The 72089-nt window shown below is 36.7% G+C and overlaps 5 protein-coding genes across 5 annotated transcripts; 4 read left to right on the top strand and 1 right to left on the bottom strand.

Annotated features, from left to right (window-relative positions):
* Positions 1-25434: 25434 nt before the first annotated feature.
* On the top strand, positions 25435-38066 carry LOC110803723 (uncharacterized). Its single transcript, XM_022009262.2, has 8 exons — positions 25435-25734; positions 33197-33496; positions 33584-33638; positions 33828-34004; positions 34151-34243; positions 34335-34441; positions 35599-36027; positions 37838-38066. The coding sequence occupies exons 2-8, from the start codon at positions 33201-33203 to the stop codon at positions 37863-37865; spliced, it is 1185 nt and encodes a 394-aa protein (XP_021864954.2). The 5' UTR covers positions 25435-25734; positions 33197-33200; the 3' UTR covers positions 37866-38066.
* On the top strand, positions 28790-30961 carry LOC110803721 (uncharacterized). Its single transcript, XM_022009260.1, has 2 exons — positions 28790-29332; positions 29390-30961. The coding sequence occupies exons 1-2, from the start codon at positions 28790-28792 to the stop codon at positions 30959-30961; spliced, it is 2115 nt and encodes a 704-aa protein (XP_021864952.1).
* On the top strand, positions 30949-32945 carry LOC130459767 (uncharacterized). Its single transcript, XM_056827311.1, has 4 exons — positions 30949-31118; positions 31192-31497; positions 31584-31644; positions 31722-32945. The coding sequence occupies exons 1-4, from the start codon at positions 30967-30969 to the stop codon at positions 32529-32531; spliced, it is 1329 nt and encodes a 442-aa protein (XP_056683289.1). The 5' UTR covers positions 30949-30966; the 3' UTR covers positions 32532-32945.
* Positions 38067-39308: 1242 nt separating the features above from the next.
* LOC110803718 (uncharacterized) lies at positions 39309-60414 on the top strand. The gene is made up of 4 exons (XM_022009256.2): positions 39309-39589; positions 39727-39846; positions 43259-43489; positions 59835-60414. The coding sequence occupies exons 1-4, from the start codon at positions 39383-39385 to the stop codon at positions 60192-60194; spliced, it is 918 nt and encodes a 305-aa protein (XP_021864948.1). The 5' UTR covers positions 39309-39382; the 3' UTR covers positions 60195-60414.
* Positions 60415-62268: 1854 nt separating this feature from the next.
* Positions 62269-69863, bottom strand: LOC110803722 (ATP-dependent RNA helicase-like protein DB10). Its single transcript, XM_022009261.2, has 9 exons — positions 69681-69863; positions 68827-69134; positions 67212-67340; positions 66453-66521; positions 65700-65969; positions 64581-64931; positions 64145-64422; positions 63702-64025; positions 62269-62945 (listed from the first exon to the last, which is right to left on the bottom strand). The coding sequence occupies exons 2-9, from the start codon at positions 69124-69126 to the stop codon at positions 62636-62638; spliced, it is 2031 nt and encodes a 676-aa protein (XP_021864953.1). The 5' UTR covers positions 69127-69134; positions 69681-69863; the 3' UTR covers positions 62269-62635.
* Positions 69864-72089: the final 2226 nt, after the last annotated feature.

Genomic DNA, 72089 nt, shown 5'->3' with positions numbered 1-72089 from the left:
AACTATTTAAGAAACTAAAACCCTTGGTTTAATTAGAAATTAATCGTTATTCGTCAATTTAATAGTCTCAAATAGTCAACTCAAGTCCTAGGATAAAAACATTGACTTTTTAGCTTTAAAATCATTAAAATCAACTCTTTAAAGCTTAATAACAAATCTGAAAATTTAAGTTGATTCCCATAATTTAAATCGTCATTAAATTATGTGAATCAATCGCTTGAACAATCGGAATTGAAATCCTACTAATAGGTCATTAATAAAACCATATTTTGACCTTAAAAATTGACACTTTAATTAACCTTTAAATCTTAAAATTAATATTCTTTTGAATCAAAAACCAATCTCATCAATTCGAATACTAAGTATTAAAACACGATGTTCATAACCGTTCCCAGCAATTTAAATAATCCAAATAATTAAAGAACCGCAATTAAATAATTAAAACAATTTAAAACTGAAAAATTGAAAAGTTTGAAAGTATACAATTTGATTATCAACAATCATCAACACACACACACAACTATTGATGTGTTGTGTGTGTGGGCAGCGACGGTGAAGCAACACATACACGGGCATGGCACGCCGCACAGCAACGCACAACACAGCAGCACAGCAGCGCTGCGTGTGGGCGAGGGGCGCTGGGCGAGAGAGGCAGCGACACAGCAGCAGCAGCGAGCACGAGTGTTGGCCTCTGGCTGCAAGGGCAAGGGCGAGAGAGGCAGCGAGGGTGCGCGTGAGGCGCGGGCTGGGCACACGAGCAAGCAAGGCTTGTGGCTTGGGGATGAAGAAAAGGGCGGACAAAAGAGGAGAGAGAGAGGAGAGAGAAAATTCAGAAATTAAAGTTGGGGATCTCATGAAGGGGAGGGGTATTTATAGGTTCTCATCCCTTCATGGTCTAGGTTTTAGGTTTAAAGGTTGGGCTTGCTTACGGGCTTGTTTAATATTAATTCCTTGCAAGCCTTGTTGGGTTTGATCATGGAATTTAACTAGGCTTTGATTAAATTAAATTCGTTTTCAAAATACGACCCAACAAATCCCGATTAAATAAATTTGTTGAATTTATTTAATAAAAATACGGTATTCTTAAATAATTAATAATTAAATTAATTAAAATAAAAACACATTTAATTCTCATTATATGCAATTAAATTCATAAAAATTCCTATAAATATATAATAAAATATATTTATAAATTACAAAAAATACGAGGTATTACAGTCTACCCTCCTTAAAGGAAGTTTCGTCCCAAAACTTGGGCACGGAAATCACAATTTAAAAATCTAGACTTGAGACTTTATGAGACTTTAGTGCATTTTCTTCGTAGAAAGTTTTAGTTATTGTACTCTTTAAGTAATTCAACATGACAATAAATAGTGAAACTTCAATGAAACAATAAATTAGGCATACTGTAAGGGGAAAGTTAGGTAAATATAGTAAAAAGCGCGAAATTCTACCGCACTCTACCCCCCTTAAAGAAAACGAGTTACGACCCCTTAACTCAACTAACCTTTGGAAAAAGCTCGGGATATTTCTTTCTCATTCCTTCCTCGGCTTCCCATGTAGCTTCCACAGATTCTTGGTTAGACCATAACACTTTCACAATCTTAACATCCTTAGTCCGTGTACTACGCACTTTGCTATCAAGGATTTTGACAGGTCTTTCCTCAAATGTCAAACTTTGGTCTAACTCTATGGTCTCCCGTTGCAGTACATGCGACTTGTCCGGGACATACTTTTTCAACTGAGATACATGAAACACATTGTGCACTCTATGCAAGTCCATGGGTAAGCTAATCTATATGCTACCTTCCCTATCCTATCTAGGATCTCATATGGGCCTATGTATTATGGGCTTAGCTTTCCTTTCTTCCCAAATCTCATTACACCCTTCATTGGTGAAACCTTAAGCAACACTTTGTCGCCTATTTGGAACTCTTCATCCCTACGTTTTAAGTCTGCATATCTCTTTGGGAGATCTTGCGCGGCTTGGATTTTGGATTGAATAGTCCTAACCTTATTCATCGTGTCCTCTATCATTTGGGGACCTAGTACAACGGTTTCACTGATGTCATTCCAACATAAGGGACTTCTGCATTTTTTCCCATACAAAGCTTCGAAGGGTGCCATTCCAATACTGGCATGATAGCTATTATTGTAGGAAAACTCAATTAGATCTAGGCTATCTTCCCATCCACCTTGAAAATCAATCACACAAGCTCTTAGCATGTCCTCTAAGGTTTGGATAGTCCTTTCGGTTTGTCCATCTGTGGCTGGATGGAACGTTGTACTCATTTTCAATGTTGTACCAAAGTTCTTCTGCACACACTCTTCCAGAAATTAGAAAGGAACCTAGAATCCCTATCTGATACGATATCCTTAGGAACTCCATGTAATCTCACTACATGTTTGTTGTAGGCTTTGGCAAGTTGTTCCATTTTCCAGGTTTCTTTCATTAGTATGAACATTGTCGACTTAGTCAACCTATCTACTACTACCCAAATGGTGTCATTTCCACTTTTCGACTTGGGTAAACAAGTGACAAAGTCCATTGAGATACAGTCCCACTTCCAACTCGAAATTTCTAAAGGTTAGACCTTTCCCTGAGGTCTCCTATGCTCAATCTTAACCTTCTGACAAGTCAAGCGTCTTTCCACGAATTCAGCCACTTCATTCTTCATTCTTGGCCACCAATAGACCTTTTTCAGATCCTTATACAGCTTATCACCTCCTAGGTGAAGAGAATATGGTGTATTGTGACCTTCTCTCATCAACTTTTCCTTTAGTTCACTACACTTTTGAGGTACGCACCTATAATACCTCGTATTTTTATAATAATTATAAATATATGGAGTATTTTATTATATTTATAAAGCATTTTATGATTTTTAGAATTTATTTCGCATTTAAATATTATTTAAATGTATTTTAATTAATTAGAATATTTATTATTTTAATTAATTACGAAACGAATTTAATTTTGAAGTCGGGAAATTTAATGGGTCCCAAGTAATTTTAAAGGTTTGGGTTTTAAATAAAAGTCCAACTCGTTTTATTAATCGAGCCCAATCAAAAGAATTTAATTCTAAGCTTTAGGCTAGCCCAATCATTTAATTGCTAAGCCCAATGTCAAATTTCTAAGCCTAACCCACTAGGGATTTGAGAGCCTATAAATAGGACTCTCCTCATTAAATTATCCCCTTGTTTTTCATTAAAGCCTCTCTTTTTTTCTTGCCCCACACTCTTCCTCCCTCTCCTCTCTTTGTGCCGGCTCCTCACCCGCACCGCACAGCACTTGCGTGCCTTGTGCCCTCGTTGCGGCACACTCTCGCCCACTCCCTCTCTTGCTCGCAGCCCGCAGCGTGCACTCGAGTGCCCTACGCTGCTGCTCGATCTGCCCCTGCTATTGTTGTTGCTGCGTGCCTTGCTGCACGCCAGCCCCTCACCCCTTGCCTCGTCTCTCTTGCTGCGCGCACAGCCAGCCCTCTCGCCCTCGCTCTCTTGCGCGCCCAGCCATCCCTCGTCGCCCAGCCCTCCCGCCAGCGCGTGCTGTGCCTGCTCGTCCCCTGCTGCGCACGCACACGCACCCGAGTGTGTGTGTGTCTTTGTGTGTGTGTTCTTGCTCGTTCGTTCAATTCTTTCGCCCAATCACAATTAATTCGTGGTTGTTCCGTGCTATAGGCCGGATTGGTATAATCCTATTTTCCTTAATCTATTTTATTTCAATTTCGTATTTCAAATTACATTATTATTATTGTTTTGAATAATTAAAATGCTGGGAATCGGTTATGAACACCGTATTATGAGGATTTATGTGTTTTAATTCATGAGGAGTATTTTGATTATTAAAGTATGAATTTTTAGATTTGTTTATGTAATAAAGAATTGATTTTTGTGATGTTAAATTGGTTTTATTCGGAAATTCAAGTTAACCTAGACCTAATGGGTCAATTGATTAGCATAATTAGGTGATTAATTTAATTATGATAATCAATTATATTTTCAGATTTATAAAAAGGTTTAAAGTGTTGATTTTTATTGATTTTAAGGGTGGAAAAAGTATGTTTTTATACTAGGGATTAGTTTTACAAATTGAGACGATTATTTTCTTAAAGAACGATTGAATTCTAATTATTAACAAGGTTTTATATTTTATAAAGTTGCTGAAAATTTAATGAACATGGAAATAATTAAGGTTTCATTATTTTGATGATAGGAGTTGATTTCTAAGTGAGTGACCGTGTTTGCAAAGTGGCCCCTACGCTTAGGTATTCAAGGTACGTACAAGTCTAGGGCGACCACGTACACTAAGTGTCAAGGGACATTACATGATTGTTATTGATGTGAATTATATTATGTGAACTTGGTGGATTCATATTTGTTTGGGTGAACGATCATGTGAACAAGCATGTTGGGACTATTGTGAGTATGGATTTCATTGTCAATCATGTTGTTCAATATTTATGCATGTATGGTTTGTTTCACATGCAAGGAATGAATTATTTATTTTTATGCTATTGTACGGGATGTCTAGCATACTTTTGAGCCAATTATTCGTACCTCGTTGTACTATTTATTTTACCACATGTGAAGGGTTAGCTCACGTAAGTCACCGCACTTGTAGGGTTCAGTTGGAATATTTTATATGAAATGAATTAGGATTGTCGTGCAAGGGAACAACCCTCATGTTAATAGGCATGATGTGGAATCTCACCTTTTGTGAGAAGGAACTTGGTAGTAATTTCACTACGTCTTGATTTATTGATCACAAGTCCTAAAGGATTAAAATGAGATTGTTTTGCTTGTCGTTTATTAATGTATGTATGCATGTATGTTGTTTGAGTCTTGAGTTTTCCTTTAATAAAATATTAATAAACGTAAAGTGCAACCAGAACAAGCTTCAAAACTCTTGGAACGTGCATACCTTGAGTATGAACAATGGGGGGAGACTTGCCGGAAAGCTTGAATCTCCTACTAATGATACAAGACGTTGTTTCATTTAATCAATGCGCTGGAATTCCTTCGGTATGGCCCGACACTCGGTATGGTCCGATATTTATTATTTATTATGGTGTTTGGTGGGCTCCCAACACTCTTCCTTTATGGAATATTCTTTTGGCCCGTTCGAAGCTTATTCTAATTAAATTGTGAGTCAAGAGTCAAGTCTTGTATTCATGGTTTACTTGTTATTATTAAATGGCTTTTGCATGTTGATTAGTACTTAAGCGAGTGATGCATGTTTATAGTTTTATTTCACTCTAGCCTTGTAAGTACTCAGCTTTTGCTGACTACGTGCTTTATGTCTTTTGGTCATGGCCTTCGCCTTAATGACCCTATGATGATCCATCATTTGCACTTGCATTGTTGGGGAGTAGATTAATTTAGCAGGTTGGTAGATCAAAGTACAATCGAAATCATGTAGCTTGGGATGATTGAGAGAGTTGCATTATTTTGTGCTTTGAAACTATTTTTAATACTTTACTTATGTTTTGAGTTGTTGGATTTTTAAATACTTTGGATTTTGGGCCGTTATGGTTCCAACTTGTAGGAGGCCTCGATAATTATTATTTATGTTGGTTTGAAAGTTAGTTGACATTAATTTCCGCTGCGTAATTCTGGTAAATAGCCTTAATCGTTATCACGGTGGCGGTAATACTTTAGTAATTCCTTTATTTTAATTTGGAAAATGGTTTTATAAAAGCAAGGAATTATTAGGGTGTTGCAGCACCATCGTCATTTGTACCTCAAACTTCCATCATCGTGGATCTTAAACTCCATCTCCTTTCCTTGCGAAATCTTTTCCTTGATCCGCTCTAACTTAACATCTCCAGCCTGATTCTCCCTGATTTCATCAAATACTGACGGCTGGATGGTTAAGGCATTCATCATTCCCTCAAGACATTCCCCACTCACTATTTCTAGATTCAATCGCTGCATGTCCTAACACAGCTCGTTAGCAACTACTAACGCATTCACACTATGACTTGATTTCCTGCTCAAGGCATCTGCAACTACATTGGCTTTTACCTCATGGTATTGAATGTCCATATCATAATCCTTGATTAATTCCAACCACCTTCGTTGGTGCATATTCAAATCTTTCTGCGTGAAAATGTATTTCAAACTATTATGATCCGTGAATATCCTACATTTGACACCATACAGATAGTGTCTCCATATCTTCAATGCAAACACTAAGGCGGCTAGCTCTAAATTATGGGTAGGGTAATTGGATTCATATGGTTTCAACTGTCTTGATGCATACGCAATCACCTTTCCGTTCTGCATCAATACACACCCTAAGTCATTCTTAGAGGCATCACTGTACACATCATAGGTACTACTCTCATCTGGTAAGGTTAACACCGGCACGGTTGTCAATCGCGTCTTCTGACAGGCTTAAGTCGTATCACCTAATCAAAGATAAACCTAAGATCACTAGCTAGGTAGCAAGGGAAGTCATGATCGAATCCACAGGGAAACAGTGTTCTTTCTATTAATAAGAATAAAATCTAGACTATTGTGAATAAGAGTTTGGTTGATTTGGATATTAAAACTACGACAATAATTAAACAAGAGAATTCAGATATTAAAAGGTCTAGGGGATAGGTTCACCAATGAATAACAATCCAGGATGATAAACAATCGACAATAATCAATAAAGCAATTAATTAGACTAGCATGCTCTCTCGAATCAATACTAATCATAGACTTAGAATTAACGAGCTCTCGCTACGTATTAATCCCAATTCTACCTATTGACACAAGCCTAAACATCAAATTGCATCTCTCGAATCTTAACTTGATATTACTTGGCTAATACAATTAAACCTGCGCAAATCTAATTGCATAGTAAAAGAAACCAATCAATAGGAATTAATCACAATACCAACAATCAACAACATTTAATCATCCCTTCATATTAATTCATGGATCCCCAAACCCTAGAAAATAGACTACTCACACATATTACCAATAAACAAAGAAATTAATACTATTGAAAACATGATTAAAGCAAAATAATAAATCAAAGTAAGAAGCAATACCTAAATGAAGAACAATGAAATATGAAAGCTTGAATTTTTTGATTGGAAATAAAAACTAAGTGTTTGGAACAAATTTAGAGAGAATAAACTAAGCTAAGGAAAATAAAACTAAGTCTCAATACTAGAATAAGAGATGGTCAACTAAAATAACTAAGGGCTATATTTATAGTCTTGCCCATAAAGCCCAAAAGCGGAAATAATTAAGTTAAGCGAAATGACGCGCCAGGGTTGTCGTCGCCCGGTCGGGCAGACATCCGCCCGCCGGGCGCAGGTCTGCCCGTCGGGCGAATTTACAAAATTCCAATTTCATCGACACGCTCCCGCCGGGCAGCCATTGGCCCGCCGGGCGGGCGTACAAACTACACGATCCTTTATCTTTAAAACGCCATATCTCCTTCGTTATTCGTCGAAATTAGGCGAGTGACCACTGGTTGGAAAGCTCGTGAAGTCTAGAATCCAACCCAATTATAATCACTTCATTTGGTGTTGTAGAACTTAAGTTATGATCAAAAGAGTAGAAGAGTGTCGCTTTTCTACTTCTTTCACTATTCGCTTTGCTCGAAAACTCTTCCAACTCAATAGGAGAGTACATAATCTCTTGTATTGATTCAAATGAATAGGAAATGCACAAAAATATGCTAATTCCTACAATGATGAACCTGAAACTACAAACACACTACAAGGAGCACATTAGTACTAAAAATCGCTCCGAAGAGCTCATTTGAGATCAAAAATTACTAAGGGACGGGGGTAAAAACACTATAAAATATGAACATATCATCTTCAAAGCTTGGAATGCCTCTTCACACTGGTCATTCCACTCAAACTTCGCTTCCTTTTTCATCAAGGTTGTCATTGGTTTGGCGATTCTAGAAAAGTCTTGCACAAAGCGTCTATAATAACCCGATAAACCAAGAAAACTCCGAATATCGGTGACACTCTTAGGTGTAGGCCACTCACTAACAGCTTTTACCTTTGCAGGGTCCACTGCAACTGCTTTCTTAGACACAAAGTGTCCTAAGAATGCAACTTTCTCCAGCCATAATTCACACTTCGAGAATTTGGCGTACAACTGGTTGTCTCTCGGGGTACTCAACACTGACCTTAAGTGTTCCGCATGGTCCTCCTCACTCTTGGAGTATACCAGAATATCATCTATGAAAACCACTACAAACTTGTCCAAGAATGCATGAAATACTCTGTTCATTAAGTCCATAAAAATTGCAGGCGCATTGGTTAATCCAAAAGGCATAACTGTGAACTCATAATGACCGTATCTAGTCCTAAATGACGTCTTTGGTATATCGTGCTCTGCGATTCTCAACTGATGATAACCTGACCTCAAGTCAATCTTTGAAAATATTCCTGCTCCTTTTAACTGGTCAAACAGATCATCTATCCTAGGCAAAGGATCCTTATTCTTGATTGTGACCTTATTGAGCTCCTTGTAGTCTATACAGAGTCTCATACTTCCGTCCTTCTTCTTCACAAACAAGACTGGCGCTCCCCAAGGTGATGCACTTTGTCTAATATAACCTTTCCCTAGTAATTCCTCAAGTTGACCTTTCAATTCACTCATTTCTGCCGGAGTCATCCGGTATGGGGCTTTCGAGATAGGTGCAGTTCCAGGTATTAGGTCTACGGTAAAGTCAATTGGTCGATTGGGCGGCATCCTCCTCCGGAAACACGTCCAATAACTCATTTACCACAGCAATGTCCTCTGGTTGCTCTTTTACCACGTGTTCTAAGTCTCTTACGATGCATAAGAAGACATGGTTCCCTTTATTTACCAACTTCACGAGCTCCATTGCTATGATGATTCCTACGCTTCTAGGTTTCCCAAAACGGCGATAGGATACAACCTTTCCTAGACTAGACTTCAAGTGGATCTTCTTCTTCTCACAGTCAATCTTGGCTTTGAACATTTCCAACCAATACATTCCCAAAATCACATCTAAATCTCCTAACTCAAACTTAATTAGGATAGACAAGAATATGGTCATGGCTATGGTTAAAGGTACATTTCTATGGATCTTAGTGCATTACACTATCTCACCGGTTGGTATCACTATGGGTACTTCAATTCCTTCGGGTTCTTTCAACTCTAACTTCTCTAAGATACCCTTTGATATAAACGAATAAGTCGCACTAGAATCAAATAGTACTTAAACTAAAATGGAGTTAATAGAAAAAGTACCAGCGATGACGTCAGACGAGTTTTCAGCTTCTTGCCTAGTGATTACATTCAGCTTTCCTTGGGCAACTCCTTCGTTATATCCACCTCCATTGGCATTTCCATTGGTATTTCGGTTCCCATTTTGCTGGTAGTTTCCCCCAGGCTTTCCATTACTCTGGCCATTGTTGCCATTGTTACTATTCTGGTAACCCTTTTGGTTTCCACCATTGTTTCCTCCATTCCGGTTCTGGTTATTTCGGTTGTTGTTCTGGTGGTTGCCTTGGTTGGGTTTCCCATTCTTGGCCCAACACTCAAATTCTATATGGCCTAGTTTCTCACAGAACCTACAGACAACTTGGTTTCCATTACAGTCCCGTCCTGGGTGATTATTATTGCAACGTCTACACTCATAGACTCTCGTTCCATTCCCTGCAGACTGGTTCTTATTTCCATTGTTGTTGTGGGAATTGTTTCCGTTCCCACCATGATTCCCCTTGAACTGGAAATGAATATTTCCCTTGTTTTTCTTAAAGTTCCCTTGATTCTGTTGGCCACCACCTTGGTTCAGGTTACCAACATCCTTCCTCTTTTCACCAGCTCCATTTTTCCTTTGCTGCAGACCATACAGATGGGTAGCTTTCCCGTACAGGGTGTCAAGAGATATAAAGGTCTCTCCAGGAAGCATCAATTGTAAATCCATAGCTAATCCACTCTCAAATCTCTGAGCCCTAAGCTCCTCCGTTGCCACCACTTCAAGTGCAAACCTTAACAGTTCTATGAACTTAGAATAGTATTCAGTCAATGACATCCCCTGCATCCTTAACTCGATGAACTCTTGGGCTTTCTGCTTCTTCAGATATGGTGGATAAAACATGTTTCTCAAGGCTAGTTTGAATGATTCCCATCCAAATCAGGTGTCGCTCTTAAAGAATTCTCACACCTTTGCCACCACAAATCAGCTTCTCCCCTAAGGTAATACACAGCACTATTAACCCTAAGTTTTTCTGGGCAATTCACAGCTAAAATAAGCTTATCGAACTCCCTTAGCCAGTTCTCAAGTACAGTTGGATCTATTTCCCCTTGATACAAAGGAGGCTTACTCTTGGCCACCTTCTTAAACATTTCACCAGCTGGATCAAGACCTTGATTATTTATGTTCTGTGCTAAGTTATGCAATACTTCAGCTAGTTGCCTAACTACATCGGCAGTCCCTTGGGTAGTCATGTCCATTCTCCGGAATAAAATAAAAGACTAACTTTAACAATTGGGTTTGGACACTGCCTTGCTAAAGAATTGCACTAACAAGTCACACAATTAGCACAACATGCACGAAAATTTTGGACCCTTAAGGCAAGATTGGCGCCTACTATTGGGCCAATTCCCGCTTTAATCCGTATCACAACGTTTAAGTGGTGAAGAATTGAACCACCTGGCAAGTACAATTTCATTGAAGAAATACATGAAATTCTTTTGCGATAATCGCTCAAAGAGAACGTAAAACTTAGAATTAGAGGTAAAAGAAAGAACTCTAAACTTTTATTACTTCAATGAGAAAACAATAGATCCTTTGGATCGTACTTTATTCGAGAAACCACAAAATGAACTACTAAAACCATAAATAGTAGCTTGCTACTTTATTACTTCACTAAAAATTAAGCACTAGCTATTACATTAGAAAAGTCTTTAAATGCTACTCTACTATCCAACCTCCCCTACAGACTGGTGGAGAGTGATCCTGGCCTACAAAGTCATCCAAGTCTTCCTCCGGATCAGATTCATACTCCATATCCTCATTATTCTGTTGTAGCTCATTGTTCACTTCATCATTGTTAGTCTCAAACTCAATTTCTGTATCGCTAGAGATCTCAATAGTAGGTTCAGGAATGATAGGATTAGGGTTTTCAATCAAAACAACATCATCATCACTATCCTCATCCATGTGGGTTTCCGTATCACTACTAAACTGTGTGTTGTGGATACTTGCCACCATCTTACCATCCTCAAAACTATCTTCCGCCATCTCTAGAATAGTGGTCATAATCTCCATGTCATACCTCCACCTACCATCTGGAGTACCATTATTGTAGTAATTAGGAAGGCCACTGGTAGAACGCATATCACGAAATCGTTGCTACATACCTATGTATGGGTTCCTATGGGGCAAACAATGAATAACCATTTCGGCCATGACATCCTTTTTCCTTAGTTCAGGCAGATTCTGCACTGTAGCAAAATAGTTGCAAGCAAACTCAATCTTCTGCACGTAGATGTGCGGGGTTTCACAATCTAGCTTCTCTAGGTGTCCTAGGTTTGCGTACTTTGAAAGCAACATCTTAACTCCTGAAAATCAACAACGAAAAAGTCTTACTAAAGTGTTCCAAAACAAAGTAAGTTCGTGGAGCCATACAATCTCAATGCACACATACATGCTTAATCATGAATCTTGATGCAATTAATCACATAAAGCAACATGAACATGATTAACTTAAGGCATAAGCAATCAATACTTAACACTTAGCATTTAGTCACATGCATACTCATATTAAATGCATACTCAACCTAAACATAACCTTCTTAATCTACCCTTTCTCACTTAGAAATAGGAATAATTTTCGAAATTAATTAAATAAATATACGCAAAATTATTAAAATTAAAATGGAAAATTAAAATAATTAATCGAATAATTTTATTAATTAATTCGATTATTTTCCGAAAATAAAAAAATAAATAAATAATTCGAAAATAAAAATATTTATATTTTTTTGTTTTTTTTTTAAATTCGGAAAATCCGAAAAAAAAAATTGAAAAATTCGGGAAAATCCGAAATTCAAAACAAATCCGAAAAGAAAAAGAATTTCGGAATTTTCGAAAATTAAATTCGACTTTGTTCGAATTTAATAAATCCGAAAAATATTAAAATAAAATTGATAAATTTTCAAATAACTTAAAATAATTAGTATTTGAAATCGTACTTGCAAGGTGGTTAAATTCTTCACTAAACGTTGTGACGCGGATTAAAGCGAGAATTGGCCCAATAGTAGGCGCCAATCTTGCCTTAAGGGTCCGAAATTTTGGTGCATGTTTGTGCTAATTGTGTGACTTGTTAGTGCAATGCTTTAGCAAGGTAGTGTCCAAACCCAGTTGTTAAAGTTAGTCTTTTGTTTTATTCAAGAAGGGACATGACTACCCAAGGGATTGCTGATGTGGTTAGGCAACTAGCTGAAGTAGTGCAGAACTTAGCACGGAATAGAAATAATCAAGGACTTGATCCAGCTGGTGAAATGTTTAAGAAGGTGGCCCAGAGTAAGCCTCCTTTGTATCAAGGGGAAATAGACCCAACTGTACTTGAGAACTGGCTAAGAGAGTTCGATAAGCTTATCCTAGCTGTGAATTGCCCAGAAAACCTTAGGGTTAACAGTGTTGTGTACTACCTTAGGGGAGAAGCTGATTTGTGGTGGCAAAGGTGTGAGAATGCTTTAAGAGCTACACCTGGATTTGGATGGGAATAATTCAAAGTTTCCTTGAGAAATAAGTTTTACCCACCATATTTGAAAAAGCAGAAAGCCCAAGAGTTCATCGAGTTAAGGATCGAGTTAAAAATCACGACTCACTAGAAATCAACTCTATAAAACAAAATAAGAGAACTAAATTATTATCCATGTTTACTAAATTTCCAGCAACTATTTAAGAAACTAAAACCCTTAGTTTAATTAAAATTCATTCATTAATTGGTAATTTAATAGTCTCAAATAGTCAACTCAAGTCCTAGCATAAAAACATTGACTTTTTCGCTTTAAAACCCTTAAAAACCAACTTTTTAAAGCTTATAATAAATCTGAAAATTTAGGTTGATTCCCATAATTTAAATTGTCATTAAATTATGTGAACCAATCGCTCAATCGATTTGAAACCGAAACCCTAACAATGGTTTAATCCGAAAACATGTTTTGACTTCAAAAATCAACACTTTATAAACTTATTAAATCTGAAAATCATAATTTAAATCATCAAAACCAATCTCTTTGATTAAAACACAATACTAACCCAATACGGTGTTCATAACCGTTTCAATTAATCCAAACAATCCAATAATTAAATTAAATCACAATACTTAAATCAATTTAAAACTGAAAATTAATATTTTTGAAAACAAAATTTGATCTTTCCAATTGGCAACACACACACACACAACAATTATTCGTGTTGTGTGCGTGTGCGTCGCACGAACAATGCAACAACAACACACGCAACACGCACCGCAAGCAGCAGTGGCGCGCGCGCAAGGGGCGAGAGGGGCGACGAGGGCACTGGGCACAACAAGGCACACACACGCGGCACAACGTGCGCGCAAGGGCAGGCAAGAGGTCCTGGGCACAGGCGGGACACAGCGCGCGCACACACGGCACTACTGTTGTGCTGCGACCCGACGCGGGACGAGGGCGAGCAAGGGACGAGCACGCGAGTGCGCACAACAAGCAGCAGCAGCAGCGGCCTCGTGCACGAGTGTTGGGCGCTGCGGGGCTGCGACGCGACGAGAGGGAGAGAGAGAGGTGCGCGTGAGGCGCGACTGGGCACGAGCACAAGGGAACGGCTCGTGCCTTGTGGCTCAAGAAAGGGCCGGACGAAGAGGAGAGGTAAGAGAGGAGAGAGGAGAGCAAATTTCAGAATTTTTAAGTTAGGGGATCTCATGAAGGGGAGGGGTATTTATAGGTTCTCATCCCTTCATGGGTTAGGTATTAGGGTTTAAGGTTGGGCTTGCTTTTTGGGCTTAGTTGAATTTAATCCTTGCAAGCTTTTGTTGGGTTTGATTATGGCAAACGACTGGGCCTTAATTAAATTAAATTCGTTTTTGAAATACGATCCAACAATTCCCGATTAAATAAATTCATTGAATTTATTTAATAAAAATATGGTTTTCGAAATAATTAATATTTAGTTAATTAAAAATAAAAAGAGCATTTAATTCTTATTAAATGAAATTAATTTATTAAAAAATACAACGAAATGCTTTATAAATATAATAAAATATATTTATAATTATAGAAAAATACGAGGTATTACAGTCTACCCTCCTTAAAAGAAGTTTCGTCCCGAAACTTGGGCACGAAAATCACAATTTTAAAACTAAACTTGAGACTATTTTGAGACTTTAGTGCATTTTATTTGCAAAAATTTTTAGTTGCTGTACTCTTTAAGTAATTCAACATGACAATAAACAGTGAAACTTCACTGGAAACAACGATTCAAGCATATCCTTAAGGGTAAATTGGGTAAGTAAGGTAAAAAGCGCGAAATTCTACCGCACTCTACGCCCCTTAAAGAAAACAAGTTACGGCCCCGTAACTCAACTAACCTCGGGAAAAAGCTCGGGATATTTCTTTCTCATTTCCTCCTCCGCTTCCCAGGTAGCTTCCTCAGACTCTTGGTTAGACCACAACACTTTTACGATCTTAACATCCTTAGTTCTAGTACTACGCACTTTGCTATCAAGTATCTTGACAGGTCTTTCCTCGAAGGTCAAACTTTGGTCTAACTCTATGGTCTCCGGTTGCAGTACATGAGACTTATCCGGGACATACTTCCTCAATTGGGACACATGAAACACATTATGCACTCTATGCAAATCCATGGGCAAGGCTAGTCTATACGCTACCTTCCCTATCCGTTCTAAGATCTCATATGGGCCTATATATTTTGGGCTAAGCTTTCCCTTCTTCCCAAATCTCATCACTCCTTTCATTGGTGAAACCTTTAACAACACTTTGTCACCTACTTGGAACTCTTCATCCCTACGCTTTAAATCTGCGTAGCTCTTTTGGCGATCTTGCGCGGCTTGGATTTTGGATTGAATAGTCCTAAACTGATTCATAGTGTCCTCTATCAATTGGGGACCTAGTACAACGGTTTCACTAATGTCATTCCAACATAGTGGACTTCTACATTTTCGTCCATACAGGGCTTCAAATTGTTCCATTCCAATACTGGCATGATAGCTATTATTGTATGAAAACTCAATTAAATCTAGGCTATCTTCCCATCCTCCTTGGAAATCAATCACACAAGCTCTTAGCATATCTTCTAGGGTTTTAATAGTCCTTTCGGTTTGTCCATCCGTGGCTGGGTGGAATGCTGTACTCATTTTCAATGTGGTACCAAAGTTCTTCTGTACACTTTTCCAGAAATTCGAAAGGAACCTAGAATCTCTATCTGATACGATATCCTTAGGAACTCCATGTAATCTCACTACATGTTTGATGTAAGCTTTGGCAAGTTGTTCCATTTTCCAGGTTTCTTTCATTGGTATGAACACTGCTGACTTAGTCAACCTATCGACCACTACCCAAATGGTGTCATTTCCACTTTTCGACTTGGGTAAACAAGTGATAAAGTCCATTGAGATACAGTCCCACTTCCAACTCGGAATTTCTAAAGGTTGGACCTTTCCCTGAGGTCTCCTATGCTCAATTTTAACCTTCTGACAAGTCAAACACCTTGCCACGAATTCAGCCACTTCGTTATTCATCCTTGGCCACCAATTGACCTTTTTCAGATCCTTATACAGCTTGTCACCTCCCGGCTGAACAGAATATGGCGTATTGTGACCTTCTCTCATCAACTTCTCCTTTAGTTTATCACACTTTTGAGGTACGCACCATCGTCCTTTATACCTCAAACTTCCATCCTCGTGGATCTTAAAATCAACCTCCTTTCCTTGCGAAATCTTCTCCTCGATCCGCTCTAGCTTAACATCACCAGCCTGACTCTCCCTGATTTCATCAAATACTGACGACTGGATGGTTAAGGCATTCATCATACCCTCAAGGCATTCTCCACTCACTATTTCTAGATTCAATCGATGCATGTCCTTACACAGCTCGTTAGCAACTACTAACGTATTCACACCATGACTTGATTTCCTACTCAAGGCATCTGCAACTACATTGGCTTTTCCCTCATGGTACTGAATATCCAGATCATAGTCCTTGATCAATTCCAACCACCTTCGTTCGCGCATATTTAAGTCCTTTTGTGTGAAAATGTACTTCAAACTCTTATGATCCGTAAATATCCTACATTTCACACCATATAGATAGTGTCTCCATATCTTCAATGCAAACACTATGGCGGCTAACTCTAAATCTTGGGTAGGGTAGTTGGATTCATATGGCTTCAACTGTCTCGATGCATACGCAATCACTTTCCCGTTCTGCATCAACACACACCCTAAACCATTCTTAGAGGCATCACTATACACATCATAAGTACCGCTCTCATCTGGCAAAGTTAACACTGGCGCGGTTGTCAATCGCGTCTTTAAGGCTTGGAACGCTTCCTCACACTGGTCATTCCATTCAAACTTCGCTTCTTTCTTCATCAAGGTTGTCATTGGTTTGGCGGTTCTAGAAAAGTCTTGCACAAAGCTTCTATAATAACCCGCTAAACCAAGAAAACTTCGAATATCGGTAACACTCTTAGGTGTAGACCACTCACTGACAGCTTTTATCTTTGCAGGGTCCACTGCAACTCCTTCCTTAGATACAAAATGTCCTAAGAGCGCAACTCTTTCTAGCCAAAATTCACACTTCGAGAATTTGGCATACAACTGATTGTATCTAAGGGTACTCAACACTGACCTTAAGTGTTCCGCATGATCCTCCTCATTCTTATAGTAGACCAGAATATCATCTATGAAAACCACTACAAACTTGTCCAAGAATGCATGGAATACTCGGTTCATTAAGTCCGTAAAGATTGCAGGTGCATTGGTTAACCCAAAAGGCATAACAGTGAACTCATAATGACCGTATCTAGTCCTAAATGCAGTCTTTGGTATATCGTGATCTGCGATTCTCAATTGATGATAACCTGACCTCAAGTCAATCTTTGAAAACATTCCTGCTCCTTTCAATTGGTCAAATAGATCATCTATCCTAGGCAAAGGATACTTATTCTTGATTGTGACCTTATTGAGCTCCCTGTAGTCTATACAGAGTCTTATACTATCGTCCTTCTTCTTCACAAACAAGCCTGGCGCTCCCCAAGGAGATGCACTTGGTCTGATATAACCTTTCTCTAGAAATTCCTCATGTTGACCTTTTAACTCACTCATTTCTGCTGGAGCCATTCGGTATGGGGCTTTCGAAATAGGTGCAGTTTCGGGTGCTAAATCTATGGCAAAATCGATTGGTCGACTGGGCGGCATTCCCGGGATCTCCTCCGGAAACACGTCCAAGAATTCACTCACCACTGCAACATCCCCTGGTTGCTCTTTCATTACATGGTCTAGGTCTCTCACATTGCATAAGAAGACAGGGTTCCCTTTGTGTATTAATTTCACGAGCACCATTGCCGTGACGATTCCTACACTCCTAGGCTTCCCAAAACGGCGATACGATACCACCTTTCCTAGACTGGACTTCAAGTGAATCTTCTGCTTCTCACAGTCAATCTTAGCTTTAAACATGGCCAACCAGTCCATTCCCAAAATCACATCTAAATCTCCTAACTCAAACTCAATTAGGCTAGACAAGAATATGGTCTTGGCTATGGTTAAAGGTACATTCATATGGATCTTAGTGCATTTCACGATCTCACCTGTTGGTATCACTATGGGTACTTCTATTTATTCGGGTTCCTTTAGTTCTAACTTCTCTATGATACCCTTTGATATAAACGAGTAAGTCGCACCAGAATCAAATAGCACTTTAACTAAAACGGAGTTAATAGAAAAAGTACCAACTATGACGTCAGACGAGTTTTCGGCTTCCTGCCTAGTGATCACATTCAGCTTCCCTTGGGCAACTCCCTTGTTATAGCCACTTCCATTGGCATTTCCATTGGCATTTCGGTTCCCATTTGGTTGATAGTTCCCTCCGGGATTTCCATTACCCTGGCCACTATTGCCATTGTTACCATTCTGGTTACCCCTTTGGTTTCCACCATTATTTCCTCCATTCCGGTTTTGGTTATTCCGGTTGTTGTTCTGGCGGTTGCCTTGGTTACCTTTGTTGGGTTTCCCATTCTTGGCCCAACACTCAAATTCTCTATGGCCTAGCTTCTCACAAAACCTACAAACAACTTGGTTTCCATTACATTCTCGACCTGGGTGATTAGTATGGCAACATCTACACTCATAGACTCTCGTTCCATTCCCTGCAGACTGATTCTTATCTCCGTTGTTATTGTGGAAGTTGTTCCTATTTCCACCATGGTTTTCCTTGAACTGGAAATGGTTGTTTCCCTTGTTTTTCTTAAAATTCCCCTGATTCTGCTGACCACCACCTTGGTGTTGGTTGCCAACATCCTTCCTCTTTTCACCAATCCCATTCTTTCTTTGCTGCAGCCCATGCAGATGGGCGGCTTTTCCATATAGGGTGTCAAGAGATGTAAAGGTCTCTCCATCAAGCATTAGTTGCAAGTCCATAGTCAATCCACTCTCAAATCTCTGGGCTCTAAGCTCCTCCGTTGCCACCACTTCCGGTGCAAACCTAGACAACTCGATGAACTTCGAATAATACTCTATCATAGACATACCATCCATTTTCAACTCGATGAACTCTTGAGCTTTCTGCTTCTTCAGATATGGTGGGTAAAACTTGTTTCTTAAGGCTACCTTGAATGATTCCCATCCAAATCCAGGTGTAGTTCTCAAAGCATTCTCACATCTTTGCCACCATAGATCGGCTTCTCCCCTAAGGTAATAAGCAGCACTATTAACCCTAAGGTTCTCTGGGCAATTGACAGCTACGATAAGCTTATCGAATTCCCTTAGCCAGTTCTCAAGTACAGTCGGTTCTATCTCCCCTTGGTACAAAGGAGGCTTACTTTGGGCCACCTTCTTAAACATCTCACCAGCTGGATCAACTCCCTGGTTATTCCTATTTTGTGCTAAGTTCTGCACTACTTCAGCCAGTTGCCTGACCACGTCAGCAATTCCTTGGGTAGTCATTTCCCTTCTCCTGAATAAAACAAAAGACTAACTTTAACAACTGAGGTTGGACACTGCCTTACTAACACATTGCACTAGCTAGTCATTCATTTGGTGCACATACAAAAAATTCGGACCCTAGGCCGGATAGGCGCCTGTTTATGGGCCGCTTTTCCCCTTAGTCCGCATCACAAAGTTCAAGTGGTGAAATATTGAACCATCTTGCAAGTACAATTTCCTTGAAGAAATGCATAAAATTACTTTTGCGATAATCGCTCAAAGATAGTATAGACTTAGAATTAAGGATATAAGAAGGAATTCTAGATTTTATTACTTCAATGGAAAAATAATACATCCTTTGGATCGTACTTTATTCGGAAAGCCACAAAACTGAACTAATAAAACCATAAATAGTAGTGTACTACTTTATTGCTTCACTAAATCTAGGCACTAGCTATTACAAAAGCTTAAAATACTACTCTACTATCCAGCCACCCCTACAAACAGGTGAAGAGGGCTCATGGTCTTCAAAATCATCAAAGTCTTCCTCTAGATCAGACTCATACTCCATATCCTCATTGTTTTGCTGTAACACACTGTTTACCTCATCATTGTCGACTTAAGGCTCAATTTCTGTGTCACTGGAGATCTCAATAGTGGGTTCAGGAATGATAGGGTTAGGGTTCTCAATCTCAACAACGTCATCATCACTGTCCTCATCCATCTGAGTCTCTGTATCATGATCTAATCCTGTAAGGTTGATGTCCTCTACCGTCTTACCATCATCAAAACATTCCTCTGCGAGCTCTATAATCGTAGTCATAATCTCCAAATCATATCTCCATCTACCCTCTGGAGTACCATACTTGTAGTAATTAGGAATACCATTTTCCATATGCATATCCCGAAATCGGTTCTTAAGCTCTATATATGGGTTCTTGGAAGGTAAGCAATGAATAACCATCTCTGCCATAACATCTTTCTTTCTCAATTCAGGTAGGTTCTTCACTGAAGCAAAAGTAATTGCAGACAAACTCAATCTTCTTGACATAAATGTGTGGGGTCTCACAGTCTAGCTTCTCTAGGTTTCCTAGATTTGCGTACATTGAAATCAACATCTTAATCCTGAAAGTTAACAACTACAAAGTCTTACTAAAAGTGTTCCAAACCAAAGTAAGTTCGTTGAGCCATACAATTTTCAATGCTCAAGTACATGCTTAATCATGATTCGTGATGCAATTAATCACATAAAGCAAACAAAACATGATCAAACTTTAAAAGATCACAACATCAAGGCATAATCACATAAACACTTGATTAGAAAGGCATACTTAGACAACACATACTTAGACTAATTAACCCTTCTTATTCTACCCATTCCTCACTTAGAAAAGAATTAAAAAAATTCGAAATTAATTTAAGTAAATAACTTCAAATATACGCGAAATTATTAGAAATTAAAATCGAAAATTTAAAATAATTACTCGAATAATTTAATTAATTCGATTATTTTCAAAAATAATTTAAAAGAATTAAATAAATAATTAATTCGGAATTTTATTTTTTTTTTTTTTTTTTTTTGAAAATTCGGAAAAATCCGAAAATACAATTATTTATTTTTTTTTCTTTGAAAAGTCCGAAAATATTTCGGAAATTCGAAAAATAATTCGAAATTTAAAATAATTTTCAAATACTAGAAATAATTGGTATTTGGCTTTTCAAAATTTTGAGTACTCATAAATAACGTTTTGACTTTAGGAAAATAGTTTTCGAAAATCCTAAAGTTCCGCAATCGTAGTTTAAGGAGTTACCACTTTGCACTATTAATTAATGCAAAGCAGCTCTCAAACTAGAGCTCTGCAAATACCACTTTGTAACACCCTAATAATTCCTTGCTTTTTATAAAACATTTTCCAACTTAAAACACAGGAATTACCAAGATATTACCGCCACCGTGATAACGGCTAAGGCTATTTACCAGAATTACGCAGCGGAAATAACTAACTTTCAAAACACATTAAATAAATAGTTAATGGTCATTAAAACAAGTTGGAACCGTTGAGGCCCAAACTAAAACAAACCGTTTGAAATCCATTAACTGACAATAGTAGTATTAGTCATGACTATAAATAGAAATAGAGTTTATAAATTACGGAAGCATAAAACTCTCAACTCGAATCCCATGATAACTTCTCCCGCAAGTTATCTCTACAAACCTGCTTTATTGAAAATCTACTCCCCAACAACGCAAATGCAATTGATGGATCATCATAGGGTCATTAAGGCGAAGGGCCATGACCAGAAGACATGAAGCACGAAGCCAGCAAAAGCTGAGTACGGACAAGCTAGAATAACATTATATCCTAACATGCTTCACTCGACAATTAAATAATCTACATGCAAAAGCCATAAAATAAACGAGTAAACATGGAGACAAGACTCGACACGAGACACGACTCTTGACTCACAGATTAATAAAAAGTAGCTTCGAACGGGTAAAGTAAAGTATCCTCAAAAGGAAAGAAAGGGTGATGGGAGCCAACCATACACCAAAATAAGTCGGGCTACTACCGACAGTCGGGCCATACCGACAGAAATTCCAATGCACAACGGCATAAAAGAAGAATGAAACAACGTCTTGTATCATTCTAGGAGTACAAGTTTTCCTGTAAGACTCCCCCCATTGTTCATACTCAAGGTATATACGTTCCAAGAGGTTTGAAGCTCTTTGGGTTACACTTTACGTTAATTAGTATATTATGTTCAAGGCCACTCAAGACACAACATACAAACAATTGAACAATTAAACAATTCAACAATGACATTTCATTATTTTAATTCTTTAGGACTTGTGATCAAACAAGACTCAAGTGAAATTACTCCCATTGTTCCTTCTCAAAAACACTGTTTGAGATAACCCGACATTGCCTATTAACAAGCGGGGTGTGCCCTTACCACGAATTGTCCGTAATTCAATTCACATAGAATCTCTAACATATTCTACCCCTTGGTAGAATATATATTGCTCACTGGAAATATTCGACTGGCTCAATAATTATGCTAGACATCCTATACTATAGAATAATAATAATAATAACAACTTGCATGCGCACTACTCATACATGCAAACCAACTTGAACAACATGCTTGACATAATTCAACGATTATAAAGTCCATAAAATGATAGTTCAATAGAATCTACAAAGCATAATTCAATTCATAACATGCTCGTTCACATAGATTCAACAATAATAACAACATGCTCGTTCTCAACATTAAACATGAATTCATAATAACATATTCATTCCCAATCATCAAACATGAATTCATAACAACATATAAGTTCACATGATTCGCATTCAATACACTTCACAAAGTCCTCAAGGGATGGGTGGTCACCCTAGTCTTGTACGTACCTGGAATACCTAAGTATGGGGGCCACTGTGCGAATCACGACTCACTAGAAATCAACTCCTATAAAACAAAATAAGAGAACTAAATTATTATCCATGTTTACTAAATTTCCATCAACTATTTAAGAAACTAAAACCCTTAGTTTAATTAAAATTCATTCATTAATTGATAATTTAATAGTCTCAAATAGTCAACTCAAGTCCTAGCATAAAAACATTGACTTTTTCGCTTTAAAACCCTTAAAAACCAACTTTTTAAAGCTTATAATCAATCTGAAAATTTAGGTTGATTCCCATAATTTAAATTGTCATTAAATTATGTGAATCAATCGCTCAATCGATTTGAAACCGAAACCCTAACAATGGTTTAATCCGAAAACATGTTTTGACTTCAAAAATCAACACTTATTAAATCTGAAAATCATAATTTAAATCATCAAAACCAATCTCTTTGATTAAAACACAATACTAACCCAATACTGTGTTCATAACCGTTTCAATTAATCCAAACAATCCAATAATTAAATTAAATCACAATACTTAAATCAATTTAAAACTGAAAATTAATATTTTTGAAAACAAAATTTGATCTTTCCAATTGGCAACACACACACACACACAACAATTATTCGTGTTGTGTGCGTGTGCGTCGCACGAACAATGCAACAACAACACACGCAACACGCACCGCAAGCAGCAGTGGCGCGCGCGCAAGGGGCGAGAGGGGCGACGAGGGCGTTGGGCACAACAAGGCACACACACGCGGCACAGCATGCGCGCAAGGGCAGGCGAGAGGTGCTGGGCACAGGCGGGACAGAGCGCACGCACACACAGCACTGCTGTTGTGCTGCGACGCGACGCGGGACGAGGGTGAGCAAGGGACGAGCACGCGAGTGCGCACAACAAGCAGCAGCAGCAGCAACGGCCTCGTGCACGAGTGCTGGGCGCTGCGGGGCTGCGACACGACGAGAGGGAGAGAGAGAGGTGCGCGTGAGGCGCGGCTGGGCACGAGCACAAGGGCACGGCTCGTGCCTTGTGGCTCAAGAAAGGGCTGGACGAAGAGGAGAGGTAAGAGAGGAGAGAGGAGAGCAAAATTCAGAATTTTTAAGTTAGGGGATCTCATGAAGGGGAGGGGTATTTATAGGTTCTCATCCCTTCATGGGTTAGGTATTAGGGTTTAAGGTTGGGCTTGCTTTTTGGGCTTACTTGAATTTAGTCCTTGCAAGCTTTTGTTGGGTTTGATTATGGCAAACGACTGGGCCTTAATTAAATTAAATTCGTTTTTGAAATACGACCCAACAATTCCCGATTAAATAAATTCATTGAATTTATTTAATAAAAATACGGTTTTCGAAATAATTAATATTTAGTTAATTAAAAATAAAAAGCGCATTTAATTCTCATTAAATGAAATTAATTTATAAAAAAAATACAACGAAATGCTTTATAAATATAATAAAATATATTTATAATTATAGAAAAATACGAGGTATTACAAAGTGTCATTGCCTAATTATTTATTTGTGTAATTGTTGAATTACTTGTGAGTTATGTCTTTGGTTTGAGTCTTGAACATAACATACTAATTAACGTAAAGTGTAACCCGAATGAGATTCAAAACTCTTGGAACGTATATACCTTGAGTATGAACAATGGGTGGAGTCGTGTCAGAGAAACTCGTACTCCTTGAATGATACAAGACGTTGTTTCATTCGTTTGGTTATTCGCTTATTAAACGCGCAGGAATTCCGTCGGTATAGTCCGACTGTCGGTAGAAAGCCCGACTCTTTATTTGGTGTTTGGTGGGCTCCCAACACCCTCGGTTTCCCTCTGTGGTTGTTTCCCTCGGTGGGTCTTTGTTATTTTACCCGTTCGAAGCTAAATTCATATTAATCAATGAGTTAAGAGTCGTGTCAAGTCTTGAGTTGGTCTTCATGATTAATTGATTTACTTGAATGGCTTTTGCATGTGGATTGTCTTTATTGTTGAGTGAAGCATGTTAGACTAGGAGTTATTCTAGCTTGTAGTACTCAACTTTTGCTGACTCCGTGCTTCATGTCTTTCAGTCATGGCCTTCGCCTTAATGACCCAATGATGATTCATCATTGCACTTGCATTGTTGGGGAGTAGTTTTCAATAAGCAGGTTGGTAGAGATAACTTGCGGGAGAAGTTATCATGGGAATAGTGTTGAGAGACTACTTCTTCTTTCGCATTTATAAACTCTATTTAATTTTATAGTCATGACTATCGTTACTACTATTACTATTTTTGAAACGATGTATTACTTTGGTTTGGGCCTTGATGGTTCCAAGTTGTTTTAATGATCATTAACTATTTAATACATTTTGAAAGTTAGTTATTTCCGCTGCGTAATTTTGGTAAATAGCCTTAGCCGTTATCGCGGTGGCGGTAATATCTTGGTAAATCCTTTGTTTTAAGTTGGAAAATGTTTTATAAAAAGCAAGGAATTAGTAGGGTTACAGGATATTCCTTAGGGAATATTTTTGTTTCGCAGGTTGTCTCGAGGTACATGTCAATGTGTACCAGATACTACAAAAAAAGCAGGTTTGGGCGACGAGTTAATATTTTATGGGCAACGAGAAATATATTTGTTGCCCGAAATAGAACAAAAGGCGACGGTGTATAATTTCGTTGCCCAAATCTACAATTTTGTGCGACAAGAAGGTTTTCGGTAGCCCAAAATCTTTTCTGGGAGACAATCATTAATCCATTGCCCAAACTTATATTTTGGGCAACAAAATTTTATTCTATTTCCCTTTATCATATTTGTGCAACAACCAATTTCTAAATTGTTGCCCATTATAAATAAAAGATCCAGCCCAATTCTTTTTTTCGTTACCCTTGCCAAAAAATAGGCGGAAAAAAAATCCCGCTTCTTCTTTCCCACTCCTCCACTCCTCCACGAACTTCTGCAACTTCCATGAACTTCGGCTCTTTCTCTTCCATGAATTTCGGCTCCATCTCTTCTGGAGTTAATCCTACTGCCAATTTCCTGCGTTTCTTCTTCAAGGATTACCAGGTGAAGAGAATTATAAATTCACTTTCGTTTAATTTACAGAGAAATTGAGCGCTCAATCCCCTACTTAATTCTATTCATTATTTTTTTTAAAAATCGGCGGCGAGGTCGGCTCCGGCACCGCTCTTCTTCGAGGTTCTTATCTCCTTTACTCGTCTTTTTCTATTTTGGCACTGATGAGTTAAACATGTTTCTGCATATCGATCACCATAACTTTGATTTTTTTGATTGAACTTCCAACTTTTTCTGAATTTCCTATAATTTTTGTTGAATTTCCAATAATATATGTTGAATTTCCTATAATTTTTGCTGAATTTCCTATAATTTTTGTTATAATTTCCTATAACTTTGCAATTCACTAATGTTCATTTGATAGGGAATTGAATGTTAGATCATACAACTTTGGGGGGTAAGGAGGGGGGTTATGGTTAGGCTATATTTAAGCACCTGCAGTTTGCAAGAGGGCCTTGCTGTTCACTACCAAAATTTCAACTTCTGGGAAATCTGAGTGTGCTGTAAATCCTGTAATACAGACTTTAATTGGCAGAATTCTCGTGAGTTTAGGACTAGCAGTCTCAGATTCTATGCTGAGTTGAGGAATAGGGGTATCAATTTTCTATAGATGTATAAAACTTATGGGAGGCTTGTATATTTCTCAGTGTTATTCCTTGCAAAAATAGAAGCTTGCTAGGCTTTAGAATGTTTAGATTTTATTTTCGCACTCAGGTTTTAGTCTGCAGTTATGTTGAGAATGTTCAGATTTTAAAATCATCACGTACATAAGACCACGAGCAATATTGTAGTGAATTACAGCCTTGCGGGAGACTATATATAACTTAGTGAATAGAAACTTCCTGGAACTCAGATTGCAGAAGCTTTGAAATTATATATTCTTGAAACCGATGGAATAAGTAGAAATGTATACTAGAGTTCATGGAGACGGTGGAGCTTTGCATTAACTTGAGGAAACTGTTTGTTGATATGCTATTCTGCTACAGCTTTGCATCTGCTATGTTGAATCTGCTACCTGATGCTTCTGCTTTGATTTTGCTTTGCTATCTGCTGCTTTGATATGCTATGCTGAATCTGCTACCTGATGCTTCTGCTTTGATATGCTATGCTGAATCTGCTACCTGATGCTTCTGCTTTGATTTTGCTTTGCTATCTGCTGCTTTGATATGCTATACTATGCTACGCTATTCTGCTTAATTTGCTTCTGTTTTTCTTCAACAAGTTTTATTAGTAAGAAACAGACAAACTGAATTTTCTGTTAATAAGAGATAAAAGTTGGTTTTATGGGGTGGCTTGAATATTTCTCAGTGTTATTCCTTGCAAATATAGAAGCTTGCTAGGCCTGAGAATGTTTAGATTTTATTTTGGCACTCAGGTTTTAGTCTGCAGTTATGTTGAGAATGATCAGATTTTAAATCATCACATACTTAAGACCACGAGCAATATTGTAGTGAATTGCAAGAGAATATATATAACTTAGTAAATAGAGACTTCCTGGAACTCAGACTGCAGAAGCTTTAAATTTATATATTCTTGAAACCGATGGAATAAGTAGAAATGTGAAGGTGTTGTGATTAGCTCAAAATGTTCTAGGAAGGTTGTTTGGGTGTGGGTTATGAAAGCTTCTGGTTTATCCTAACTGACTGGATAACAAAGTCATGCATAAATTACCAAAACATACACCTTCTACAATTTTAATTTGTCAGCATTACATCTCCTTGAATTCTGGGTTGAGTTTAAACTCTTTTCATTATCGGAAATTTACCCTTAACTTGCTTGCGTTCCTTTTTCATCATCAAACCAATTCTCACTTCTCACGTCTTCCCTGTGATGGCAAACTTGAGGAGTGATGCATATTTGGCTACTTTTTGTTTTTTTTTATTGTTGTTGTGATTCCGAACACCATTTATTTCTCATGTTGGTTGATTAAGGAATTGAGGTTCTTAGATTCTGAAAAAGTTCAGTTCTTGGGTACTAAAATATTGCAAATTTTATTTTAATAAACTAAAGAAAAAATACAGAGAAAGTTGGAAAAAAAATAGTGAAGAAATTAGAACAAAAAACTCTTAAAGTCACACGATTATAATCATGAATAAGAAAACTGTACCCTTGTTCACGGTGACTCAATGGGTGTGGGGTGCCAAGTCTCCAAAACGTTCATAGTAGGGGCCATTGGCCATTCTTCTTAAGGCTCATGGTTTCAGTTATCACATTTCAAGGGGCAAACTGTATTTTTTCAAGGCTAAACCAGAAGCTTTCATAACCAATACCCAAACAACCTTCCTAGTTCCTACTGCTGACCAGAAAAATCTAGCTCATACATGAACACCCAAACCAGCTGCTGTAACATTGTATAACCTCTACCTGAGACCGGAACAGAACCTGCTGATCTGACCAGAAAGCTAAAGAGAACATAACCTGCTGATCTGACCAGTAAAGTTGTACTATTAACATGTTATTAGCTTGAGAATTAGGGAAACTAACAAGCTTATTAGACACTCTGTCCTACATTCTCAATGATTGTATATTATTGAATGTTTCTTGCATCATCAAAGAATATTTTTTAGGGAAATAAGTATTTTGTAATTGAACCTTTAGCTTAATGTAAAGAGGGATTCTTAATGCTTCAAGGTTTGCTTCTATAGAACTAGTCTTATATGCACGCGATGCGTGCAAGTATTTAAAAACTAAATATTTTATTAATTATAGTACATTTAATCACCTAAAAAATAATAATAATGTTCATATACAACAAAATTTGACTTCCCTAGTAAAATACTAAAATGAACTTGCAGTCTAGCATTAAAATATACTCGGTAATTTGAGACAAAATCACAATGATAACATTCACAACCTTTAAGAAGAAGAAAATACAAATACAAACCACAGAACTCAATTCACAAAGAGTAAATCAAACCTTTAATTTTATTTTATGCAATTTTATTTTTTATAAATTAATGATGTTCTTTACATCCTTGAGTATTTTATAAATTAATGACGAATTTTAGGTTTTAATTAGATATACATTGTTTTTCTCCTTTAGCGCTTATTTGATCATTATTGCTTGTTTTTCTACATACCCCTTATACATATAACTTTTTCGTGAATCTAATGTAACTAATAAGTCCGTTTACTTTTATTTTTTTTAATATTTTTTTTACTTTACTTGATTTAAAGAATGAATAGAGATCGGTCTTGGATGAATCACAATGGGATAAAGGATAGACGAAAAACCGCGTACAAATTAGGGGTTGATGATTTTCTACAGTTTGCTTTCAAGGAAATAAGTAATGAAACACCGTTGAAATATCCGTGCTTGAAATGTAGATTGCTTTTAGCCCAAAATCGAAAAGACATGCAATGTCACTTACTAGTATATGGTATCGATAGTAGTTATAATCCATGGGTTAGTCACGGAGAAAATGATGAGCAATATGATAATAGTGATGAAGTTGACACAGAGGCGACCGAGGAGGTTGAGGAAACTGAAATTCCCTTTGACGACATGGCTCCATTAGTTTTCGATGCAACAAATGCGTGGAATTCAACTTCTTCGGTGTTGGATGATAATGAGAATACTACTGATTATGGTTCAAGTGGGGGCAATAATGAATATCCAAAGGAGTTAATGACATTGGTGGAAGATATGGAGGCCGAGTTGTATCCAGGGTGTACCACATACAAGAGATTAGAGTTCATTATCTCATTGTTACACAACAAAGTAAGCAATAAGTGGACCGACAAGTCTTTTACAATGTTATTGAAGTCTTTGCATTAGGCTTTTAATTATGACAAACATTTTCCTGCAAATGCTAATCAAGCAAAAAGATACACAAGATCATTGGGGCTAGATTATGTAAAGATTGATGCTTGTATTAACCATTGCATTTTGTATCGAAAGGAATTTGCGAATGAAGAAAAATGCCCTAAGTGTCTGGCTCCTAGATGGAAGGAGAAAGTTGTGCATGGCGGTGATGAATATTCAGATGATGAGGATGTGGATGTCCAAAAGACAACTCGAGTTCCTCAATTAATCTTGCGTCATTTCCCCCTAATTCCGAGGTTGCAAAGGATGTTCATATCTTCAAAGTTAGCAAGGCATATGCGATGGCATAAAGTTGATAACAAAGATGATGGTATAATGAGACACCCAGCAGATTCAGAAGCATGGAAGTCTTTGGACACAATATTTCCCGACTTTGCTAAAGATGCACGTAATGTACGCTTGGGTTTATCTAGTGATGGGTTTAATCCCGGGGCTAACATGAGTAGTAGATACAGTATTTGGCCAGTGATGTTGGTTCCATATAATCTACCTCCTTGGATGTGCATGAAGAGTGATAATATGATATTATCTTTATTAATTCCTGGTCCTAAATCTCCAGGAAATGATATAGATGTATTTTTGCAACCTCTAATAGACGAACTTAAGGAATTATGGGAGTCTGGGGTAAAAACCTTTGATGCACATTCCAAAGAGACTTTTAATATGCGAGCAGTATTGTTGTGGACTATTAATGACTTTCCAGCTTATGCTAATTTGTCCAGTTGGAGCACTAAAGGGGCTCTTGCATGCCCTAATTGTCATTTAGATACACAATCTCATTATTTGAAGCATGGACACAAGTATTGCTATATGGAAAATCTAAGGTGGCTACCAGAAGATCATAAATGGAGGCTTAATAAGAGGTCGTTTGGTGGGAAAGTGCAAAGGAGTCCTCCTCCCGATCATCTAACAGGGCATGATGTGATGGAGCAATTAACCGGATACTCAAATGTAGAGTTTGGAAAAGAGGTTAATGGAAAACGTAAGAGAGGTGAAAGATATATCGTGCATCAATGGAAAAAACTAAGTATTTTCTACCAATTGCCTTATTGGAGGCATCTCTTGGTTCGGCACAACTTGGATGTGATGCATGTGGAAAAGAATGTATGCGAAAGTATCTTAGGCACAATTCTTGATTTAACGGGAAAGAATAAGGACTCTCTGAATGCTCGATTGGACTTAGCAGACATGAAAATGCATGACAAGTTACGTGCAAAGTCACTTGGGAATAATAAATGGCAAGTCCCACCGGCACCTTACTACTTGACTTTGAATGAAATGAGGAAAATAGTAACATTTTTATCCAAATTGGCTTTCCCAGACGCTTATTCATCAAATATTTCACGGTGTGCCTCCTTGCAAGATGGAAAGGTAATGGGAATGAAAACTCATGATTATCAAGTTTTCATGCAAGACTTACTTATGCCGGCATTCAAAGGTGTCTTAGATGAGAATGTTCTAGAGCCTTTACAAGAGCTTAGTTTGTTTTTCAAGCAATTGTGTTCTAAAACCTTAAAGACCTAAAGCAAATGGAAAAAAACATAGCAATCACCTTATGCAAGTTGGAACGCATATTCATTCCTGCTTTTTTTGATGTGATGATACATCTTCCTATACACTTGGCTACTGAAGCTAGACTAGCAGGGCCTGTACATTATCGTTGGATGTATCGCTTTGAAAGGTGAGTTTTGTTAGCTATGGTTATAGTAGAATAACATTTATAGTGTTGTTGTACTAATTTTTTTATTTATTAGGGCAATGCGAACATTTAAGTTATTTGTGCGGAACAAAGCTCACCCGGAAGCTCCAATTGCTAACGGGTACATTGAAATGGAATGTTTGACATTTTGCTCGAGATATATGTCTAAGATTGAGACGATATTCAATCGCCCTGATCGAAATGATGACATTAGCCATTCTCAACCGTGTAACTTGTCCATCTTCTCTATAACGGGAAAGACTTTGGGGAAGACTAGTCTAAGACAAATGACTGTTGAAGAGAGACGAGAAGCTCAACTTTATGCATTGTTTAACTGTGATAAAGCACAACCTTTCTTGACGTGAGTGTTTTCTTATATATATAGGTATATATCGTTTTCTCATTTAATAAATGAAACTAAGTAGGTGCTTATAATTTTATGTGTAGTGAGTATGAAAACGAGCCGATCTCTCAAAAAATTGACCTTTGCAAGTGGTTTGAAAATAGAGTAAGTGAATGCATTATTTGTTTCACAATTTTTTATTTTGTTTAATTGTTTAGTTGTTAACTATTAATGACATATAGATTGCAAAGCTTTGGAAAGAAGAGGATCCTAGAGTTACCGAAGAGTTGTTGTGTTTAGCACGTGGACCGATGAAAAAAGTTGTCTCTTTTGATGGATACGTCATTAATGGATTTAGATTTCACACCAGAAAACGGCAAAGAAATCGAAAAACTCAAAATAGTGGTGTAGTTGTGAAAGGGGACGAGGAAAGCGGACAAAAGGATTTCTATGGGATTTTAGAGGAGGTTGTTGTGCTAGAGTATGATGCCTTAAAGAATCGAAGTAGTCCCAAAATTGTGTTGTTTAAGTGTAAGTGGTTTGATGTGTTCGATGAGGAAAGAGGGATCAAAAAAGGTAATTTAGGAGCAGTGCTTATCAATGTTCATCGGAGGTTGAAAACCAATGAGTCATTTGCATTAGCTTCTCAAATTGAGCAAGTGTTCTATGTAGCTTGTCATAATGAACCGCAATGGAGATTTGTTATTAAAGCTAATCCACGAAACTTTTTCGATTTCCCTAATGACGAAGATGCTCAAGAAATGGAATCATTATGGGAACATGCACAATCACATGTACCCAACTATGAAGATAAGCAAGATGGAGATATCCCTTTAGTGAGAAATGATGTTGAATTTGAGGTGGTTGATGCTCCTATTGTAGATGATGATCATATGAATGAAATAGATGGTGAACATGAGGAGAATGAAGATGATGAAGCAAGTGAGGATGAGTTTTTCGATACAGAGTCTATCTTGCAAGATTTTGACAATGATCTTGATGACGAGGGATCTCAAAGTGACAGCTCTACTGATTCACCAACTAGTGAATGACAACTCATCCTTGTGAGCGACAACTGGTATAGTTTATCAGGATATTGTATAAAATTATGATTTTGCCTTTGATTATTAGTTTATTAACAATTTACAATTTTGATATTGGCGAAATGGTGCTTGTTTTTACAGTGTGTGAAGAATCGCGACAGTTCTAGGAAGAGCTGCAATTGATAATTTTGAGGAATTATGTTTGAAGTGACTACTTTTAAATTAGCATACAAGGGAATTTACTTTTTTTTTTGTTATAGTCTGTGTTTGAATAACTGGTGTTATTATGATTTTTTTTCTTCTAATGTGTTTATTTAATTATAGTGACTTTATTACAATTTTTTAAGTATGTTTTTTTTAATTATAATGATTTTTATTGAAGTATATAGATAACTATTACTATTGTTATAGCCGGTTTGTGAATATATATATATATATATATATATATATATATATATATATATATATATATATATATATATATATATATATATATATATATATATTATAGTTTGTGATTTATCCACATGCGTGTTTTATTTTGATTTATCAATAATAATCCTTGAAATTGGTAAGCATTTGCATATCTCCTTTCTATTTACAAAACAATATCTTGAATAACTATTAATATAGATTCACTAACTTTTGATATAATGTTCATTGAATGTTTATAGGAAAATGTCAATCATCACAACACCATCTCAACCGGAAATCGAACAAGAAACCGAGCCACTGAAGTTGACTTACCGTCAGCAACGGAGACTTGATCAAGCTGCTCTTCGGCTTAAATTTCCTGGCCGCAAGAGGCGTGGGCCTACGAGGGGCATAAAATATGCTCCCAAAGGGATGAATTCTGAAGAAAAGGTTACAGTCACTTTCTTGGATGAGCTTCGACGTGTGGTTGGGGAAAAGGCAAATGAGTTCATATGTGATTGTAGCAATTGGGTGGAGGAGTTTTGTCCCTTAAACTCTGTGTATGTCTATGTTTGCTTTAATTTTGTAGCTTATCTTTTGCACACATGTATAATATATGTTTCATGAATAAACTGCTTTGATAACAGGAATTGGGCTAAAATGGATCCAGATCAAAAACAAAGGTTGTATGACAAAATTCTGGTAAGTTATTGTGGATTGAGGTTGAGGTATAAAGCTGCCACTCACTGTGTACATTTGATATAGAGCTGCCAAAGGTGTAGTAGGCTCACTGTGTACTAATTGAATGGACTAACTGAATATTCTGCATGTTACAGAAGAATATTTAAAAGTTCTGAATTTATATGAATATTATTTATGGTTTTCATGTAGGGGAAGTATAATTTACCCGAGAAGGTTGGTGGTGCTAATGTAGTTGAAGCATTGAGCTTTCAATGTTCTATTTTATATAGACATTGGAGATTCAGGCTCAAGGAAGCACATTATAGAGGCAAGACAAAGGCACAGGCAAGAGCCAATAAACCTCCGACTGTTGATAAGGAAGCATGGGTATGGTTGGTTGATGAGTACTGGGGTAGTCCAAAACAAGAGGTTTATTTCTTTTCCATGTGTTTAATTTACTTATTAATTTGTAATCGTACTATATTATTTTTACTAAGATTTGTTTTTTGAATTTCTTACATATGCACTTGTAGCGTATTAGCAAAATTAATACAGAGAACAAGCTAAGGCTAACGGAAACACCAGCCAATGGTTCAAGGTCTACAGCAAGAATATGCTATGACATGGTGTGTAATTTTGGAATTTTCTATTAGTAGGTTGCAATGTAATTTTGTATTGGTATACATGACGTATAATTATTTGTTGTATTACATGTAGATGAATGAGCCACCTGTGTTTTCCACGCAAGATCTTGAAGGATCATCAGAACCTGTTGAAGTGGAACAAGAACCCATCTATCTCAGATTGTTTGAGAAGACCAAAAAGTAAGTCGAACTTTAATTTAACTGCATTATCAAAATATATTTACCGAAGTTACTTTAAATTTGGTTTCAAGGATCAACAAAATCTGTGAATCTGTGAAAATGTCTTCCTGTTTCCAGACTGCATTATGTTTACAATCCTTTGAATGTGGTCTCATGGATGTAGGGATTAACAATTTAACTTGATTTATATGGAGTCCTCTGTGTAATGAAAGTGTTGCATCTTTAGGATATAGAAGAATATTTGCATAGTGTCTAATCCAAACACACAAAATGGAACATGGTCTGTCGAAACCAGTTTTTTAAAGCTTCAGCAGCTTTGGTTCTGTTTGAGTTATTTTGCCAAGATCCTTACAGGTCAAACAGGCTAGTTTGATAGGAAGAACAGACCATTCCAGTCTATTTTGCTTCCTGAATCAATCAGTTGGATCAGCTATGTTTTTTATTCTTTCAACAATGCTTAGAAGTCACACATGATCAAGTCTTTAATTGGGACAAAATGTAATGGAAATCACCATATTACATATCTATTTAGCACGAATCGAAACTGATTTAGCACTTACCATGCCCCGCATCTGTAAGATCGATACCAACTTTAAAAAAAGAGTACTCAGCAGTGCAGGCTGTTTCCCCTGCTGATAATCCTCAGCCCTCTGTCTATTGAAAGTGCTGCATCTCTTTAGGATATAGAAGAATATATAGCTTTTCAGAAAGTTGGATACTACGGAGTACTATAGGGGAATAAGATGGTGCCTAAACATATTTCTGGAAGTTGGTGACTAATGATAGAAGTGTAACATCTGCTGAGACTTATTGGTTTGCAGTTGACTTGTATAAAGTTCAGGCAGGGACTTATGCAGACAAGTGGCTTAATGCCAGATAAAAGAAGTTCTACGTGCTAACCTGAGCATAAGCAGTCCGAATAGACAATCTGATATAAGTGCTGATGATTAGTGTACTGGTGCTGTTTTCATGATGCTATTTTTTGTTGGGCTAAATGTTTTGCACGATCTCCATGCCTGGGTGCAATGATTTGAGGCCAATTTTTGGATGCATTAAATTATATACGTGAGCTAATGTGCATTAAGTAATATATTTCATTGTTTGTTTTTTAAAGTATTATCTTATAGTTCTAATAAATTGCAAATTTCATTTTCTAGGCATAAGAAAAAGGATGGAGGTTCTGGTTGGGAGCCAATTGCTGAAAAAAATTATGAAGAACTCAAAAAACTTCATGAAGCTCAGATTGAGGAACATGGTAAGGATACGCTCAATGTCAAAGATGCTTACATTAAGGTTTTAAAACCTAAATCTGGGTATGTACGAGGACTTGGTTCTGGAGCTCGGCCACCTAAAAAAGGTAGAAATGGAGAGAACAATGAACGAGTGGAGCTCTCTACCCAAGTTAACACACTTAGTGCATCAAATGAGGAGTTGAGAGTATCAAATGAGCAGCTTAAAGGATCTAATGAAGAGCTTAAAGCATCCAATGAGGAGCTTAAAGCAGAATTTTCTAGAATGAACAAAGAAGCTATTGAACGTGAACAGAAACTGAGAGAAGATATGCTGAAAATGTTCGAGGACATGAGGTAAATTTTTGTTGCATTCTTATTTTTTAGGTTTGTCAGAAATATTAGTTAGGTTTTAACTATTCATGACTCATGTAACGTGCTTGAAATAAATATTTGGGGCAAAAGTGAAAGAACAACCATTAAAAGAACTACTGAAACTAAGAATATCATTGACAGTAATCTGGACACTTGAATTCTCCTTAGCACTCGCCTGCAGTAGCTTTACCAGAGCCAAACAATCGGTTTCCAGTTCTGCATTTCAGAACCCCGCTTCATAGGCATAGTTAAGCCCAAACCACACTGCCTCTGCCTCTGCCTCCGCCTGTAGGGCTGTGATATTAGGTGAAAATTTATTTAAGATTTGAGAGAAGTCGGAGAACTTGGAAATGTAGGTTTTTTGGCTGTAGGTCATGAGAAGTGGGTAGTTGGTCAAGTTTTTAACTTACTGGAAGTATTTAATTGTTGAGGTTGGAGTGGTTGGACTACTTTTTCCTTTTCAAATCTGACACAGATACCGTAGTCTGGTTGTAATATATGTGTGCAACAAGGGTACTTCCACAGGTGTGTGACTCGGATACTTTATGAAAGGTTCACATGTTGTTGCCCTGAACTTAGTATTGAACTGTCTAATTCTCGACCTGTGTGACATTGTGGTGAATTAGTACAATAAAAAGTAAATAAAATTAAGAACTCTTCACTTGGCTTGGGATTTGAAGAGGCAAAGGCAAACAGACATAGCTGTTAAGATGCTTTCTTTGGGATCGAAACCTGGTGAGTATTAAATTGTTGTAGACAGTTCATACCAGAGTCTGGGTGGAACACCTTGATTGTTTTGCACTGCAATCAATTGTATCAATATCTTTCTGTACCTAAACCCATCAAACTAAGGATTCCTTTCACAGGCTGGCTATTTGGTTCTCCTACTTGGATTTAGCACATGACTGTAGGTCATGGGAAGTGGGTAGTTGGTCAATTTGGTCACTTTGCATGCTATGCTAGAAGATCTGCTAGAGTGGAAATGGACCTACCTGCAGCTATTGGCAAAATGAGGTTATCACTTTCAGTCATATGGTCATGATCAGAGAATAATTCACCTGAAGCATAGTCGGTTTAACTATTATTATTCACTGCATTGTATCAGCTGGCTGTATGAAGAAAACAGAGAGTGTTTTATGATTAGGAGAGGGTGTTTACTATGTGACTCCATATGCCAATTCATCTCATGATGTGTTCTACTCATCATTAGTCTCCTTTCCTTCTGTTTTCACTCTGAGTTTCAGTGCATATTTTCCCTCTACTGCTCGCAACTTTTTCTTGTTTCTTCTTGCATACACTTTCAGTGTAGCACCTGTTAGTCCATGTTCACGGACCCACTGGACTGTCACTTGTTTCCAGCACCTGTTGGTCTGTGTTCACTGACCTCACTGGACTGTTTTCCAGCACCTGTTAGTCTGTGTTCACTTACCTCACTGGACTATTTCCAGCACCTGGTATTTTCTGTTGCATCTGCTCGCACTGTCTGCTGCAGGGCCTCCCTTGCCTTGCCCATCGCCTAACTTACCCCACTCAGCGCTCACTGTTATGCTGCAGCGTCTCACTACTATGCTGCAGCGTCTCACTGCTATGCTGCAGCTGACTGGCATTAATGTTGTGTTCAATTACCATCTAGCTAATTTTGTGTATTTTATTTCATAAATAAACAGAAATTTGTATTTAATTACCATCTAGATATACTTGAATCGTTAATTTGAATTATATGCTAAAGATTAGATTGGTTATCATTTTTTTTAATCACACAAGTACCTAATTTGGCGTTTTATCTTATCAGGAACAATGGATCAAAAACATCGTCCTAAATTGGGTCGAGGAGAGCTCTTTGAATTGAAGTATGATCGAGCATTCGAGTTTGCCGTATATGAACTCCTTAGACTACAACTAGTGTTAAGTATTTAGTTTATTTCAAACTTTTAGTTTTTATAGCACAATGTTGTTTTAGATGATTATGTATATATGCACACAATGTTAGAGTGACATATATTAATTTATATTTTATTTTATTGTCGTCTTTGGATAAATATGTACTTGTTATTCATAATTGTTTTTTATGTCAATCTTTTTTTCATTAATCATTTAGCACATATATAAACAGGGAAGAAATCATATACGGAATATGTAGCTTATAATACGCATGGGCGAAAAATATGTTGACATAAGCATTATTAATTTGGCGCGTGATTTAAACTTGTGTGCAACAAGTTTCGTTGCCCATAATACTATGGGCAACAAAGATAGTGTTGCACAAAACTACCATTAAAAAAATTAATGACTCATTTGGGCGACGGAATCCAAACAGTCATCGCACCAAGTGACAGTTTATAGGCAACGAAAAAGATAATTTGTTGCCCAAAGATATCGACTTATGGACAACGAAAGTGAAAGTCGTTGCACAAAGTCACAAACATAGGACAACGACTCTAAACTTCGTCGCACATTTGTTTACACTTTAGGCGACAAATATACATCTCGTTGCCCAATACAAAGTTGGGGCAACGACTTTTACTCGACGCACAAAGTAATTATTGTGCAACGAAATATGACTTCGACGCCCAAATATAGCAAGGGCCTCGACCCTATAGCAACGACCTTTGAGCCGGATAAAATCGTCGCCCTAAACTAAAGGCGACGAATTTCTATGTTTGGGCGACGACTTTTTCCGTTGCCCAAACCTGTTTTTCTTGTACCTAATTGAAAAGCTTACACATCAGCATCTGCACAACAGATTCCGGTTCCGGGTAACAAATTTGGAACCTGTTGCAACAGGTCCCAGTCCCGATTCTCAATTTTTTTGAAACAGGTACCCTGTTGGGTACCCTGTACACATTAATTCTAACATGGAGTACCCAAAATAAGGAACTGGGCCATATAAATTTGTTTCATATTCCCAAAATATAAACAATCCAAGCTAATTTTTGGAAAACATAAATATAGAATTACAACCTAAGCCCAAGTTATAAAACAATCAAAGGGAAAACCGTAAAGTAAATAATTTTTCAATAAAAATATCAATAATTTATTTAAATTTTTAAAATAACAGGTACCCTGAATCAGAACATGTTCCAACAAGTTTCGATTCCCATTTTAAGGAACTTGTTACAATAGGTTCCGATCTCGATTCCCAAAATTTTAACAGGGTACTATGTTGTGCTCAGCCGGTCACCCCTAGTAATGGTCAATGGGTCAATCTTTTATAGACTGTCTAAAAAAGACAAATGGGATAAATAAAAAGGAATAGGGGGAGTATATTAAAAGATAACGGGAGAGTACAAAACACAAAGGACGAGGGGTGGGTTGGATTGAGATTGAGAAAGGAGACATGAGCCAAACCGAGTCAAACATCACGAGTGGCGAAGCGGAAACATTAGTAGAAGCAGCATTGCGAGTGTTGAACACAGCAGACCCCTTTGAGAAGGCTAAACTTGGTGACGCTGTTGCTTGCAAATGGCTTCAAGGCATCATTTCTCAACCTTACCATTCTTCTACCGACCTTCAAATCCCTGATCGCCCAGCACGTCCCGCCAATGTAATCATCTTCTTCTGCAAGTTGTTTTTTTTTTTTTCTTTTTTTTGGTTTTGCAATTGCATTTTACCTATTTGATAAAATGCCTAAGAGAGTGAGTTTTTTTTATTTTTGTTTTTAAATTTTTTATTCATGTGCAGGTCAAGTTGTTGTCCCCAAGTCTTATGCCCAAGTTGGGTAAAGCTGGCAGCCTTCATAGCCGTCAAGCAATTATACACAGTCTTGTGCATACTGAGAGTTGGGCCATTGACTTATCATGGGTAATAATCTTGTCATATCTACATTTTGTTTGGTATTACTGCTGTTGTTCATCACATTTGAAGTAGTTATAAGTTTTTACACATACACAAGCGGCAGTGTGAGACCAAAGAGATATGGAATGAAATGGTATGGAATCTCATACCATAGGCGTATGGGTTCAAATTCCCATACCAGTCTGAAGTTGTTTGGTTTGCTTTTGGAATGGATTCTATATCCTATTCATAATGTTTGATTTATTTTTGGAGTGGAATACTAAACATCTGAACATAAAAAAATTTAATTTGTACATTATGCATCAAAATTAATAAAATACTTCTTCCGATTTTTAATACTCGCAACGTTTGTGATTTCTACACTATTCACATATTATACTTTGACTATTGTTGATGATTTATAGGTAAGTTAAAACATAGTCATGTGGGATCTTGTTAGATTCGTCTTAATATGTATCTTCAAAATAATAATTTTTTATAATTTTTGCTTAAAGAGAATTAAAATATAAATGATTAAAGTTGTGCATTGGCATGCGTGAAAGTGACAAACGTTACGAGTAAAAATGAACTGAGGAAGTATAATTTATATGTTTTTGCACCTCCAAGTCTCCAACCATCTCTGTCCTCAATCCTCATCATATCCCCCATTAATGTACTACTAAGTCCTTCACTCCATCACTGAGAATACATCGTCAATGGTCATCATCAATTCGACTTCCATTAAAACACCACTTCCTCTATCACCTTATTCCATCTGAAATGCCATATGACTTCATCACTGTGAGTTTTCGCCCATGTAACTTCATCGCCAACATTTTTATGAACAAGATTGATCAATACACCTTCATCATTTGCATTCTCTTTGTATCTTAGTGTTTTAATTTACAAATTGAGTTTTTGAATACTCAATTGCCGACATTAAGATGGAGGATACATTCCATCGATCTAAAATAACAGTCATCACCCACGTCCTCGGTCAAGTCGCCGGAGAAAGAGTAAAGTCTGGCCGGTGACGGTGGTTAGATCAAAAGTGGTGATGTGCTGTCAACCTATTGTGTTGGTTTTTTTTAGTTAGGGTTTGTATCTTGGGTGGAATGGATTGTGAATCTTAGGGGGTAAGGTGGGTATGAGATTCTAGGGGGATGGGATGGAGTTAGAAACCCCTAGGTATGAAGTTCCATACCAAAATGTCTCAACCAAACAATAATATGGATGGAATGGATTCTAACTCCATTCCAACCAATTCCAAAAAGCTCAACCAAACACCAGTCCTTTTTATACAATTTAAAATGTATAGATTCTTATCCAAGACCAAATACATCACAAAAGAGGCCTAGAAGTAACTTTTGAGTTAGATTTCGTCAAAACACCAAAATTCATAGTCTATTTCGTGGCTGTAATGCTTATAATGTTATGTTGATGATGCTATGCATGCATGTTTCTTCTCTTGCGTGTACTTTATATTTGATAGTTTGGGCGGCATAACAACGAATCTAGATGGCAAGTTTGATTACTTTGGCGACGGGGAATAAATCTGGTTCTTACTAGTTTCTACTTTGTGTAGGATTTTACTTAGTTTCTTAGCTAGAGTAGTATTTGTGTTAAAGTTGGCTTACACGTTTTTACTATCTTACTAGGGAGAGGTTGTACTTTAAGTTGTTACTAGGATGCTTCATTTACCTCAAATTACCCGTGTTGGATGATTGGATCGTCGACAAATCATGGAATTTTTTCATAATTTAGCCGAGTCAAACACTTGGACATGTATCCGTTCCCGACACTAGTACCTGTCTCCAAATAACATATCCTTTAAGCATATTAGATTTGCTTCTTATTTTCAGATTTGCCATCCTTGCCGAGTTAGTTTTCTACTTGGAATTTATTTATGTTTTCTTAGTCTTCATATGCCTTTGGCTTTTAGGAATCCCAAGCTAGGTATGATTAGTTTTTCTGTTTTGTGTATCCTGTTTAGAGGCCCGATTGACTTATGCTATTAAAATCAGTTTTGGAGTTTATGATGAGCTTATGCTTTCTAGGTTTAGGAAGTTAAACCAAACATACAAACAAGACTTATTACTCACTATTAATTCAAAGGAACACATAAAAATCAGAAAACTCTCTATAATTATGCATCATTAACAGTTCACTTCATCTCGTGTGTGTTGGATTGTGTCAGAAACTTGGTGCTCCAATGATCATATGGAATCCTTAAATGGCACTTAAATTTTCTTCCAGACACCTCAATTGTTTCAAATAACGTATTCATAAAGAATATAGGTAAAAGAGAAGCAAGAGAAGAGAAAACCATGTGATATATCATATGTGCTCAAAACGACCTATGCTCTTGGTATCATACTTTAACAAGGAAAGAAAAAGAGTCAACACAATGTTTAAAAAAGCTCAAGGTGCATTGAGGCGATGAGGATCCTTCTACTCCCCGGTGCACTCTTAATAAAAGTTGAAATATTTGGTGTAAAAGAAACAGTTGTGTGGCTTTTGGTGCGCTGCACCTACCCCTCGTGGAAACTGCAGGCACTTAACCCTTAAAGCCTTATGCGCGCCGTGCCTTTTCTACACTGAGTCAACCCTGAAATATGCATATATATTTGCAACATGAAAATCATATACAAAATTCTTTAAAATCATGAATGTTGTGTCGCTGCACTCCATTCCAATTTTAGACAGTCCCATTTTGATGCATCAGGCGCGTGGATATGTACGTGTAGTCTCATACTTGTGTCTGAGTAACGTATAAGCTCATAAAGCTATATTGTTTTTGGCTTCCCAAAAGCTGAAAAAATAGTTCAAGAATACGTTATGTAAGCTTTACTGTTGAATATTGGTTATGAATTGAGCTTTCTGGATGAGTTTTTGCTCACAAATTACTCTCTGTATACTTCCTCTGTTTTATTTCTGATTTTTTTTTTATAATTGCACCGTTTGATGTTTCACACTTGCCTTCAAAAGAAGTTATGGTTACACTTCGGCTCGCTCATATCATAAAATCACTTTCTTGACCTGGCCGGGGCCGGGAGAAAGCATTAGCAAAAGGAATAGGAATGCCCCCAGCAGAAATTACTTATTTTCGAGATCCCGTGATAAATTCTTCTGATCGCCAATTCATACTAGATCTTACTTGCCAATGGTGATGAACCTAACAAGATCCCACATGACTATTACTTAAGTGTAAATTACAAAAAATTGATAAAAGAGAGTGTGTGAATAGTGTAAAATTATAAATGGTGCGATTATAAAAATAAAAATAAAAATAAAAACAAAGTATCCTTTTGCTGTGGTGCTTCTGTTCTATGATTGATTTGGTTACATTCTAATTCGTATTATTCAACTCATTTTTTTATACTATTGTGTTGGTCTCAATAGCTTCTATATTCCCAATTAACTTTTAAATGTTTTTCAGGATATTATTGCTCGTTTTGGCAAACAAGAAGCAATGCCAAGGGAATTCTTCACAGATTTTGTTAAAGTTGCACAGGATGAAGGTAGACACTTCAGCCTTCTTGCTATCCGCCTTGGGGAACTGGGCTCTTCTTATGGAGCTTTGCCGGCCCACGATGGTCTATGGGACTCAGCGATTGCAACATCAAATGATCTTTTGGCACGGTTAGCAATTGAACATTGTGTCCATGAGGTAACTCCATTTAGTCCCACACACTGATATTACTGTTTGATTTCCCTGCATTGTCCAAAAGTTTACCAAATTTCCACTTTCTAATGTTAAAAGGTTTTATTAGGTGATGCCTTCTGTACAGTGTAGAGCTTTTATCATATTTCTTACCTAGATTGTCATATTAGGTAGTAGGTATATAAAACTATGCTTATTCTGGTACATTTCAGAATCCAAGTACCAAGAACACAATACATCAGGGACTCAGAAACAGAAAGATCGGTAATTTAGAGCATGAATAAAGTGTGTGCTGACATGTTCTCTTTCTTTTTTTGCATAGTAATTTGATGGGAGTTTTGGAACTGTTTTTCTACCTTCTCTCTTATTCTATTACCCTGAGGAAAGGCGAGCAAGAATATGTTTAGTTAGAAGTTATATATGGCTTTAAATCACCCTAAATTTAAACAAAAACAATAGGATACAACTTGACTTTATTAACCAAAGCAGGAGTATTTGTTTTGCACTTCACTCGTGCACAACATTGGAAAACCCATTCAAGAAAAATAGAAATTGAAATAAATCTTATGACTATTTACTCGCAAGCGGGATGAAAAAATCACTGGACTCGATAGCCGGGTCAACGATTTTGAAGACCACTGGACTAGCACAAGGCTTCCCTTGCCTTCCCCATGCAACACCATGATAATGATTCTGTTAGTTGTGACCTTTCAATAGTGTGAATGAGGAAAAACATGGTAGTTTTAGGTTTTCTACATTTTTATGACCCATAAATTAGTGGCATTTGGGTTGCTGATTATATCCCTGTGGCGTTGATTATGTCTTGTTGCTTATGTGCTGTGCAACATGTTGTGGTGTGTATAGCCTATAGGGATTGGTTGGTGACGGTGGATAGAGTCATGGAGTAATGAAATATTGGGTATAGACATTACAAGTGTTGTAGGAAAACCTTGTATTCATGTGAGTTGCACGTGTTTGGTTAAGTAATACCGTAAAATTGTTAGAAATATCGGGAAACAATGAAGTTAGTTAGAATGGTTAGCTATGTAAGATCAGTTGTATTGTGTAAATAATTCATTCATCATATACAATAATCTCTTTCCTCGCTCTTCTTTCCCTTTCTTAGTTCCTCCGTGTCTTTCTCTCTTCTTTGTCCACTACTTTCTGACGTTTAAGTGAGCTTGAAACTCACTGTTACACTATAGCTTTGGCTAATTGATCAATTGATTCAGCTTATTAACTCCAACTGGGATTCAGTTCAATTGATTGCCTCAAATTTTCAATGTTGGCTCCACCAACTTAAAATTTTGTTCATTGGAGGAGCAAGTTAAGTTGATGGAGCAGAAATTGGAGGTTCAAGAAAGAAATTCGAAGAAAGCATGGTGCAGGATGCAGATGATGCTTTTGATTAGAGAACTGAAATATCTAACTGCTAACGTTGAAGCTTCAAGAAGAAATTCTACAGATTCTCCAAGAAGTTCACAACAATCTGTCCCAATTCCACCAGGACCCTAGGGTAGGTGCCTAATCTTGAATTCCCTAAATTTGGTGGGACTAACCCTGGAATTTGGATTAAAAAGTGATGTAAGGATGACCAAAAAGTAGATCTGGCCTCTTTATACATGATAAACGAACCTGGGAATTGGGTTTGAAATTATCTTGCTCTGAAAAGCATGTTGAGTGAGTGATTTTGTAATTGACCTTAATGCAAGATTAAAGACAAGATTGGGATTTAATCTCTATTACATAAGGGAAGAGGGGAGAGTCATTTCGGTAATCCCACTTTTGGTGTCCCCTTTTGAATAGACTAAAATGCCCGTATAACCCTATTGACCAAAAATTATATTAACAATAATTAATAAATACAATAAAAGGGCAAAACAAAAATCAATCAATGCAAAGAATCAATTACGTCAAAAGAAAAAAGTCAGAAAATAAGAAAGGAAAACTACAAATAAATTACTTCATTATAGCACAAATTACTTGCAAAATTCAAAAATTACGCCAGGCAATCAAAGCCCAAAAAAATTACGCCAAAAATTACACCAAAAATTCCGCCATAAATTAAGCCAGAAATTACACTAGGTAATGAAACATTTCACAATTACTCTTATTCATAAATACCAAAACCATCCCGATACCAGTTCAATCAAAAGCCTCTTCGACTCTTGCTCTTGCTCTTGCCAATAGAAAAGACAAATTGTTAGGTTGAAATTAAGTAAAGTTAGATGATGAAATCAGAAACGGAGAAGGAAATATCAAAATCAAGATCAGACGCAACAGCAACAACAGATGGATTTGAGTACGAATATGAAGAAATGAAGATGGAGATGTTTTACGAGTTAATTAGAAGATTCAATCAAGCTCGAGATCGATCATCTTCACCAACATCAACGCTCCGTTCGAACCCTGTTTCATTCGGTTTCCCAATCACGTTTCCCGTGGAGTTTTTTTCCCGATCTACTGAAACTGGGGCAATGCAGCAAAGGGGACTCATTTTTTAGGAGAGAGAAAATGGGTGTTCGGATTTTGGGTTTTGCTACATTGAAGGAGAGAAAAATGGTGGGTTGAGGAGAGAGAATAAGTGGGTTGCAGCATATCCCATAGAAAAAATACGCGGATGCGGTCGCGTTCGCGGTAACGGTCGCGTTGTCGCGGAAACCGCTTGTAACGGAAGAATAGAACGGATCGCGGCTAACGCGGTGTGAATTTTTTGAAAAAAACCACGTTAGCATGTCTAAGCCTTATTATTACATTTTTAGTCTAAAAAGTATTATATCAAGACAATATAACCAAATCTATCCTAATATGAGTGACTATTATATTCTGTGAACAAATAAGCGCTAGAAATATCATGTTTCATAAACTACATAACTAATTACAAAAACATTTTTGGTCAATTTATGTAAAAGAACGGTGTAACGGATAAAAAAACGTCTAACGCGGCGAGTCACCGTTACGTAACGGACGTCACGGGGAGTAAGACGTGATTTTTGTCAAACCGTAACGTAACGGGTTTTCGCGTAACGGCAAATCCAAAATAGGTTACAGAACGGCCGAGTTTTAATTCCATGGCATATCCATTAAATTGACACGGATGAAGTGCAGCACCAGAGAATCAGAACCAATTTATTATATTAAAATAAAAATAAAAATCAAATTAGGAGGGAGAATAATTATTCGAATAATAAATGGGATTTGGGGAGGAGTAAAATTGAAATGAATGCGAATTAAGAAATGTATGAAAGAGGAAATGTGTTGCATTGGGGTTGAAGAAGGGAGGGAGGAAGAAGAAATGAGGAGGAGTGAGATTTACATGTTAATTTTCTTTACTTTAGTACTGTAGTGTAGTTTTTTTTGTCATATCATGTGTATTACATTGTTTAACTATGTAAATGCTTTTAACTAGAGATTATATCTAATTTTTTCTTCATACGAACTATTTGAACAATTTTTCTAGCATATTATATATTGTGATTAGTTGTCATAACACAATTTTTAGTTTTTATATAATCTCGCACGCATAGCGTGCATATAAGACTAGTTGACCTTAATGCAAGATTTAAAGACGAGGTTGGGATTAATGTAGTACTCCCTCCATCCGAATATGCTCGCAACAGTTTGAGTATAATAATATTTTACACAAATTAAAGACGAGGTTGGGATTAATGTAGTACTCCCTCCTTCCCATGTTTGTTTTGACACTTACCATGTCATATACGGTGATAAGTTGTGTTTTGTTATCATTTATCAATTGTTATTTTATTAGAAAATTAGATGTGAAAAGAGATAGTGAAGTACTTCATGTATTTCTAAATAAACGCATCATTTTTATTCTTGGTAACTTTTTATCATATTTCACCCCTTGGTCCCCAATCAAAAATAATTTCATTTTGTTCTTACTCGGTATTTAGATGATCTCTTTTTCTAGGTCACCATTCTACTTTTATTAAAGTAAATAATTCACCCACTTGCCCATTTGCTCTATATAATACTCCAAAAGTTTACACTTGTAACTTCGTGCGATCTCCAATGATGCATTTATATTCAAACAGATGGAGTATTTTCTTTTTTAAAACTAGTTGTTATAGGAGATACCTAGGTATTTTAAAGAATGTGATAAGTGTGTGACACTAACTTTTAGTAGTGGGAGGAGATATGTATTCAAATGATAGTGGAGTGTTTCTAAAAGTACAAGTGTACGCTAATTTGGACACATGAAAATGGAAAGTATAAAACTAATCTTAGACAAAGGGAGTATTTATTGTGTTGTAATTCGTAGTTGATAGTGGAATATTTTTTTAACATGTTTTTGGGTATTGGGTTAATTTCTATTTGAGGAGCTAAGGATAGTGACAGTTCCTAAACTTTGCCCCAATTCCCAGTTTGGTCCCTTAACTTTCAAAAGCGCAGTTTGGACCCTCAAAATGGATAGAAAACGCTAATGATTCCCTACATTCTTAAATAAGATATCCTACATTCTTAATAGTAAAATTTGGTAATATTAATCCAACCTTTGGGCGATTTTCTTTTATTAATCCCACCTACGCCATATTTTTTTATAATCCCACCTTTACTACCCAACGACTTTTATTGGGCTTTAGTGATCGATAACCGGTGAAAAAGTCAACGAGATGGTGATGAATTGATGATGATGACTGAATATGTCGAGAGAGAGTACTGCCATGTAGGGATATATTACCGCCTACAGCAAGTTTATGACATGTTAGGCCCAATAAAATTCGTCGGGTAGTAAATGTGGGATTATTAAAAAATATGTGGTAGGTGGACTTAATAAAAGAAAATCGGCCAAATGTTGGATTAATATTAACAAATTTTTCTTCTTAATATGCCTTTCTAGTGAGAGAATAAAATGTATTGCTAATGATTACTAGGAACAACTAGTGTCATGCGTTGTTCCCCCTCACTTAGGCATTCATAAAGTCTAGTTATTAGGACTAGGAACTCTACATTGGTCGGGGTTCCATAATGAAAAAAATAACAGACTTTTTAACGCATACCTCAGATTCACGCTCAAAGTTAGAATTAGCCATTAGACATAATCGAGAATCTTGAGTTGTTCCTCTATCTAAAAGTTCCTCTTCATAATCTAATCCTTGTTCCCATTTAGGGCACTCTCCGATATGATGATTTAAACTGCCACACCTATAATAATCAGACTCCAAAATTTTGTTAGAAGAATTTTACCTTTATTTTTGTTCGATTTCAAACTTGTGTACATCCTTTTGAATTTTCGAACAATCTTCATAGTTTCTTCTACATCAATGTTAGATTCGTCACTTTCTTCAGCTTTTAGTGCAAGAGAATCCGTTATTGGTCTTTCACCTTCATGAGTTCCTATGTGTAACTCGTGGGTCATCAATGATCCAGCGAGTCCCTTAATGTGGAACTTGGTGAAATCTTCTGATTCTTGGAATGCAGTTACTTTAACCGTCCACCTTTTATCTCGAGGGACACTACAACAACAACAACAAAGCCTTAGTCTCCAAATGATTTGGGGTCGGCTAACATGAATCGTCGTAGGAGATCGTCATTGTCACCAATCAAACCAGAAAGGAGCAGGAAGTAAAAAGAAAAAAGCAAGGAAGAGAAGGTGGAATGAATGAAAGTAAAATAAGAGAAAAATGTATATATATTATAGAAGAAATATTGTAAGAGATAATAAAAAATAAGTAAGTTTAAAATAAATGAATAAGTAAAATAAGTACATTTCAAAATAGCATTTAAAAATAAAATAAAATAATAAGAATTTTAAAAATAAAATAAAAAAATAAAATAAGAATAAAAAATAAATTAAAAAATAGAAAGAAACAGAAACATGAAAGCTCTATAAGTCAAATGAAGTCATCAATATATATTCTCTCCCTCCATTCTGTCCTATCCAACACCATATTTTCCTCAATCCCAAAAAAGCTCATATCGTGCTCAATCACCTTCCTCCAAGTTTTCTTAGGTCTTCCCCTACCCCTTGCAATTCTATCATTTTGCCACCCTTCTATCCTCCTAACCGGGGCATCACTTGATCTTCTGCTTACATGACCAAACCATCTTAAACGATTTTCCATCATCTTAAACTCAATCGGTGCAACCCCTACTTTCTTCCTAATAATCTCATTCCTCAAATGATCCTTTCTTGTATGCGCACACATCCAACGTAACATGCGCATCTCCGCCACATTCATCTTGTGCATGTGACAATGTTTCACTGCCAGCATTCCGTGCCGTATAACAAAGCCGGTCGAATTGCCGTGCGGTAAAATTTTCCCTTCAATCTTTGGGGCATGCCTGAATCACATAGGAACTCTGTGGCACCTTTCCACTTCAACCAACCTGCTTTGATTCTATGGGCCACATCGCCATCCAATTCTCCATCCTTTTGGATAATAGATCCTAAATAACGGAACATTTCAGAGCCTTGGACAATTCTCCCATCTAAGGTAATCCCCCTGTCTCTCTATCTTGGACTCCACTAAACTTACACTCCATATATTCCGTCTTGTTTCTACTCAGCCTAAAACCCTAAGATTCCAACGTTTATCTCCATAACTCCTAACTTACTTTCCACTCCTTTTTTTGTTTCATCAATCAACACAATATCATCTGCAAGCATCATGCACCAGGGTATACCATCTTGGATTGACCTCGTCAATTCGTCCATGGCTATAGCAAAAAGAAACGGGCTAAGTGCGGAACCTTGATGCACTCCAATCGTAATGGGGAATTCTTCGGTCTTACCAACACTAGTTCTCACACTCGTGCTAACTCCCTCATACATGTCCTTGATGATATCAATATAATTCCTCGGAATTCCTTTCCTACTTAATGCCCACCAAAGAATTTCCCTTGGTACCTTATCATACGCCTTCTCCAAATCAATGAAAACCATATATAAATCCTTCTTCTTATCCCGATAATTCTCCATTAGTTGCCTTATAATATGAATTGCCTCCATAGTCGATCTCCCAGGCATAAAACCAAACTGGTTCTCCGAAATTTTCACTGTTCTCCTCAGTCTTTGCTCAATAATCCGCTCCCAAAGTTTCATAGTATGACTCATTAGTTTGATTACTCGATAGTTGGCACAATCCTGGACATCACCCTTATTCTTGTACAAGGGGATGATAGTACTTTTCCTCCACTCTACTGGCATCCTATTACTTTCCCAAATCTTGTTGAAAAGAGTTGTTAACCATACAACCCCTCTCTCCCAAACATCTCCAGACCTCGATAGGTATACCATCGGGCCCCACTGCCCTCTTGCGTCCCATCTTTTTCAGTGCCATTTCGACTTCTCTCTTTTGAATTCTTCGCATAAAGTCTAGTTTAACCATATCCCGAGGGATATTTGTATCCCCAATATCGCGCCCTTGATCCCCGTTGAACAAGTTATCAAAGTAGAACCTCCATCTATCCTTGATTTCCTTATCTCCCACCAAAACTTTTTGATCAACATCTTTCACACTTCGCAACAATTTTCTAACCTCAGAAGGAATAGACTTTCCAAGAAACTCCAACTCGTTTGTAATGTTAGAAAAACAATTGACCATGTTTCGAATTGACTGATAAGGTTCCATTACAAATAAATCATATTTATTCATTATCAGGTTAATTTTAGACATTTTTACTTCGTTAGTTCCTTCATGAGTAATTTGAAGTAGTTCTCAAGCTTCCTTAGCGGTTTTGCAACCCATAACACGATTGTATTCATTAGGACCAAGATCACATTGCAACTATTTAATAGCCCTGGAATTTATTTCAAGCTTTATATAATCAGACTTGTCATAATGAGAGAGTGGTTTAGGAACAACCTGATTTTCTTCATTTGTCATTGTAACTTCAAAGTTCCCTACTTCAATTACTCTCCATACCTGCTAGTTTTCGGCTTTGATGGAGATTTCCATTCTATTCTTCCAGTAGGGATAATATTTCCCATCGAACAATGGTGGTCGCATGGTTGAGTAACCTTTTTTCTCTCTCATCAAATCTTATCTTTATCTTCTACCTCATCAGATTTCCATTCTCTTCCCTCTCTCTCATCAGATTTTATAATTATCTTCCATTCTACTCCCGAAAGTTAGAAGATTTCCATTCTATTCTTCCAATAGGGATAATATTCTTGTAAGTTTCCATCTCTTCCAAGAACTTGACTCAATAGGGTTTTCTGCTTGTTACTGAGTTCCAGCTCTGATACCACCTGTTATTCGGATGGTACACTGCAAGAGGGGGGGTAAATTGTACTAGGAACTTGTAACCAAAATAATTGCGGAATTAAAAAAAAACTAAATGTCAGTTATATGCAACGTGATTTTTCCACAAATCCTTAGGATTCTCTAGTAAATAGGAACCTAATAACTGATTTATCATTATGTACTGATTATTTTATTTTTATAAATATGCGCCTCACTTCGATGAGGCGCGCGCCTTATGCCTGCGCCTAGGGGCCCTATCTCCTTGTTGCGCCTTTTGCCTTTTTATACATATGTCTCCTATTTTCTAGGCATGATCTCCAAGTTCCTAAGAAAAACTTACTAAATGTCAGTTATATGCAACGTGATTTTTTCATAACTCCCTGGGATTCTCAAGTAAATAGGAACCTAATTGTTTTACTTATAAACGTTTATTTAACCTTTACAACCTAGGATTCCCAATTTTAATGGACTCTAGTTAATTAACTAATTTAATTAATTAATCCCAAAATATAAATCTTATTTATCTTATTTAGAATCATAAACTTAGTCAATTACCTATTTATTAAAGACTTTAATCAAATTAAAACTCGTAAAATTTTTTCCTAAATGCACGTTTATATTCTAAGTTAACTGACAATTAGATTAATGCATACTGACATTATATTTAGGATGCAGACCAAGTTCCTAGACACGAGTTCCTCGGACACGAGTTCCACTGACACAAGTTCCCATGACACGAGCTCCACTGACACGAGTTCTTGTTTCCTTACAGTGAAGCCTAAGAATGTAAACTCATACGAACAGACTTCTTCTCTTCGAGTTTCCCCTTCGCAACTGCTACTTCTCTTTCGGAGTTCCTCTAGCTCATCTGGAGTTTCGGTTCTTCCGAAGGAACTATGTAACTTCTAGCTTCTCTAGAGTCCGTCCTTAGGAACTTCTCTGCAGTTCCAGCTTTGGATTTTATGCTTCTTTGTTATAAGCATCTCACAATCATCAACCTCCATTAAACTCTACTATCGATGACTTGGGCACAACTATTCATCAATGATCCTTGCACACATACAACTTGAAAACCACTGTAGTTGATTGCTTTTAGTTTGTGATCATCAAATCCATATTGGCTCTAACAGATGACCTCTTTTTCTTGGTCACGATTCTACTTTTATTAAAGTAAATATTAACCTACTAACCCATTTGCTCAGTATAATGCTCCAAAAGTTAAAACTCATAACTTCGTGAAATCTCCAATGATGCATTTATATTCAAACAGATGGAGTATTATTTTCTTTTAAAAGTAGTTGTTATAGGAGATACTAGGTATTTTAAAGAATGTGATAAATGTGTGACACTAATTTTCAGTAGTGGGAGGAGATATGTATTCAAATGATAGTGGGTCTTTCTAAAAGTACAAGTGTAGAATAATTTGGACACATGAAAATGGAAAGTATAAAACTAATTTTGGACAAAGGGAGTATTTATTGTGTGGTAAACCGAGTTGATAGTGGAATTTTTTTTAATCAAGTTTTTGGGAATTGGGTTAATTTCTTTTTGAGGAGCTAAGCATAGTGACAGTTCCTAAACTTTGCTCCAATTCCAGTTTGGTCCCTTAACTTTCAAAAGCTAACATCGACCAACTTCCATCCATTTGACCGTTAAGTACATTAAATAAAAAGGAAAAATAAAATAAAAGCATTAAAAGGAAAATTTATGTGAGTTAACTTTTATACTTGGCTTCTTTGCCAAAAGTATAATGACTTAGCTTTTTTGCGGAAAATAATTTATTTTTATATCCTAAAATAAACATTTATTTTCTCCCTCCTCCTAACTTTTCATGATCTAGCCCAAACATCATTAACCAAATTAACCCAAATAATCCTAATTAACCCATTAATTTGGTTCAATTGCTAAGGCCATCTTCTAGGAGTTCCATTGATCACAACTTTTTGTTCAGTTTTTTCTTTCTTTTTCTCTTGGACCCGTCAAGGGTTCTGGAAGTACCCATGAAAAGGGTGTCTCCCCGGGAGCGGCTTTGCGCCTTTTGTTACCGGAATAGGCGATCAAGGCTCTAATTTATCAACATACATGAACTGATCCAGCTGCTTTTTATTGCTTAACACAAGATCTGCTGATAAGGTAGGCCCATATAGATGGAATTGAAGAATGGTAGACTATTATGTAGAATCCATGTTTAGGCCTCAATATTTAAAAGTCATCATTATCATTACCCCATTGCCTAAAAGAGGCTCCCGCAAGAAGCGGGGTAAGGGGGAGTCGGGTGTACGCAACTTTACCCCTACAATTTGCAGAGAGGTTGTTTCCAATTGACCCAAAAGCGATAACGGGACGACAACTGGAATACCATCTTTTACTTCATGGAAAGGAAGCGAAGAGGTTTTTAAGAGTCATTTTGATTTAGTCATTACATCCCACAGCCAAAAGAACAAATGAATCTTTGACTCCATCGAAAATGGACAATCTTGACGCGTTATTGGGTAGTTTTGATGATGGGAAGTTGCGTAACAATTAACAAGCACAATCCTGCATCACAAGGAGATTTTTTACTCACCCTCGTTGACCCGTTTCGTTGAAGTCAGGCTCAAACAAAAAAATATATATATATATATATATTTTAATCACAGATCAACAAAAAGTTTTTCAACAATGAAGAGCTCAAGGACAAACTTGTTTCTGCAATTACGGATAAGTTTGACATCAATGAACCAGAGCACTTACCAAAATGCAATCATATATAATTTATGAGTGCTCTTTATTTTTTGAGCGAGTTTTTATTGGAGAGATGATTTAGGTGGTGACGCCGTAACGGTAAGAAAGGCAGAGGAGAGAAGGAGAGAGCTAAGTTATCAGAATTCTTTAGGATTATTAGGTTTAATTATGAAGAGTAATTAGAAACTTTTTTGTTTGGGCTAAGAAAAATAAGTTGTTTTTGTCAAAAAAGCTAAGTCGTAATAACTTATTTTTGGTAAATACGCTAAGTACTAAAAACTAACTTAGCTTATTTAGTTATTTGTCTTTTAATTATAAAGTCTACGTGGAATTCAATTTCCTTTTTTTAACAACTTCAATTCAGCTTATTAACTTTTTATTGAACTTAACGGAAAAACTACACCGTTTATACTTCTAGATTTTTCCATCCATTTTTGGGGATCAAACTGGAACTTTTGAAAGTAGAGGGATCAAACTGAGAATTGAGGCAAAGTTTAAGGACCTTTAGTATTCTTAGCTCGCTTTTTGAGAGGTGTGAATAGGGGGTTTATTCTTAATTGGTTTTTATTTTTTATTTTTTAGAAAGTAATTAGTGAAGTGGTCCCATAGGAAGTGAGAATTGAGAAATAATAATAAAAGTAATGGATTCAGACCTTTCAAAGAACTGCTCTGCAGTCCCAGCTCTGAATTTTATGCTTCTTTGTGATAAGAATCTCACAATCATCAACCTCCGGTGAGCTCTACTATCGATGACTTGGGCACAACTATTCGTCAATGATCCTTGCACACCACGGTAGTTGATTACTTTAGTTTGTCGTCATCAAATCCATATTGGCTCAAAAAACGATCTCTTTTTCTTGGTCACCATTCTACTTTTATTAAAGTAAATAATTCACCCACTAGCCCATTTGCTCAGTAAAATAATCCAAAAGTTAACACTCATAACTTCGTGAAATCTCCAATGATGCATTTACATTCAAACAGATGGAGTATTATTTTCTTTTAAAACTAGTTGTTATAGGAGATACCTAGGTATTTTAAAGAATGTGATAAGTGTGTGACACTAATTTTTAGTGGGGTCTTTCTAAAAGTACAAGTGTAGAATAATTTGGACACATGAAAAAGGAAAGGATAAAACTAATCTTGGACAAAGGGAGTATTTATTGTGTGGTAATCTGAGTTGATAGTGGATTTTTTTTTTAATCAAGTTTTTGGGTATTGGGTTAATTTCTTTTGAGGAGCTAAGCATAGTGACAGTTCCTAAACTTTTGCTCCAATTCCTAGTTGGTCCCTTAACCTTCAAAAACGCAGTTTGGACCCTCAAAATGGATGGAAAACACTATAAGCTAACATCGACCAACTTCCATCCATTTGACCGTTAAGTACATTAAATAAAAAGGAAAAATAAAATAAAAGCATTAAAAGGCAAATTTATGTGAGTTACCTTTTTATACTTAGCTTCTTTGCCAAAAATATAATGACATACCTTTTTTGCCGAAAATAATTTATTTTTATGTCAAATAAACATTTATTTTCTCCTCCTAATTTTATTAATTGGTCTGACATTCTCCCTCGTCCTAACTTTTCATGATCTAGCCCAAACATAATTAACCATAATTAACCCAAATAATCCTAATTAACCCATTAATTTGGTTCAATTGCCAAGACCATCTACTAGGAGTTCCATTGATCACAACTTTTTGTTCAGTTTTTTCTTTCTTTTTCTCTTGGACCCGTCAAGGGTTCTGAAGTTCCCATGAAAAGGGTGTCTCCCCGGGAGCGGCTTAGCGCCTTTTGTTACCAGAATAGGCGATCAAGGCTCTAATTTATCAACATACATGAAGTGATCCAGCTGCTTTTTATTGCTTAACACAAGATCTGCTGATATGGTAGGCCCATATAGATAGAATGGGAGATTATTATGTAGAATCCATATTTAGGCCTCAATATTTAGAAGTATAAGAAAATAATGATAGACCGTACACACACCTCTTGACGCTTTGTTGGGTAGTTTTGATGATGGGAAATTCCGTAACAATTAACAAGCACAATCCTGCATCACAAGGAGATTTTTTACTCACCCTCGTTGACCCGTTTTGTTGAAGTCACGCTCAAACAAAAAAAAAAAGAAGAATATTTTAATCACAGATCAACAAAAAAATTTCAACACCAAAGAGCTTAAGGACAAACTTGTTTCTTCAAGTAACGGATAAGTTTGACATCAATGAACCAGAGCACTTACCAAAATGCAATCACATATAATTTATGAGTGCTCTTTATTTTTTGAGCGAGTTTTTGTTGGAGAGATGATTTAGGTGGTGACGCCGTAACGTTAAGGAAGGCAGAGGAGAGAAGGAGAGAGCTAAGTTATCAGAATTATTTAGGATTATTAGGTTTTATGAAGACTAATTAGAAAAAATTTTGTTTGAGCTAAGTTACCAAAAACTAACACCGTTTGTACTTCTAGATTTTTCCATACATTTTTAGGGATGAAACTGGAAATTTTGAAAGTTGAGGGACCAAACTGAGAATTGGGGCAAAGTTTAAGAACCTTTAGTATGCTTAGCTCGCTTTTTGAGAGGTGTGAATAGGGGGTTTCTTTCTTAACAAGTTTTTTATTTTTTATTTTTTAGAAAGTAGCTAGTGAAGTGGTCCCATAGGAAGTGAGAATTGAGAAATAATAATAAAAGTAATGGGTTCAGACCTTTAGTAATCCGAGACAAAGGGAACAAAGTAATTCAAAAAATTACATCAAACTGGTACAATTGAAGCTTTTGTTGATGAATGTGAGAACCTAAGGTATGTTATGCTGTGCAAAAAAACCATATTTTTCCTGATTCATACTTTCTGTAGTTCTGTGAGGGGGTCTAAAGCTTACTGTTAAACCAGTTGTAATGGCTTTCAAGCCTACAACATCGGCATCTGCGGGTGAGTATGTCACGTTGCAGGAGGTGAGTATTGAGGCTGCTAAACATTGCTACAAATCAACCTACCCGGACTTTTGGGCAGGGTTTTCTAAACCTTACACTGAACGTTTGCAAAGCAGTGCTCTACCACTCAACCTTCTTTCAAATTGAACTCTTGTTCTTCAAACCTGCTAAACTATTTTCTAGACCACAAAGAAAACTTGCAGCTGCAGAAAGGAGAAAAAGCAAGCTTTGGGTCTTCATTACTTTTGTGATACTTGGGAAACATGATTATGGCTTGGAGTCAGATGGAGGATAGCCCTAGGTTTGAGATTTCTGAAATGGACCTTTGCATTTATGTGAATAAACCATGAGAAGAGTTATGGGATATTCAGAGAATAAACCTTTACACATTTTGAGTGATTCAGGCAGTACACAGTTTTGTTGACCTTGAAGTGGCTAGAAGTATGGGATTTAAATTAGAAGCTCTCTCTTCTCAAGTTGTGTCTGTTGCTGATTGGAATCACTTTGCTGGCCAGTTTGTTGTAGAAGTTTTTCTTGGAAGTTACAAGGAACAATTTTCAAGTCAGTTTGGTTATACCTTTTGGAGGATGTGAAATACCAAGTGAAGTGATCTGCCTCATGGGATTTCAAGCAACTTCTTATGGAATTTGATTTTTACAATTCTCATCATGTGTTGTAGTAAGTTAAAACTATTACTGGAGAGCAGCTGTGATAGAGAATAATGGTGAGTTCAACATAGTATTTCCTAAAGCTCTCATTATTAGAATTCATGTAAGTTGCACGTGACTAGTTAAGTAATAACAGAAAGTTGTTAGAAAAATCGGGAAACGAGTTAATTAGATTTAGTTAGATGTGTTATAAGATTGATCACGTATAAGAATTGGAAAAATCACAGATTTGTATTTTTCTATTCTTTCTATGTTGGAAGAATAGGGTTTCAGCAAGTTTTCATTTCCTTTTCAATGCTTCCAGAATGTTTGCCTACAAATTTACTAATGCATGAACATTTGAGAGCAATCAAAACTAAAGACTAAATATTTATGTATCTAGCTGGAGCTTGTTCGTCAAGGCTTTAAAGGGGATATTTGGGATTGGTGCTATTGATAGATGTTAAAAAGGTTCAACAAGGCATTTGTTACTAGCCATCACACGGCTCCTACACCTAATGCCACCTGCATTTTACGAAGGTCTAATACAGTTTTGGGCTTTGTACAAAGGCTAATTATGGCTTGTTGATTAAATTAAATTCTTCAAATCCTTGCTTCTTTTGTTATAACGTCATCAACAAGAAGCTTCTGATCAAACCCCATTGCCTCAGTAAAAGTCAATTTCTCTGTTCCATTCATTATCATTATCATTACCACATTGCCTCAAAGAGGCTCCCGCGAGAAGCGGGGTAAGGGGGGTCGGACGTACGCAACCTTACCCCATTGCAGAGAGGTTGTTTCCAATTGACCCAAAAGCAATAACGGGTCGACGATCTTCTACTTCATGGAAAGGAAGCGAAGAGGTTTGAAGAGCCATTTTAATTTAGTCCATTACATCCCACAACCAAAAGAACAAATGAACCTTTGGCTCCATTGGAAATGGACATTAATTTCTCTTTTCCATTATGGGATATAATTTAAATTGTACATATTCCCTGCATAAAAAGTGAAAAATAAATATATGGGCATGACTGCAGTCTTACTGGTGCAGAGACAATGGTGTTTAACCATCCTTCAGCCTCGATCAGGCTAATCTTGATCGTGTAGCCACAGTACTACCGAATTGCAGTTGAGGTTGCATATCTCTTTTCCCATAATCCCTTTATCAGGTGTGCAGTTCCTACCAAACCAGCCAACAGAGTATCATTTTTCTAGGAAGCATCAACATTTAGCTTAATAGCCACGTTTCAGTTGGTTGAAGCCTGCCTAGAGACATTACAAGATCTGGGGAGAGGTAATCTGTGGGGAGAATTATCAGGAGGGTCAACAAAAGGAATAGATCATATGTTTTTCACTTCCAAAGATTTTAAATAAAAAAGGAAATAATAAGTTTCAAGGAGGGTTGTTCAAAGGGTGGGACAAATTATGTTACTTATGAACGAAGATTTAAAACGTATAATGCAGAAGGTTTCAGAGATGGAGAGAAGTTTCCACACTCTTTTCCCTCCTCACAATCGTACAAGATGTTCCTGCCTTCTTCTGGGTTGATTAGGGGGAAACAGACAGCAATAGAAAAGGGTAGCATGAGGTGTTCATTTATCAGTGATTCAATTTTCTTCGTTCTTAAAAGTGCATCTAAAAGCCGATATCACATACTTTATTATTCAACTGTAAAGACTGCTAGTTGTATGTTAATCATATTATTGCAAATGTAATCATTCCCGGCATTCCTAAGTTCCATATTGAGCAAATTTTATCCACAAAATGGTATGGCATGTGATAATATTCAAATACTACCTCTACTGAAGCTCTTTTATCCTGCTAAAACTGTTGAATGCAGGCTAGGGGACTTGATGTGATACCAACAACCATTGCTCGTTTCCGCAATGGGGGTGATGATAAAACAGCAGATTTACTAGAAACTGTGATTTATCCTGAGGAGATCACTCACTGTGCTGCCGGGGTAAGATGGTTCAAATATCTTTGCTTGAGATGTACAAATCGTTCTCCTAATGAAGAGAGTGGAATCAAGCAAGTTGAGGATGATGATGCAGTCATTCAGAAGTTCCATACAACAGTTAGAACTTTTTTCAGAGGGCCTTTGAAGCCACCTTTCAATGTAGAAGCAAGGAGAGCTGCTGGATTTGTCCCTGAATGGTATGAACCACTTGCTGTCAAAGAGCTAGAGGCTTCTCCCTAATGTCAAAATTCCAACTTAAGAGTGTTGTGTTTTTCAACACCACATCTTTTTCTATTATTTAACCCCCGCTTTATCCTTTTTAGTTGAACTTTGCTATTGTGTGCCGGCAATACCCACCCCCTACATTGATTCTTAATTTTGTGTATTAAGCTATCAGTGTTGTATTGAAACTACAATCCTTTTATTAGGCATGGAAAAGCAAAACCCTGACACATCAAAATTGATCATCTTATCAACAGCTATTTAACACAGAATGGTCGAAATGTAATTAGTTGAGCAATTAGTTTTTGAAAGGACTTAAGAACAGAACTTCTTGGAAATTGATTTTTACTAATCCAAACAAACATGGACAAAAAAAAATTATTTTATAGGAAAGAGAAAATTTTATTAGAATAAGTCATACGGCATATAGAACAAACAAATTTCCACACAAGAACGCATCTAAAATAATATTAAAACAAATGTCTTCTTCAAAACATCTAATTGTATATATACTCAAGATTGGCTCTGAATATAATGGGATATATGCAGCCATGGAACATGGGACATGAAAATTACCTTTCGACGTCAATCGTCTTTCAGTTGAACGGAAGTCTTCGAAGTTAACGCTATTACATCTACACTTCCCGTCAACTAACTCTACTTGAGAGAGAAATTACACAAAACAAACTATCGACACAGAACAAACTCACTACACGCAACATACCCTCAATAATGAATTTTTTGTTTGTGATTAATTAAATAAACCTACTATAACATTTGGGATATTGGATGCCAACTTCGGGCCTTACAATTAAACTCGAACATTTTGAGAAGTCTAGGAACACCAGCATCCTCATTACAGAAGTGGTGTAACACATATGTTGTAGACTTAGGACCCGCCTGGAATGAGGGAAATAGCTTGGAAATTGTAAGGGAGTAATTATTTTGGGCCTAAATTACAAGCCTGGAAATTATGAGGTTAGATTTTTGAGCCTGGAAATTTTACCCTTCATTTGAGGATAATACATTACCCATGCCCCCCCTAGGGTAACCATTACACCGTAATCTTTCACCCTCCACTCCTTGAGCCTTGACTTTCTCTCTCATAATCATCCCCTCCAATCATCCCTCCACCATCATCGTTCTATTTCCGCCGGCAACTAATCTCTTCACCTCCGTTCCTACCGCCGGCAACTAATCTCTCCACCGTCGTTCGATCTACCACATTTGACACTTAAATCTCACAACTACCTTTCTTCTATCATTGTCTGTTCAAGAGCAAGATGTTTATTTTGTGGTCGAATTAGACCATCAAATCTCCAGATCCAGAGCTTTAATGGTCGACTTTGACCATTTAATCAATTGTGAATTACAAGCTTTTATGAAATTTTGTTTGTCTTTCGCTCTCCAATTTTTTGAATCTGGAAGTTTTTTTGAAAAAAACAATTGTGGTGCATAGAGTCGTATTTGGCGGTTGACAAGGTGGTGGTAGGCTTATAGAGGCGGCAGCTGTGTTTGTGCGGTGGCCTGGTGTTTCTGAGTTGGTGGGACGAAATCGGCTATGTGAGAAAAGAGGATAGAAATTCACCCTAATATCCAATGAATAATGCCAAACTTAAAGAAATGATTAATCACAAATTCTTATTTACAAGGGGTATACAATAAATATTGTACACCAAAGTAAAAGTTGACTCAAAATACATTAAAGTTACCCTTATATATGTAAAAGTTATCTATTTTTTATTGATAAACTTTTTTCATTTTAATAAAAAAAATTCTTCAAAATCATTAATAATGTATAAAAATTAATCATTTAACCTTTTAAAATGTTAATCTATCAAAACAAATTTCATAATATAAAAGTTAACCAAAACATAGTAAAAGTTACAAAAAACTAGGTAAAAGTTATTTTGGTTTACAATAAAGTTATTGTACACCTTATGTGCGCAAGACCTTTTGATGATAAATTACCCCCTTAAAGAATCCCACGATAGAAATTATCCCATAGATCTTACCCTCTTAATTATTTCAAGGAATCCAGGCGAGGCCTTACAAGAATTTTAGCCAAAATAATTGACCTGCACGCGAAAAATCAAACAAAAAATGAAGCATTTATACACAAACCACCAAAAGTCATTTGAAAGCACAGCCTGCATAAATACAAATACAGTGGAGATACATCCCACGCTATTTCAAAGTTAATCCCTATTTTAAATGGGTACTCCTCTTTAAACTTGCAAAACATCAAGAAACCTGCATTTCTGTCCTGTCCATTGCCATTTACTTCCAATTACAGTACAAAAGTTTGACTGTCTGTCATTAAGGTAAAATCCCACATAGTAGACAATAGTAGACACCAATATCATATGGGATTTTCACATACATCATAACCCCTATCATATTCGACCAAAAAATGTAGTAACCAAGTCAGCTTAGCTTTGTAAACACTTGACATATGTTCACGAGGGAATAGCACCTTCCTCTTCTTCCTCGTCATTTGATTTCCCCCATGCTGACTGGCCATTACCATAATCAGCAGCTGGAGTTTTTTGTGGAAACATAGGAGAAGAACGAGTCTTTTCCATCATCATTTCGTGAAAACTTTTTCCTGGTTGGCCTTTGTTAATCTTTTCAGGGCTGCGGCTTCTACTTCTCCCACGGCTCCACCCCTGATCCTTGACTTGATTACCACCCCACGCCTTCTGACCAGTGGGACTTGGACTTCGGCTCCGCCCTCTAGCTTGGTAACCTCTATCATAACTATCATACCTGTTCCCATAATCAAATGACATTAGCAAAATAGCTTCGTATTACAATTAACAGAATAAATTAGCAAGAAACTTTCTTAAACATGTTAAAGAGGGACAGGGAAGAAATAATATAAATGAGCAATGAGAAACTCCATATAGATACTACATACCAACTTAAGTTCTGATTACAAAGAAGACAAATTAGGTCATCCAGCACAGCACCATTACAACAGGTACAACAAATTCAAAACAATGATACTCCATATATTGTCAGGAGATTTTTGGACATAACAAAAGTAAACCCAAATTTAGACCAAGAAGCCAGAATAGATGCAACAACCCAGACAAAAAGTTACTATTCAATGAACAAGTATCCAGAGGATCGAGCCAGCACAAGGGGAACGCATACATGAACAATACAATACCAAATAGAACAGCATGGTTTTTTCTCATTCTAAGAGACTTGATAAAGAATATACACTCTTCAAAACCATATAGATCAGCTCAATAACATTACAACTTTTATGATGCTTGTGCCCAGATCAACCTTTATGATACTTATATGTACAGTGAGTTGCTATATAACTACGATGCCATTTTGGAAAGATTAAAATTCATTTTTTTTCGGGCAATACAAAAAGAAAAGAGAACACGTTGGAATTCTAACAGGTCGTTAAAAAGCATTTTCATGCCCAGTTTGATATTGATAAGCCAAAATAATAAAAAAAATTAGAAAGTACTTTCTAAATAGAAGAATATCATGTATAACTTATACCTATCACGACCCCTTCCTCCATCCCTGCCACCATAGCTCGAGTCACTTCTCCCGCCCCGGCCTCCATCACGACCACCAGATCCAGAACCAAATCGTCTAAACCTACCCATTCCACCACCACCACCTCGAAGTGCCATATCACGGACCTCCTGAGGAACCTTTTGATTCGCCCCTTCCAGAATTTTTACAAGATCAGAAGCATATTTACTATCCTGGTCATTAAAGAAGGAATAAGCCACTCCAGTTGCACCTGCTCTTCCAGTTCTCCCAATCCTGTGAACATAGTCCTCAATTCCTGTAGGGAAGTCATAGTTGACTACCACCCTGCATGCAAACCAAATAAATTTGGGGTATTACTTAGGAGCTAGGACAAACAAGCAACTAACATAGGAGTCTTCCATAAATGCAATGACAGTGAATACGAGTAAGCACCATTCACCAACCTGATATCTTTTACATCCAGACCACGGGCTGCAACATCTGTAGCAACCAGGACGGGAGATCTTCCAGACCGGAACTGATTTAGTACATGGTCCCGTTCACTCTGGGACTTGTCACCATGAATTGCAGCTGCTCCAAATTGACGTGACAAATTACGAGCAAGAAGATCACACATCTTTTTAGTTGAACAAAAGATTATGATCTTTGATCCTGGTTCTTCAGCTCTCAATATCTGCTCCAACCGTCTTTGTTTTTCCATAGAAGACAGTACTTCCACGTGCTACAGAAGAAAAAATTAAAAGCTTAGCACATGTACTCCAATACCATCAAGGATAATATTATATCAATCACTATAAGACAATTGCTGTACACCCATCATAAGCTCATTGTTAATTCTTCACCTACTGAAAACAAACATCAGTAAATTTTGGCGGTTACCTGGGTGATCGACTTGTTGGCAACAAGTTCATCCGCATTACCAATATTAACTTGGACAGCATTTGACAGTAAATCTGCCGCAATCTTCCGGACCTCTTTAGGCCATGTTGCTGTGTACATCAGAGTCTGGCGACGAGTGGGTAACTCCTTCACAATTTTTCTAATTTGTGGCTCGAAACCCATGTCCAGCATCCGATCTGCCTCATCAAGTACCAAGTAGGAGACCTGATTCAAGCTAACCCTCCTTGTTTCTAGGATATCATTCAAACGACCAGGAGTAGCTACTACGATGTCTACTCCTCTATCTAACTCCTTCAATTGTGGGCCTTTGGGCGCTCCTCCATATAAACACTGCAGATATTTCAATGAAGGAATAACATTTAAAATGCAGAAGTTCCATAAACATCAATTGAAGCAGCACACTTTGCAGTCAATATTACCACAACACGTTTTCATAACCTGTCAGAACTTCTAAACAGATACTCATGAAAATTTACAATATGCAATGTCTCATAACCCCAAACAATATTGACTACAGCTCTTTCGGTTTTAGCTAATTCAAACCAAATTACGCTCGCTTTAAATTTAAGGCTATGGTTCACCTAGTTTTGAGTGAAATTAACTTATCTGATGTTTTGAACTTATTTTTCCTATTTTGTCTGGAACTTCTTTTGTCTGAAACATTTTTTTTTGCGTGGATAAACTTTGCTGAAAAAAACTTATTTGTATGTTAAATTGTCTAAGAAACCTATTTTTGCTAAACTTATCTAACTTATTTCGTGCCTAAACTTATTTTTCTGAACTTATTTTTTCTTAAATAAGTTGAAACAAACAGACCTTAATACATCACATAACTTGAATATCAAGTTTCCTAAAACAAATGCATGCTGCCATATACTTTATAAGACAGCAGAAGTATGAGATTTTAATGGAAACAACAAACAAGGAATCATAATTTCCAATCATCAGAAAGAGATTAGAGAGAAGACCCCGGACACAAACAGATTGTAATGTTCAACTTCCAGTTAAATAGATATACTAAAACTCATCCAGCAAGACAACCAAGCAAAACTTGTTACAAACAGAATACTGTTCGAGAAATGGAGAGCAGAATATTACCGTGCAAGCTATTCTAGAGGATCTCCCAAATTTCACAGCCTCGTCTTGAATCTGCGTCGCCAATTCCCTTGTTGGTGACAATACCAACACAGTTGGGCCCATTTGTGGATTGTTGCGGCGCTGCTTGAGGTGCATAAAACCTGGAAGTAGGTAGCCTAAGGTTTTTCCGGAACCTGTTTTAGCAATTGCCACTATATCTTGACCTTGCATTGCAATTGGCCACGATTGTGCCTGAATAGGTGTAGGAGCAGAAAAGCCAGCCTGGTGTACCTATTAAAGCAGAACGCCACAACAGTCCTAAGTAAAAATGCTAGGAAATTTCAAAGGCAGCTTTGGAGCGTTATAGAGGAGCATGCAAGAAGAAGCACCATCCTCCTATGCAGGCAGCGAATGCTTGCAAGATGCAAGCCACAGCAGGAGGTGGCCTCTTCTTTTTATTTGGACCAAGTGGCTGACTGAATCATCACCGACAGCAGCCCAGCCACGAACTTGGATGATTCCAAAATCCCATCTCAAACAATGGTCCAGCGTAAAAGAGCACTCCAATTATAAAGCCCTCCAACAGAGGGCAGCACAGCGTACGACATTAGCTCCTCCCTGGAGCAAATATCGCATCTGCGACAAAAAGTAAAGATGCAAAATAATTAAGTCTGAACTCCAGCAACTGCAGAACTTTGCATGGAAATAGTCAGCAACATAGTTCAGCACATTTACTGGGACAGATCAACTATGAGACAAAAGCAATATTGATACCTCTTTCAGCAGTTCAGAAGGGAAACCAGTAGCTTCAAAAGTTATGAAAGGTGGGGGCACACCAGTTCCCTAAAGGCAACAAAGTAAACTAGAGTCAGGAATAAATTGTTCCCATCACAAAAGAGGAACAAAAAGGTAAGCTACAAGCCAACTTCATCAAAATCATACAAGTATTGTCGAAAAATCAATATATATATATATAAAGAAGTTCCTTTTTGCATGCTTAACAGACAAATTGCGAAAAGTAGTGCTGAATGTTTACTCACTTCATAAAGCTACTGCTAAACCTTGAACCCATGATATATCCAGAAAATACTCAACTACTAAATATCTTGCACTGTCTAGGACAACATTAAGGGTGCATTCTATTCACCTGATTTCACTTATTTTTCATGAACTTATTTTTATTTTATTTGAACTTATCCGAACGTATCGAAACTTATTTTAGTTATAAACTGTACTTGGGTAACCCTTATTTTTCCTAAACTTATCATATTTGAACTTATTTTATATTATCTGAACATACATTTCCTGAGCTTATCCTATCTGAGCTTATTTGAACTTGTTTTATCCTATCTGAACTTATTTCTTATGTAGACTTATTTATTTTTCCAAGAAATAAGTAAATCAAGGTGAACAGAAGAGATCCTAACAAAAATCATGATGTGGCAGGCAAATGACATGCATGGTATTGTTAAGCATTGACAAACTTAGTAGGATATTTGAAGCACATATTAGGTTGTAGCCCTTAATACTCACAGAAACAGATATCTCATGCCGACGACGATAAGCTTCAGCAGATAAACCGCTAACTGCATCCACAGGTACATGCTCTATAGTAGATCTTTCACTAACTGCTTCATTTGGAGTATTTCCACCTCTGGCGCTCTACTCAAGAAATTAAATATTTATTAAGACAGCAAGAAAGCGCAGTGTCCAATGTAGCACAATTGAAACATGAAAAAAAAAATCAGAAGGTAAGAAACAAGGATATGACTATTTACGAACAAATTTAACAAGTGTCCAGAAATGCCTTTTGTTTCAAACTTTTTCTTTCAAAATTTTGATTCTTTTAAAAAAGAAGCTTGATTATTACTTTTCAATAAAAATTATTGAATTTTTTGTATAGAAAGATAACACATAAAATATTTGCATTTCATTTTACCTACTCTAAACACTAGTCAACTAGGGCATTTTACACTAGGCCTTAAAAACTAGCTTGATTATTACTTTTCAATAAAAATTATTGAATTTTTTGTATAGGAAGATAACACATAAAATATTTGCATTTCATTTTACCTACTCTAAACACTAGTCAACTAGGGCATTTTACACTAGGCCTTAAAAACTACGTTCATATATAAATTAAGCTTTTTTGCCCTCTATTTCGTTCATGATGGAAAAAGGAAGTTTCAGAAACTTTTTCAATCCACGTTAATAACAAGCTGCTGATAAGCTGAAATACTATGTAGAAATTAAATTATATGTATTTACTACTGAGTATATGTACTGCCATTTAACCGTCATTGGCTAATACGACCTCTGTTCATGAAAGTTTTTACACTTCAGAATATGTGTCCAAACTCCAAAGTATGAAAACTTTGTCCGTAAAATGTCACTTTTATATATACATCAAAATGCTATCATGTAAGATTGTCAGATTGGTCTGGATACGTATTTTCAAAATATCAACTTTTTATAACTTTTTCACATACGAAATTGGATATATCAGTGGTTTAAATATTATATTTGAATCCGCGCAAATAGTAGGTGTAGAAAACTCTAAGGAACAGGGTAGTAGATAGCAAACAAAAGCTGAAATCACATTGTAGCTACAAGAATATCTTCACCAGAAGTTGACAAACTTTACTAAATACTCTAGATCTTATAACTACTCATCGAACACTCTTCAGCATTCTCAATGGAACCTAACATGAAATCCGAGAATCGTTAATTCATGGATGTTAAATGTAAGCAATACATGCCAAGTTAAATTCTAGAATATCCGGCACTACTTAAAAGTAGATGTCTTTGTTTATTGGCTAAAGCGCAGCACTCCTAGTAAAACCAAAGGATAACTAATTGACAAAAAACTACTCCCTTTGTCCCTTTTTGTTTTCCCCATTTTCCATTTTGGTCCGTCTCCAAAATATTGCTCCATTATTAAAAACGCTCATGGGACCACAACTTTACCCTCACATAAATTACATATGGTCACCATTTTAGTATCTTCTCAATTCCACCCACCCAACTCTTAACAAAGAGTATTTAGAACATGGGGCGGAGGGAGTATTTGCTCATAACAACAAAACACCAGAACCAATTGTCCCAAAAGTTACCCACATAACAAAAACTAATAAATAGGGAAGTATACCTGTTGAATCCTTTCTCCGCTGCTACCTCTATTGTATTTATCATCATTATCATCCTTATGTCCATTAGAGGACTGTTGTACTTGGGCTGAAGAACTTACATAACCCGAGAAAGGCCTTGACGGAATCGAGCAACCATGAGAAGATGAACCAGGTCTCTCATACTGTGTCACATTAGTCTCTGGATTCCAAAAGTACAAGTACCCAGTTTTCCCATCCACCAACCCTCTCCATGGTTTTGGTAACGATGGATCTTCAGGTGCATAACGCGGCCCAGGTGAAACAGTAGCTGTTGCAGCCATAAGATTTCCTGTAAAATCCTAAAGTCAGCACAACTAAAACCTATGGTATTCTTTACAAAGGTAAAATCTTGACAAAATATAAATAAATGAATCCAAAAACATACAAAATCCCCAAAACAGCAACAACTAAAGTTAATGTTACTACTGAAATACAAAATACATAACATAAAAGAACGAGAAGTATAACTATTTTAGAATTAAATGAAAATGCAAAAGGAGCAAAGAGATTGGAACCCTAATCAAAAAAATAAAAATGCAACAACTAACTACAATAGAACAAGTTGCTATGGCAAAAATCAAGCAAACAACAATAAAAAAGAAAAATAGAAAATGGGGTTTCAGATCCCAACAAAGACTAAAAATGTCCGTGTTTAACATGCAAACTAGCTATTAAATCATGCAATAATGAATGAGATATCCACAAATCAACGGAAAATCAATATTAAAAAAAAAAGTACTTTTAGGGTTTTTGATGAAGACGAAGAAGAAGAAAAATGAAAAAATCTCAGATCTAAAAAGGATAAAGACTGCAAGTTGATAGAGAGATAAAAGACCTGAAGATGGTTAGAGTGCGAAGCAGGAGAAGCTGAAGGCAAAGAAGTGGCTGAGAATCCCCGCACTTCGTATGGCACGGACCTTTCTCTCGCTTCCCTTCTGCTTCTCTTTCTCTCTCAACGCGCTTTACAAATGTGCAAATGGGAGGAGATTGAGAAAAGTGAACGTCGTTGAAGAGTTATTTCTTCTTATTAATACGGACTACTCCGTACTGTTTGAAACCCTCAAGAGGTTAGAGGCGCACCTTTATTAGTGTGAGTCCGATTGGGAGAAAAATATTGAATTCTCAAACACTACGCGATGTCTGGTATGACTCCGACTAAACTTCTATTTATTTCACCTTATTTCAGCACCTTATTATTTACGGATTTTTCATGAAATGCCCCTGAGGTTTGCTTTAATGCACCAAATACCCTAAACTTTCCAGAATGCACCAAATACCCCTGAGGTTTAAAACAATAACACAAAATGCCCCTAATGAGTATTTTCCGTCTATTCCGTTAAGTCTCCGTTAGCATGAAATTACTTTTTTGCCCTTACTCAACCAATTTCTCTACTAATTATAATACTAACCTTTAATTATATTAATTAAACCCAAAAATTTAATTAACTACTGTTATTTAATATGAAAAAAACCCAATTTTTTTCCCTGGGATCTTCTTCCTTCACGCAATTTCTGGGCTCTTCTTCTTCCTTCACGCCATCAATTATCATCTTGTTCTTTTTCTTCTTCTTCCACCATCATCATCCCTAACTAAAACCCTATTTCATTAACTTGCCCTTGGTCGGTCCTTTCTCTCTCCTCACCGTCACTTTCCTTCAATTCTTTCATCCCTCCTAAAAAAAATCACCATTTTCTCTCTCCTCAAGCTACAACAATGGTGGATTTGCAATCCGTTTTATTACCGAATAGCAGCAACATCAACAACGACACTTCATTAATCTGGGTTTTCAAATTGATTTTTTTTACAAATATTTTGTTTGGTAGAATTGATTTTTTTTTTTTTTGCAATTACCCCCATTTGATATTTTTGGGGTTTTCATTAATCTGGGTTTTCGAAGATGGAAGAAAGGTGGATTGTTTATAGGAAGGGGCAAGATTGTTGAAATGGCGGTGGAGCGCCGCCATCGCTTGCATGTTAGTCGGAGGTTTTTTAGATCACCATGGAGCAATTTAGCAATTGATCTCACTATTTCAACATGGAATGTTGGAACAGCTTGTCTTTGGCCGTTTACTCCTCATCTCAATCTTTTTTCAGTTAAGCAAGTTATGCGGTTCGTGCTCTTTGCGTCATCAATTGTTCAATACAGTTTCAGTAATGGCGGCTGGGGCGCCATTCTCACTGATCTTTATGCTCGCAAGGTTTATATTTGGAACATTTAGTTCATTTGTTTTCATTTTTTTGGGTGTTACTTTTAATTGTGAAATTTGTTGTCTTTGGTGCTGAAATTAGGGTATTCATGAATCAATTATTTGATTGAGAATGCTGGCAATTATTTATTTTGATTGAGGTGGGGATTAACAATGAAGTTTGAGAAAGAAAAGAGAAAGAGAAAGTGACAGAGAAAGAGAAAGATAAAGATAAAGGAAAAAAAAGGGAAAAAAATAATAATTTAATGTTAACGGAAAAGTTAACGGAATAGACGGAAAATACTCATTAAGGGCATTTTGTGTTATTGTTTAAAACCTCGGGGGTATATTTGGTGCATTCTGGAAAGTTTAGGGGTATTTGGTGCATTAAAGCAAACCTCAGGGGCATTTCATGAAAAATCCGTATTATTTATTTTAGGAATTTATTATTTACTTCAGATTAGAATAGATCAGAAAAAAAAAGTTTAGATTAGATCTGATCAGAAAAAAAAAGTTCATATCAATTTAGATATAATAATAATAATAATTAATTATCATTGTTATTATTTAATAATAATAATAACAAACTGCGAGATCACTTTAATAATTCAAAAGCCGCCTACGGAGAATTCACCACCTAACAACAACCAATATAGCCTCATAACAATTCACATTGAATTTTCAGCAACATTAGGGTGTTTCAAACCCTTCCTAAACATAATTAGAACATTCTCCAATGTCAATACTTAGCTACTAAACCTCCTAGCATAGTGATTACTACACTAATGATCACCAATTATCATAAACTTCAATAAACATGCCCTTTACAAATTTCCAGCAATATAAGGTGATTTAAAATTATTTCAAAATATATTCAGCATGCTTAAAATCATAAAAATCATAACTTTAATAATTCATAAACATCATACTATGATTTTCTAACTATTAAAACCTTAAAAATTCATGCTTTAATAATTTAAAACCCTTTTTTGACAAAATTAATAAATCTGAAAATTAAATAATTTATTATGCAAAATATGAAATCTAATTTCTATAT

Source organism: Spinacia oleracea, chromosome 4 (assembly GCF_020520425.1).
Source record: "Spinacia oleracea cultivar Varoflay chromosome 4, BTI_SOV_V1, whole genome shotgun sequence".
In the NCBI taxonomy this organism is placed as follows: domain Eukaryota; kingdom Viridiplantae; phylum Streptophyta; class Magnoliopsida; order Caryophyllales; family Amaranthaceae; genus Spinacia; species Spinacia oleracea.
This window is presented reverse-complemented; position numbering and strand designations above follow the sequence as displayed.

Excerpts from the sequence above, each read along its gene's own strand:
- LOC110803721 (XM_022009260.1), top strand. The coding sequence starts at position 28,790 with ATGAATAGAGATCGGTCTTGGATGAATCACAATGGGATAAAGGATAGA. Across the intron at positions 29,333-29,389 it reads TCTCATTGTTACACAACAAA|GCTTTTAATTATGACAAACA; the intron begins GTAAGCAATAAG and ends TCTTTGCATTAG.
- LOC130459767 (XM_056827311.1), top strand. The coding sequence starts at position 30,967 with ATGGAAAAAAACATAGCAATCACCTTATGCAAGTTGGAACGCATATTC. Across the intron at positions 31,119-31,191 it reads TGGATGTATCGCTTTGAAAG|GGCAATGCGAACATTTAAGT; the intron begins GTGAGTTTTGTT and ends TTTATTTATTAG. Across the intron at positions 31,645-31,721 it reads GCAAGTGGTTTGAAAATAGA|ATTGCAAAGCTTTGGAAAGA; the intron begins GTAAGTGAATGC and ends AATGACATATAG.
- LOC110803723 (XM_022009262.2), top strand. The coding sequence starts at position 33,201 with ATGTCAATCATCACAACACCATCTCAACCGGAAATCGAACAAGAAACC. Across the intron at positions 33,497-33,583 it reads TTTTGTCCCTTAAACTCTGT|GAATTGGGCTAAAATGGATC; the intron begins GTATGTCTATGT and ends CTTTGATAACAG. Across the intron at positions 34,442-35,598 it reads TTGTTTGAGAAGACCAAAAA|GCATAAGAAAAAGGATGGAG; the intron begins GTAAGTCGAACT and ends TTCATTTTCTAG.
- LOC110803718 (XM_022009256.2), top strand. The coding sequence starts at position 39,383 with ATGAGCCAAACCGAGTCAAACATCACGAGTGGCGAAGCGGAAACATTA. Across the intron at positions 39,590-39,726 it reads GCCCAGCACGTCCCGCCAAT|GTCAAGTTGTTGTCCCCAAG; the intron begins GTAATCATCTTC and ends ATTCATGTGCAG. Across the intron at positions 39,847-43,258 it reads GGGCCATTGACTTATCATGG|GATATTATTGCTCGTTTTGG; the intron begins GTAATAATCTTG and ends AATGTTTTTCAG.
- LOC110803722 (XM_022009261.2), bottom strand. The coding sequence starts at position 69,126 with ATGGCTGCAACAGCTACTGTTTCACCTGGGCCGCGTTATGCACCTGAA. Across the intron at positions 65,970-66,452 it reads CTTCTGAACTGCTGAAAGAG|GTACACCAGGCTGGCTTTTC; the intron begins GTATCAATATTG and ends CTGCTTTAATAG. Across the intron at positions 64,026-64,144 it reads CTGGATGTAAAAGATATCAG|GGTGGTAGTCAACTATGACT; the intron begins GTTGGTGAATGG and ends GTTTGCATGCAG.